The sequence below is a fragment of the Rutidosis leptorrhynchoides genome, chromosome 1, assembly GCF_046630445.1.
Source record: "Rutidosis leptorrhynchoides isolate AG116_Rl617_1_P2 chromosome 1, CSIRO_AGI_Rlap_v1, whole genome shotgun sequence".
NCBI lineage: Eukaryota > Viridiplantae > Streptophyta > Magnoliopsida > Asterales > Asteraceae > Rutidosis > Rutidosis leptorrhynchoides.
In genome coordinates, this window is record NC_092333.1 from 131348200 (window position 1) to 131420288 (window position 72089).

Consider the following 72089-nt stretch of genomic DNA (forward strand, 5'->3'; position numbering starts at 1 on the left):
GCTAGTGAACCGGAGGGGGGAAAAGGAGCCAGAATAGGTGATTGAGAAGGTTATAAGGGTACCGGAAACCGTTGCTGCGAAACCGGTAGTTAAAGAGTATCAACCACCGCTCCCATTCCCGAGGAAGCAAAGATTGGAGAAGCTGGAGGCAGAAAAGTCCAAGTTCATGGACTTGATTAAAAAAGTTAATATAAATTTGCCTTTTATTGATGTGATTGCAGGTATGCCCAAGTATGCAAGGTTTCTTAAGGACTTGCTAACTAACAGGAAGAAGCTGGAGAACGTGTCTTCAGTCAGGTTGAATGCCGCGTGCTCAGCGGTAGTTGCAAACAAGCTTCCCGAGAAGCTTGAGGATCCTGGGAGTTTCACCATCCCTTGTTTACTGGGTAATTTAGATTGTATGATAGCGTTGGCAGATTTGGGGGCTAGCATAAATTTAATGCCCTATTCTATTTATTTAAAGCTAGACCCCGGGGATACCCCGCGACTCGCGGAGTTTCCAGCTTCGAGCACCGCAACTCGCGGAGCCACGCGTATGGCTATTCAGCTAGCTAACCGCTCTATTAAATTCCCTCGTGGAATTATCGAGAATATGCTAGTTAAGACCAGGTCATTGGTTTTCCCGGCCGATTTTGTGGTTTTGGATATGGAAGTGGATGAAAGGATTCCACTGATTTTGGGTCGGCCATTTTTAAATACGGCTAGATGTATCATTGATATTTATGGCCAACAGTTGACCCTTAGGATAGATGATTTGCATGCAACTTTCTCAATCGACCATGCTTTAAAATACCCTGCCTACACTGATGATACATGTTATTTTCTTAACACTGTGAATGTCCAGTCTGAGTTTTTGCAGGAATTCCCAGAGTTACAGGGTTCATGAGAGTGTTCATTGGTTGAAATTGATGAAGAGTTGCAGGTTGAGGAGGTGGATATTTTGACCAACTTGATGGAAAACGGCTATTAGCCGACTGAGGAGGAGTTCAAAGAACTCGAACGTGATGTGGATTACCGGAGCAAGTCTTCAATTGAAGAACCTCCCGAGTTAGAATTGAAGCCACTTCCAGATAATTTGGAATACGCTTATTTGCAGGAGGAATCTAAGCTTCCGGTAATTATTTCTTCTTCTCTTACTACAACCGGCCATTGCGTGGAAAATTCATGACATCAAGGGTATTAGTCCCTCCTATTGCATCCCAAAAATTCTAATGGAGGATAACTCCAAACCTGTGGTGCAACGTCAAAGGAGGTTGAACTCGCACATGCAAGATGTCGTGAAGAAAGAGATCATTAAGCTCCTCGATACAGGTCTGATTTATCCGATTTCTGACAGTCCGTGGATTAGCCCGGTACACTGTGTACCTAAGAAAGGTGGTATGACTGTTACCACTAATGATAAAAATGAGTTAATTTCCACTCGAACTGTCACGGGGTGGCGTGTTTGTATAGACTATCGTAAGTTGAATGACGCCACACGCAAAGACCACTTCTCGTTACCTTTCATGTATCAAATGCTAGAGAGGTTAGTGGGAAACAGCTTTTATTGTTTTCTTGATGGTTTTTTGGGCTATTTTCAAATTCCTATCTCGCCCGAGAACCAAGAGAAAACCACTTTCACGTGCCCGTATGGCACATTCTCATACCGTCGCATGCCCTTTGGCCTTTGTAATGCTCCGGCCACTTTTCAAAGGTGCATGATGGCCATATTCCATGATATGATAGAAGATTGCATGGAGGTGTTCATGGATGACTTTTCGGTCTTCGGTGATACTTTTGATTCATGCCTTCTTAATTTAGAACGGATGTTGGAAAGGTGTGAGAAGTCTAATCTTGTGCTCAACTGGGAAAAGTGCCATTTCATGGTACAGAGGGGCATAGTCCTCGGGCACAAGATTTCTAGGAACGGTATTGAGGTGGATCCCGCAAAGGTAACGGCTATTAAGAACCTTTCACCTCCCGCCGATGTTAAGGGTGTTCGGAGTTTTCTCGGGCACGTCGGCTTTTACCGGCTGTTCATAAAAGATTTTTCCAAAATCGCTAACCTGATGAACAAACTCCTCGAAAAGGACACACCTTGGAATTTCTCCGAAGAGTGCCAAAAGGCATTCGAACTTCTTAAGGAGAAACTCATCAATGCACCCATCATAATTTCTCCGAATTGTTCCCTTCCGTTCGAGCTTATGTGCGATGCTTCTGATTTCGCTGTTGGCTCTGTCTTGGGCCAAAGGGTCGAGAAACATTTCTGACCCATTTATTATGCAAGCATGACCTTGCAAGGAGCACAATTGAATTATACTACCACTGAAAAAGAGCTCCTTGCGGTGGTCTTTTCGTTCGACAAGTTTCGACCTTACTTAGTCTTATCTAAGACTATAGTCTTTAGGGACCATTCTGCTCTTAAGTACCTTTTCGCCAAATCGGATGCTAAACCTCGACTGCTTAGATGGATCTTTCTTTTGCAAGAATTCGATATCGAGATCCGGGATAAGAAGGGTGCCGAGAATCTTACGGCCGACCACTTGTCTAGACTCGAGAATCCAAATCTCGTAGTCCTTCATGAGTCGAGCATCCATGATGATTTTCCCGATGAATATCTCATGAAGATGGACAAGGTGGACGAGCCATGGTATGTGGACATTGCTAATTATCTCGCTAGGAAATTCTTGGAAAAAGGGTGGTCACATCAAAAGAGGAAGAAATTCTTCAGTGACCTTAAGTACTATTTCTGGGAGGACCCCTATCTTTTTCATTGTTGTCCCGATGGGGTTATCCGCCGGTGTGTTTTCGGTGAAGAGTGTATACGTATTTTAACCGAGTGCCATAGTAGGCCTACCGGTGGGCATTTTGGACCCCAAATCACGGGGCGTAAGGTCTATGATGCCGGCTTCTTTTGGCCGACAATCTTCAAGGATGCCCACCGGATTTGTAAATCGTGCTACTCTTGTCAAAGGGCCGGTAAAGTCACCAAACGGAATGAGATGCCTCAACAAAGCATCCAAGTTTGCGAAGTATTTGACGTTTGGGGAATTGACTTTATGGGGCCATTTCTGAAATCTCAGAATTATAGTTACATACTCGTTGCCATTGACTATGTGTATAAATGGGCCGAAGCGCAAGCTTTGGCCACAAACGATGCACGAGTTGTGATTTCTTTCCTTCAACGTTTATTCTCTCAATTTGGAACTCCTAAAGCATTGATTAGCGATAGGGGTACTCATTTTTGTAACGCCCAAATGGAGAAGGTATTGAAGCGATATGGAGTTCTCCATAAATTTTCTACTTCATACCATCCCCAAACGAGCGGACAAGTTGAGAATACCAATCGAGCTCTTAAAGGAATTCTTGAGAAAACTGTGGGGTCGAATCCGAAGGAGTGGGCAAATAAGCTCGATGAAGCTTTGCGGGAGTTTCGAACCGCCTACAAAACGCCAATTGGTACCACTCCTTATCGGTTAGTTTATGGAAAAGCGTGCCATCTCCCGTTGGAGATTGAGCATAAGGCGATGTGGGCACTTAAAAAGTGCAATTTGGATTTGAAGGAAGCAGGACGCCTAAGGGCGGGTCAATTGAATGAGCTTGGTGAATTACGCCTTGACGCGTATGAAAATTCGTTGATTTATAAAGAGAAAACCAAGCAATGGCATGATAGAAGGTTAAAGGGTCCGAAGGAGTTTAATGAGGGCGATCGAGTGCTCTTGTTTAACTCTAGATTGAAGCTTTTACCAGAAAAGCTTAAGTCCCGGTGGACGGGACCATTTAAGGTTGTTAAGGTGTACCCATACGGTACGAATGCGTTGAAAAATGCGAGTGGTACTACCTTTAAGGTTAACGGACATCGAGTGAAGAAATATTTTGATGGTCCGTTGGAGATTGATGACGGGGTTCACGTTGAACCCGATCCCAATGCTACTTGAAGTTGGGGACGAGTTGTGTGAACGAATCGTTAAATAGGTTCACATTGTTGTATACTTTGTATTAATAGGTGTGATCACGGGTTTGATGCGTCTTAAATGCTAAATGATTAATTATGATAGATTTCTTGTCATTTTTGTTGGTTGTTTTGGTTCTTAAAAGTTATTTAAGGTTGTTGAATAATTCTTACGTCGAAGTATCAGGTCACGCACATTGCCGCGGCGCGACACATATGGCCGCGGCGCGATAATTCAAAGTTTTCAAGGTCAGGAAGCCATTTAGAATGGGTCATAACCACGTTCATTTCCGTGTCGTGAGGAATGTGGTCGCGGCGCGAGTTTTCATAGTTTTTGAGGTACACGTATTATTAAAAAAATTAGAATCAGGTACTGCATAACGCCGCGGCGCGGCCACTAATGTCACGGCTCGACATTCCTGCTGCGCAGATTCTCACCCGACGGTCAAGGTTTTAATTTAAATGGGTCAACCTGACCCAACATTAAACCCGACGAATTCCACCCTTTTTAGGGGTTTTTGGATCTGTTTTCACCCACTATTCTTATACTCACCTCTCTAACACACTTAGAGCTCTCAAACCCTAAGTTCAATTATCACTAATTCTTGCCTAATTTCTTCAATTTCTTGTTCAATCATGCCGGTTAAGGTCTGATTTTGCTATTCTCTTGCTTTTTCTCTCATGTTTCTTGATTAATTTTATTAATTCTAGGGTTCATGTTTGAAATTTTGTGGGGTTTGTTTAATTGAGACTTTTATGCCTTATTATGTGATGAATTGTTGATGAATATGATATTATTGTGTTTTCTTCATGAATTCTTGTGTAGTTTATGCATAATATTGATTCTTGAGATTAGGGTAGCGATAAATCCGAATTTGATGTTGAATATTTGGGGATTTTGTTTGTGAGAGAGATGTTTGCTACTAGATACATGTTTAAAGATAGTGTGGGGTGATTTGGGCGGATCATATGTGATTTTGGTAATTGGTAAAGCATGATGATTTTTGTGATTTGTGAGATGTTTATTTGGTTGTTGGAATTGTTTAATCTTCTTGCAAGTTTAGAAGTTAACTTGTGATTATAGGAATGATTTATCGTAGGTTGGTGAATTAATTAGACGAGCTGTGAAATTTGGTTAAGTGAGGATTGTTTAATGGGGCACTTACATGATATAGTGTTTTGAGAATTAGTTTGATATTGGTACCATGGAACAAAAACACATGTTTTAAATACTTGCTTTTGTTTAAATACCTAATTGAAATTGAAACGAGTATTAATGGTAGTTGATGCAAGTATGTGGAACATGTTGGTTTGATTATTATAATTGTCCTAACGCTAACTTTTCAAGGTTTTGTGTTTGGTTTGGTTCTTGTTTCATGTGTGCAGAGAAGCAGAGTTGATGTCCCTTCGTCCTCCACATCTGAATCACGAAGGGATGAAGAGAGAAGAACGAACCCAGAGATTTGGTTGCAAAGAGTTGGAGAAAACTACTCACAATACTTTGAATTTATTTCAGTTCGAAGTATACAAGCGACTTGGTATTTCAGTTGGGATGAGTTGAATAGAGCTACTAGTGAGATCTGGGATGAAATTACTGATATGTTAGCAATGTTGAGAAACAGAGTCTATCTTGGCACTTGGGAACGTGCTATGTCTTTGAGAGATGACCTTTATCGTGAGTTGGTGGTTGAGTTTTTCTCCTCTTTAAGTGTGCGTTCAAGAAGGGATCCTACGGATTAAGGGTTTATGACATTTCAGCTAGGTGGAGAGAATCGAGCCATGAGTAGAATGGATTTGGCTCGAGCACTAAATTTGTATGAGGAATTGGATGAGAAGTCTTTAACACGGTACTTAAAAAAAGAAACTGAGTTTATAGGACACCCGGAGGATTATAACGAGCGAGACTTTTGGTATGAAATTTCGGGTTTGACGCCTTTTGTTTCCAATGAGTCGAAGGGGTCCGATATTCGGAGCAAACAGCTACGGTTACTTCATAAATTGCTTTCGTGTACTTTTTGTGGTCGAAGAAATGGGAGCGATAAAGTCAATTCGATCGAGTTGTGGATTATGCATCAAGTTCGGGCCGATGCACATGTTGATTTGTGTATGTTAATTGCTACTTATTTATCTCATCATGCGAGGGAAACAAGGGCATCAAGGCCACTTCTTGGTGGTCATTTTGTTACAAAAATTGCGAGGTTTTTCAACATTGATTTCAGCAGGTGTACGAAATTGACCGACCCATTACAGATTATGAAACCTTTTAATGTAATGTTTTATATTAGTGAAAAATTTGTAATGTGGGATGCAAATTGAGTTGGCTTAGTGGAGTATGTTCGGAAACAAGCGCCTGAGGCTGATGATCATGATCAAGGAGGTGATGAGGCGGAGCCGGTTGCCCAGAATGTTCCCGCAGGGGGTCAGCCTTGGGGTATTTCCCAAGAAATTTGGGATAACTTGGTCTCGAGGGTTGATAATGTGCAAATCGGTGTGTCGGAGAGTTTTAATGATTTTCGGGGAGAACAACGGTCGTATAATAACCGTATGTGGGAAAGTCAGCAGCGGGTCGATGAGAGGTCGGCCGAGTCCGTGCATGACCAGCAATGGATTGCTTATGGGAACGATTGACAAAGGCACAATGCTCGTCTCTTCTACTTCAACCCAGATCATTATTATGGTACTACTTCTCAGACACCCGTGTATTATCGCAGTCCAGTTCGGCCAAGAGTGCAGGCCCCGATTTATAGTGAGCAGGAAAGGTTGGAGGATGTGCGTCAGAGGTTTCAGCAGCAGTATCCGTACGACAATTGGCCGTATGATGGTTTTCAGTGAGGAGGGCCTGCGAGCCCGTTGATTATGTTGTAATTTGTTTAAAACTATTTCCTTTTCGTTGGTCTGTATTTGGATAATTATGTATTCTGCTTATGTACTTTGACACTTATTCTGGGGGCAAGGTGTTTCGGGATCGGGTTTGTTGGTGAAACGATTTTTCAAGTCTGGCATTAAGTTCAGCAAAACTGCATGATTGATGATATTGGTGTGATGATCGGCAATGGACGATGTTCTTATGCTGGCAGTCAGTTCAGCGCCATCTGTCACCGGCATTCCGCGATCAGTGGTTAAGCTCGATAAGTTTTTATATTTTCTTTCTCACATAACCCTTTCGATTTTAATCTAATTTTGATCTCAAGTGATGGGGACATTACTTGATCTCAAGTGTGGGGTGGGGGATGTAAAATCTCTCGGTTTGGTTGTTAATGGAATCATCATCATAGTAGTTTTAATCTAAAAAAGACTTGACATTTCACGGGTTTTTGGTCGTAAAAAAAATTGAAAAATTAGGGGAAAAATATAAAAAAAATAGAAAAGTTAGCTTAAAAAAAGAAAAAAAAGAAAAACAATTGAAAATTCGGCCAAAACCTTTGTTATGAAAATTGGATTTGATTTGGCTTGGTATTTTATGGCATATTTCGTTATTTAAAAGAAGCCAAAACCTTGGTTCCACATGTTCATTTTCTTGGACATGAAATCCTACGAGTTCGGGGAATTCAATAGTAGGTCACCTGTACCAAAACGGGTGTAAACCGTGAGAGAGCGGTGATTGCATAGCGTGATTGTGACTGAATCACGTGCCAGATCAAAAATTTTTGGTTACTTGGTATAGCAGACTTCCGAAACTATACCATTTTATTATTACATCATCTAATGGTGTGATAATGTGGGAAGAGGAGCCTTGAGCTTCACCAGTGTTGTCCTTTTTAGGAACAATAGCTACGTGCTTGTGTTTGCTTAGACAACACAACCCATAGCCAAAAGCTATGGCACCCAAAGGTTTTTGGGATTTATCGGAAGGGTAGTATCTACTTCCTACCTTTCTTAAAATTAGCAGAAAAGCTTGTCATGTGGGAAGTAGACAACTTGGAATTAATTCCAACCACGTTCATTACCATTGAATGTGAAATCCTGCGAATTATTTAGGAATTCAATCGTGGGTCATCTGCACCAAGGCGGGTGTCAACCGTATGAACAGTGATTGGTCGTGTGGTCTAAGCTGGACCATGCGCTAGATCGAAAACTTTAATAGGGCGATCCTCATTGTTTCTCCTAACAAGGACAATGTTGCACCCGACCACTTTATATAACCCGAGGAGTAAAGTCTCCAAATCGACACACTTGCCGATTTATTTCAGAAGTTGTAGTCCAGACCAGTTGTAGGGTGACGAAAAGTCTTGAAAAGTCATTGCTAAAATCGACTGGAAATCTACCAGGCCTCAACATCAAACAGGAAAACTGGTAGTCAGACTTATCTCGATGAGGGAGATCTGTCTCACCAAATGGGAAGCGCACCATGATACACAAATCTGTGATTGATCAGATTCCCAGTGGATAATCTCCGAAAAGGTAAGATATCAGCTTTTAAGCCTGATGAACCTCAATCTTTATGGTTGACTTAACAGATTAGATGATTACCTCATGATTATCGATGATATCTTGACGTAATGTGTATCCTCCTAAGCACATTATTTTCTTACCGACATCTCACGATGTTAGGTACTGTGGGAGGCATTGGCTTGACCAATTGCGGGGTAGCCCGTGCGTTCTTTTTGGCACACATGTTCGATAGCTATATTTTTGGTGCTCGGTTCCCACTTGATTCAGGGTTCCTTTGAAGACTTACATTATGGTTCGAGACTCTCTGCTTCATTTTATTTGGTACGCTATTCGAGATTATATTTAGCTACTTTGTTCATATTATTTTCTTGAGGTTTGAGAAGTTAATTTCGGGGGAATGCAAATGAGAGGTATGGTTGATATTTACTCCAAATCATGCCCATGCTAGTTTTTGGTTTGCTGGTTATTCGTTTGGTTCTACATACATGTTGAAAAAGTTATTATATGGTAGAAGATTATTTTCGAGTTCTATTGCTTGAGGACAAGCAAAACTCTAGTGTGGGGTGGTTTGATATCGCATATTTTATACACGTTTTCCTTAGCGATATCGATCACATTTTAGTCCATTCGGATACGATTTGGCGATTATAGTGATGATATTGAGAACATCCGACTTTGAAGAGTTTATTGTTGAAGAGTGGCGTTTTATGGAGTTTTTGAGGCATGTTGTTAATCGATTATTACTACTGGTGCTCCGGGGTTGGAAACGTTAAGTACATATCGGGTATTTTAGTTCTAAGTTATTATTAGTGTTGAAAAACTGCAAAGGAAGGTTAGAATCAGAACAAGTTAATTGTCGCGGCGCGGAGACTTAGGCCGCGGCGCGATAATCTTAAGGTTTTGTTATCAGGAAGGGGTTTAAAGAAGGGTCCAGAATCAGCTATATGTCGCGGCGCGACAAATTGGGTCGTGGCGCGGTGTTTGCCTAGTTTCAATCTCAGGAGAGGATTTAAGGATGTTCCAGTTCAAGTTAGTTGTCGCGGCGCGATGATATGGGCCGCGGCGCGGCGGTAGGTCGGTCCAAGTATTTTTGGCAGGTATTTAAAGCCCGAAAAATACCCTAATTATTCATTATTGCATCCAGACGAATTCCAGCAGCTTTTTGACGAAAAAGGGTGGTTTTTGGGGAATCCCAAGATCATTCTAACACATCAATCATTCCGGAAACGCGTCTCGATCCGTTCATCATTTAAGAACACAATTTTCATTAGGTTTAATTCTTATCATCAATATGAATACTCTTAATTGTTTATTTGTGATTTTGGTTTTAGCCATGGTTGGCTAAGCACTTAAATGTTTGTCTAGATTGAATATTCGTATGTGTTTGGATGATACTTTAATGTTTGATTTGATTAATGCATGATAATTATGAGTTTTGATTAAGAACCATTCTTGTGGGTGTTGATTATTGTTACTAGGTTGATTAGTGATCTTGTTTGAACAAAGGGAACCCTGTTTCAATTTAGTACACTAGTTTTCAATTGATTTGTCTTAACCAATTGGGTGCTTACTGGACCAAGGGGGTAAACCGGGTAACATAGATTGAACAAAATAGGGGTGAATTATGTGGAGCGAACGCGTAACCAATTGAATCTTAATCTTATAATTAGTTAATTACTAAGTCACAAACGAAAGAGGTCTTTGGTGAAAGGGAACCCTAAGCCAATAAATCCAAGTTTGACGTGTTTGCTAAAAAAGAACTCTGGGTAAACCGACTCTGTAGTTGCATGTATTGATAAATTGAACTAGAGCTTAATAACAAATCATCCGACACTGCGAATAGGAGATCTAGGCGAACATTCTTTTATCTATTGAATTCAAATATCTTTACTTTTCATTGAGTCTGCATTTATTTCCTATAAACTTAAAAATACAAAAATATTGTCTATTACTTTTAATCAATCGTTGATTTGGCTAATCGTTAAATAGCCACAAAACAAATTATCTCGTACTTTCGATTTTCATAGACTAATTTAGTTTATTTTAGTTAGTTGCAATCTTAGTTCTCACGTTAAACTGTCCTTGAAACGATACTTGAAATTACCAATTTTATACTATTGCACGATCGGGTACACTGCCCGTTAGTGTGTAGTAATCTTTAAACCGGCATTTTTTCAGAGATAAATTATATACTAGATTTTACACATCATGACTCATCTCTCTTATGCTGATCAAGAGATGTTTACTTTATGTGAGAACACTCCGTGGGAGATTTCAAGAACAAGAGCAGAGGTGCGGTTTTTTTTAAAGAAATTGAAAAACAAAAGAGACTAGATAGAAGACGGGAGCTGAAACGGTGTATATGTCAACCGTGATGTTGATGCTCCGGTGGTGATTATGACGGTGTATATTTCAACCGTGATTGGATGCTTTTTGCAAGAAATTAAAAAACAAAAGAAAGATAAAAGACCGAAGTAGAGGTTCGGTATTGATGGGTTAGGAAGAAGATTTGATGGGTGGTAGAGCAGAAGCGGCACACTTTCGGCCGACTAGGTTTTGGATCAAACCCTCTAATACCATGTTAGAATGTTATAATTCACCCATGATTCTTATTGATCATACACGCCAAATATATAATACATGATTTGAGCTCATATCACTTGATTTTAGGGATTATGTCTCTTGCTACATTTAACACTAGATATGCCTATATTTAATATGAGATACGTTAGATATTACATATGATATATTCTATGTTTAATATCCGATGGGTGGTATAATCAATAAATAAATAATATTACAATTCGATCGTCATTACCAGGGCCGTCTCGTTAATTTTATGGGCCCTGGGTGAAAAATAAAAGTGGGCCTTTTGTATACAAATTTTTTTTCTATATAACATAATACTAAGCTTCGACATCTAAGTATTTGAGGAAGAATGTGTAGTATTGGAGCATAATATTGAATTACGGAGTATTCGATATTGATTATGTATCTTATTTTTCGATTTTTCTATTTTTAATTAACAAATGGACTAAAATATGTAAAAATGAGCCTATATATGTAATGTTAGGATATTTTTTAGAGGCCCTTATAGATGTTGGGCCCTGTGCGGCCGCACGGGTTGCACGGGTCAATATCCGGCCCTGGTCATTACAATTCTTCTTTTGTTAAGAAACGATCTGCAATTTTTCCAGTTCAAATCAAATTTTGCCTTCACGTAGTATTATAAAAGGTTAGGGTTTTTATATTGTAAAGATAGTAAATAGTTTATACTATTTCGTTTTTTAATTTGCTGTACTTTGGATTATAGGTTTATTATTTTATATATCAGCAGCTCGATTTCTGTTTCGCCTCCATATAATTTCAAGATGTTATTTCTGTTCAGAATGCAATTCAGGTTAGGTTTGAATAACATCTGATTTTGTAATTTTAATCTGTATGTACGCCAGTTTAAACTGACTGGTTGTATGTATTTCAATTGTCACTTACTGTAATTTGGTATAGGAGATATTTTGTATTTCCATTCTACTTATTCATGTGTCGATTTGGGTACGTTAAGATTCAAATTTGTAATGCTAACCATATTAATACGGAGTAATAATTACATAACCACATGTATATACTATGAATGTCAGTATATAAATAATTCAATAACATTTATGTGCAGTATGAATGTCAGAATATAAATAATTTAGTTGGAAGGATTGAAATCAACACGATATGAATGTCAGAACATAAATAATTTAATTACATCTATGTGCACTGTCAGAATATAGATAATTCAGCTGGAAGGATTGAAATTAACAGGAAATGGTGATTTTAGAGTTAGAATCTAAATTTGATTGACTGTACGTCATGTTTATTAATTAAGGTGCGAAGAACTTGGGATAGTACATTGATGATCTATATACACGAGAGAAAGTTAGACTAGCTAATTAATCATGATGCTACAGAGTTATGTTGAGTGTTGGCTTCAGATGCAGGGAGGTGGTAAAGAGTGCTAATAGGTGGTTTATTTTTGTCTTGTGAAAAAGAGGAAGAGATGGTGCGTTGAATACACCATTTTTTTTTTTTTTTTTTTAAAAGCAAGCCTCGAAAGTGTAGCCAGTAGGAATTGAACCTTGATCTCATTTGAAGATTCTCAAGCATCCCACCACTAGGCTGAACAAACCTTCATTAATACTTTGTCAAGTGTTCTACCCTTTCAACCTTTTTTATGATACATCATTAATTATCATGTAACTACAAATTTCCCTCCCAAAGTAGCCATTATTGCAACATAACATTTTTTCTCTCTTGGCAATATATGTCAACAACTAGCAAGAGGCTAATGCATGAAAAGGTAATAGTAGTTATAATGATGAACTTGGGTTGCAAGTATGCCAATTCAAAGAAGACTTCATTCGACTAGTCATCGCCTACACTATCTCTATAAAGTATCCAAAGGAATGACTAGTTCCAAGAATTTGTTCCATAATATTAAGTGTGCTTAAAAAGTTAAAATAAGACTTAGATTCACTTTATTTGGAAGGAGTGAAAATAACAGGAAATTGTTCACAGTCCTTCAATACGACAGGATACTCAGTAATCTCGTCAGTCCAAGGATTATAGTGATCATTATGATCAACGGTCTTCATTGCACGCCAAATGACACTACTACACTTGAAACCTGTCCCGAATGCCATCTGCCAGACCAGGTTACCTTTCTTGATTCGACCCTTTGCCTCCACGTACGCCAGTTCATACCATATTGAGCTGCTAAAGGTGTTTCCGTACCTATACAATGTCATTCTAGAAGCTTCCATGACGGTGTCTGAAAACCCTAGGGTCTTCTGCAGCTCATCGAGCACTGGCTTCCCACCAACGTGAGGAAGGAAGTGATCAATGACGTTTTTGTAATTAGGTATGTATGACTTTGTGCTCATTGACCGAATAATATTTCTTTTAATGTAGTTTAAAAGGTACTTTTGTTTCTCTTTCAAAGAAAGCATGAGGTAAGATAAGATTTTCACATTCGGTTTAATGGTATCAATGGCGACGGCAAGTAGGTCTCTGTTGATGTTCATTCCAACCATCCCGACTTTGTCTTCTTCAATATTGACACAATTGTAGGACCGCTCCAAACGTGATGTATTGGTGTGTATTGTGTGAAGAAGTTCGTATTTATAGTTCTTGCCATCGGGCGGGTGGTTGGAGAGGAGAATTGCGGCACCACCCACACGGAAAACACAGTTTATTAGGAGCTTGGAACGATCATTACCCAAGTACAAGTTATCGTTAATGACCTCTGTAGTCACTATTAAAGCGTAGGACTTGGGGTGCACCTGTGACAATTAGCAACTCGTTCATTTAGCAATGGATTAAAGTTAACATGTAATTGTCATTGTATAGTTATCGAGAAAATGGTGCCGAATTACCTGTAGGAGTTGTTGAGCAAGTCCTATTGCACGGAGCCCTGCACTACACCCCATCCCAGCAAGATTGTAGGTGATGATGCTTTCTCTAAGCTTATATCGGTTAACAATTATGCTACAAAGAGATGGCACTGGATTATAAACAGTACAGTTCAAAATTAGGATCCCAATATCCTTGCATCTTACACCCGTTTTCGCTAAAAGCATGTCCACCGAACCAAAGATGGTCATCTCAACTCCCCTTCTAGTATCGTTTATGGACGGATTATAAGTTTGTTTAGAAAATGTGTCAGGAAAATAAGTTGAGTCACCGAGACCGGATCTTTCCAAAACTTTCGTCATAAAATCCAACGTCTCTTCGGAGTAATATCCGAATTGTCTTAAGTTCTTGATAGTAGACTCTTTGGAGTACATTTGAGAATTTGGAGGTTTGTAACATATGAAATCTACTAAATAAACTTTGCATGAAGTTTTTTTTGTCATGATGAAACATAACAGAAAAAGAAAGGTTAAGAGGGCTAAAAACATGATTTCTTTTTTAAAATTAAAGATAGGATGACTAATGAAGTCATTGAGATCTTTCAAGTTGTGGTTGATGATGAACATGATTATAGTATAATATTATATATGCCTGATTAACTTGGTGCCATGTTAGTATGTTACTCTATATATATTACTAGTTTTATGAGCCCGTGCGTTGCACGGAAAGGTTAAAAGTTAAAAATTAATCAATTATAACAAATGTCTGGAGATGTGTTTAATGTTTGTTAGTATGATTTTGACTTGGGTGTGTTATGTTCCATTTCTTCTAACAATATATATGACAATAAATTTTAATAAATTTAGTTTGCTATACATTTTTAATTCATGTCATTTTACTTATATAATGTATAAATTATCGGGCTATTTAATAAGAGTTGGAATTTCACAAGATGAAAAGTTTAAAGTTTGAAGATACCAAATAAAACATTCAGTTAGTTCTAGTAAGATCATAAAATATAAAGTACAAAAGTGAATATATAGTAATATCAGTACGATCCAGCTACTATAGGTGTTGCAACACTTCCTTGTATACGACGTTTTGTGTTGTTTTTGATAATTGTTTATCCTTGTTTAAAATAAGCACCTTCAGTCCCTTTCTGTTGGTAACTCTAGACAGTGCCACATAAAGTTGCCCATGACTAAAAACTGGTTTTGGTAGAAATAAACCAACATGTTGTAAGGACTGTCCTTGGCTTTTATTGATTGTCATTGCAAAGCATACAGACAATGGGTATTGTCTTCTTTGAAATCTGAAAGGAATTCTTTTATCTGATGGAACAATTAGCATACGTGGAATAACAGTTATCGTGCCAACGTGGGTACCGGTTAAGATTTTAGCTTTGATAATTTTTTTCCCCAAGTTTTGTTATTTGTAAACGTGTACCATTGCACAATCCTCCAGCTTGATCGACATTCCTAAGCAACATTACTGGTACACCTACTTTTAGTTTAAGATTATGCTTTGGGAAGCCACCAAGGTTGATGCTGTTTAGAAAATCTGTAGTGTACAATTCACTATTGAAGTTCGAGTCTTTTTCGGATTGACAAATACTGTCGGAGCTTAAAAACGACCTTTCATCACCCTCAAGATACTCCATCATCCGATCATTAATGATGTTAACAATTTCGTGTGTTGGAGCTAGAATTGCACGTTCTTGATAATAAGTTGGATTACCCAAATTTTCCAAAAATTGTAGATATATAGAACTAATCATAGAACCAATAGGATCTTCAACATCTTTGATTAAAACATCGTCGGGCATTTCAACTTCTGATATACCATCATCTGTCGAATTTATAGTACCATTACCGATGTTTAGTATCCATTCTGCAAAGCTTCGAGTATCCTCCACAGTATTTCCATTATCAGCATTAGAAGCACCTGAAGAAAGTGCAAAAAGTCTCATATTAACTGTAAGTCTCTGAACGGTAACATGATCCCATATGTATGAAGAATTAAGTGATAATGTAAAATTAATTAAATATAAAATTAATTAATTAATTAATCCTACGTGTAATTCTATTATTAAATCGAATTAAATATAAAATTAATTAAATATAGTGATAATATATGTATAGATATTAAATTTAATATTTTAATATACAGAATAGATTGTATTTATCTAAAGTATATTATTTTATTATCATATATTAATATTAATTATTATATTTCAATTGATAGTCCGTATATGAATTTGATTACGTTTACCATATATTAATATATTATAATTACTATATTTCATTTGATACTCCTTTATGGATTTTATAACGTTTACCACTAATTTAATATTATAATTACTATATTTCAATTGATACTCCGTATATGGATTTTATCAAGTCTAACACACTTTGATTTAAATTCCAAAAACACGAGATAGTTATATTGGACTTAGTTGACTTCTGCATGGTTTCAAATGTATACCAAATATGATACTTAATCAATAAAACTCAACAAATTTACAATTTCTGTTTAAGATTCATCCAATTTATATGTGTTACTTTTGAGTTGTTTACTTTTGAGCGGAGTAGTATTACATAATAATAAGATTAAATGGAAGGAAAAAAAAGTCTTAGCGATGTACCCATACTAAAAATGATAGTTACAACAATTTTATGTAATTCATCGATTTATAAGTGAAAAGAATATGTCTAATTAGTAACAACATTATAACTTTATCTTATATGTCTACACACAAAAAATATATCTAACTATTTTTTTATGTATTACAAGAAAGAAAAATTTATACAACAACAACAACCGGCAGGTATCGAACGGGCTACTTGTCACCGCCATATCAAATTGATCAATTTAGGTTTAGTGTTTTTTAATATTATTATTTGTGATGTGTGAATCTCCTTTTTACGTCTTTTTGCAAGCATAATTTCCTTTCGTATTTTTCTCTCTCTTTTAGTATTGGCATGTGTAAGTTGATTAGTATCTTCAGGACTTCTTTTTCTTCCATGGTTTGGTGTGGAGACATCCATTACCGTATACTTTCAATATGAAAGTTGTTGTTAAAAAAAAAATATATTAAGCAACACTTTTGTTGAATAATTTTCTATGTTTTCTCGAATATTAACCAAAAGAACGAAACCTTCTTTAATTGTGTTAATCTTTTACGGAAACTTGATGTTAGGCATCATCACCTCAATCCTATATATAGGTAATCTATAGTTTCTATTAAATTCCTAAAATGATGACATCATAAATACGCTTTTTTCTTTATAAAAAAAATTAAAAAGAAAAAGATAAATTTAGAGACCGTGTACATGATGTCATAACTCTTAATTAATTTAAAATTAAATAATTAAAGAAATCTTCTATAAAAGGAAATACTAATCTCACACATTTTAAAAATTTTAAAACATATTCTACAACTTTTATATAATAATTGTATTTTAATTTTTCTAAAAAAATTTCAAAAGGCATATATTATTATTACTAATTATTATTATTAAAAATATAAATACTCAACTTTGAGCAAACTTTATTATTATTATTTATTTTTATTATCATAATTATAATTATAATTATTATATTATTAATATTCAAATATGAATTCTCTTTACGAGATTAATTACGTTACATATGTATGCGAAAATACATGTCTCTATATATTTGTAAAACCAACGACAAGTTTCTTAGTCGAACGGGTCATTAAAATAACTGACGTTAGCATTTATATTTACTTAATAACTAAAACATGTCATTAAATTATTTCGTTTAAACAAACCCGTGATTCCACGGGTCATTTCACTAGTTTATAAACTATAATTTCTTGTGGCTCAATTTATTTCCATAATTAATTATTTTAATGAATTTACTTAGTGGCCAAGTTATTCAATATTAATAAGTAAGTAGCTTTTGGACTTTATTATGTCGTTGTGGTTCAAGTTATTTACATAATTAATTATCACGCCAAACCTAAACGTATTTAAAAAGTAATTCTTTAGTAATCTTTCTAGTACTGATATGGGTCATACGTATGCCTGTGGGGATAATTGAAGAGTATTTTAAAAATCAGTTGTTATATGTTTATCTTCTTTTATCTGGTATTTAGTTATCATGTGTTTTGCTGGAGACTATTTGGTTATTGTTTTTGAGTATTTATTATTCAAATTTTTTTTTAACTGGGCTTAATTTATATTTTTTGTTTGATGTCAATTAAAGATACTATTTTTGTGTTACTGGACTTAATTTATATTTTTTGTTTGATGTCAGTTAAAGAATTGTTCCTAAGATGTAGAGTTTCTGTTAGTGTACTTTGAAATTGAACATTAGATGTTGACTGAAAAGTATAGGTATAACATAATTTCCATGACCTTATTTAGAGTCATTGAATTGTTTGTAAATAGGAGTGATACTAATATGTTATGATGTTTTTTAAAAAAAATTGTCACTTCATTTTAACTGTGTTGGTTTTAGAATATCACAGTCCAAAGAGAGTTATTTTTTAAACACAATACACATCTATCTACAAACACCTTTCAGTTAAATATAAACCAAACAATCATAAAAGTTTTGGATTTTAAACAAATTAAATGAAAATAGAAACAAACATATCATCCTATTATAATGTAACTGAAAAACCAATATTCAAATCACCAATTAAAGTGACAAACAAACCTTAAAGTAACAAAATAACCAAGTTAAGTACAAAAGAGATGCAGAAATCCAATTGAAAATTCAACAAAAATATCGAAGAATTAAAGCCAAAATTAAAATTCCCCATAGCATTCCATGATGGGACTTTGAAAGCAGTGAAGCTTATTTGATATGGTTGATCAATTTGGTTTGGTGGTCGAAGAGCTAAACGACATTGGAGATGTTCCTGGCTCTGTTTTGATTCTCTTCTTCAAAGGGCTATTATCACTGTCTGCAGTAAGATCAACTGCCTGACTACCATCCGTGGTGGAAGTAGAATCACTCTGTTATTTTAGAATAGTTTTCAACAATGGTTAGCCAATATATTGAAGTTATTATAGCGTCAATTATACATGTGATAACTAAAAATAAAAACAGATCATCACTACAAAAAATTTACAACAATGGCTATATATATATATATATATATATATATATATATATATATATATATATATATATATATATATATATATATATATATATATAATTTTCATTGTTCTTAAATGGATAATAAATTGACATGCTATGAATGTACCTTTAGACGATGAAGATTCTTTTACAACATCAACACTGTACGAATCATCACCGGCCTATATCATATAGTTTATTATTAGATGATATTATTATATAGTATATTAAAAATTAAAAATTGATGATATAACTCTTATTAACAACATAAAATTTGTTACCTGTTCATCGACAACTATTAATTCCAAGGTTTTTTTCCCAGAATCATACCCTTTCCCATTCATAATCTGTATCTTCATAACCTTAACCCTCAACGAAAAGTTAACCTTCCTTGGTGTTATGTCTCTGACGAATAGCATATTGGAACCCATTAGATACGAAGAACAGAGTAAAAAAGAAGAATACGTATTTACGAAAAGTATGTTTTTACGTGTAATTATGAGATTGCAAAACAGAGAACGGGAGTAATCCTTAGGGATAAGGGATTACTTGTGGAATACGAATTTAAACCCTAAATTTTTTGGGGAAAAAAAATCCTCCGATTGTGTTGAAAAGTGATTACTTGTGGCATACGATCCTTAAGGAAAAGGGAATACTTGTGGAATACGGATTTAACAATATGGAATAGATTTAATCTGGTAACAATTTTGGCGTATTTGTTATTCATATGTGGAGAGGAAACCCTAATGTTTTTGGGGAAGAAGTCCAGAGATTGTGTTTTTGTACGGGAGTAATTTTGTTTATTAATAAATTATGATGAGTTTATATTTATCCGTACTTTTTTTATTAATATTAATAATTAAGATGATAAGATTTTAATTATATATATTTTATTACTACACTGATATATAATCTTTTATACTCCGTATAAGGTAACAAATTGACCATATCTTTATCTTATGTCTTTTATTATTAATTATTAATATATAAGGTAACAAATCTGATTTAATTAATATAGAATGACACATAGGATAATGTTTAATTCATATAATTATAATATAATGACACGTAGGACAATTTAATGAGGAGATGACACGTAAGCATAATGGCACGTGCTTTATAATAATGTATAGATATTGGAGATGCATGTGGATTTGCATGGTCAAATTAGTACGTTTAGAAAGTCAACTAATACACTCTCGCACTGACATTACTATTACGTCATTCCCTATTCCAGTCCCCTTTACCGAATTTCTTATCTTCATGGTAGCGAGGCTAAAAATTTTAACATTCCTTTTTTTTTTTTTTTAAAGGCAAATTTTATTAAGAACACGAGAATACATCAAAGACTAAGTCACAAGCCGACATTAGCCTAACACACGAACCGAACACGAATACAAACTACACTAAAACTGAAACTAATCAACTAAAGGTTGCGAGTTAGCAACCCTTATACAGAACACGAATGCATATATATATATATATATATATAAATTACAACACAATCACGAGCTTTGTAAGTATGAACTAGGACTTGATAACCATGATAACCATTCAATTTTCTCCTTTTTTAATCTATTAGCGATCCAATGAAAGGATAGTGTTTGAATCTCACTTAGCGCCATCGGGGAATTCCAAGTTTTACCTTGAAATACTAGATTGTTCCGATTCTTCCAAATGAGATACAAACAAATCCATATTAAAGCTGTCTAAATTTGACCACCTTGACCCGAAGTTGATGGTGATCCAACCCCTCCAATAATTTCCGAAAGTGTTTTTGAGGAGAAAATTCCAAGGCCCCACCAATTAAAAACCCGAATCCAAATCTCTTTAACCTTTGAACATCCAACTAGAGCATGGTCCACCGATTCGAGATCGTCATTACATAGTGGGCAACGCACACTATGTAAATCCATCCCTCGTTTATCTAACTCTAACAAAGCCGGAACTCTTGATTTCATAGCTCTCCAAATAAAAACCTCAATCTTTTTAGGAACAAGCTTGTTGGGTAACGTACTCGTGTTGGTTTAATGTGAAGCTAAAATCTGCTCATCGATTAATCTCGCGAGATCTTTAACCGTAAAAAGCCCATTTGTTGAATAGGCCCAACTCCAAGAATCACTGCAATCCTTGAGATTTAAGTCTGTTGTCGACAACAGTTGCATCAGACCTTCGAATTCAGCATGCGTCCGCCCACCTGGTACTCGAATCCAACTCCACCGAAAATCAATATTACCCGCATCAGAAGGAACTCGATCTTTGACTGTCGCCTGCTTAACCGCTTCCAGCCTGTATATTCTCGGATACAATTCACAAAGTTTGCTTGTCCCGACCCAATGTTCATGCCAGAAGGAAGTATCTCCACCGTCGCCTAAAGCTTTGATGAAGGAGGATTGAAACGGCAGCTGCAACTCTTCTATTAAAGTACCTGTACCAATTATATTTTGCCAAACGCTCGAAGAGGGAGATTGAATAAATTCATTCCCCCTCACCAAGCCACCGCCCGGGCCATATATACTACGAATAATTTTTACCCAAAAAGCGTTGCTTTCGGTTTTAAACCTCCACCACCACTTTCCCAATAAAGCTAGGTTTTTTTTCTTTTAAGGTCCCAATGTTTAACCCCCCTTTCTCGAAAGTATTAATAACATTTTCCCATTTTACCCATGCAATCTTTTTTCCCGAAACGGAGCCCCCCCAAAAGAAGTCTCTCCTCACACTCTCTAAAATGTTAATGACACTCGATGGCGCTCGAAAGAGTGAGAAGTAATACAACGGGAGACTATTAAGAACCGACTTTATCAAGACTAATCTTCCTCCAAATGATAACGAACGCATCTTCCAACTTGAGAGCCTAGCTTTGAATTTATCAATAACCGGGTCCCACGACTTTAAGTTACTCATCTTAGCTCCGATAGGTAAACCTAGGTAAGTAAAAGGAAACTTGCCCTCTTGGCAACCAATATGTCTAGCAATACGAGTAACTTCCCCGACCTCAACACCAACACCATAGAGACAACTTTTTTGGAAATTCACTTTTAAACCCGAAGAAAGTTCAAAACATTTGAGTAGATTCCTCAAACAAAATGCATTTGTTCGACTCCAATCACCGAAAAAAATAGTATCATCCACGTATTGTAAATGCGAAACAAGAACATTGTCATCACTAGGGATGGCAATGGATCGGATATGGATCGGGTGAGGCTGTATCCATATCCATATCCATTTATTTTTTTTACTTTTCATCCATCCATATCCATATCCGTCGGGTGAAGCGGGTTAATGGATAATTATCCATATTCGTTTAAATTTATTTTATTTTTAATAATTATAAGCGGTGGTTCACTATATACGATCAAAAGTAATATTTTTAATAGTTTATGTGACCGAAAGTCACATTTTACTAAACTATATAACAAATATTTAATAGATAACCTATTAAACGTGTAAAGATATCGACATGTAAGTTGCTTACTTTTAGTTACATGGAATCACATTTGAACCACCAAAGTACGATAAATACATTTGATTATTTAAACAAAACAAAATATAAGAAGAAAGTTATATTTTTAGAGAAAATATAATGAAAGATGAATATGAATATAATTAATGAAATATCACTACATAAATGATACTAATTTGAGTGATAAATTTATATATTTAGTTATTTCGGGTGAAAGCGGGTTCATCCACGGATGAAATTTTTTCATCCACATCCATATCCATTTAGATCGTCCATATCCACGAATAATCGGGTGGATCGGATGGATATCCACTGGATCGGGTATCCATTGTCATCCCTAGTCATCACCTACTTTCACCCCCTCAAATAGTCCTTTTCCGGATGCACTTTTCGTATGAATATTAAGACCCTCCGCCGCCAATATGAAAAGAAAGGGTGACAACGGGTCACCTTGTCTTACCCCTCTTCCAAGCGAAAATTCCTTCGTAGGCGATCCATTGACGAGAATAGAAATGGAAGCCGTTTTAAGACAAGACTCAATCCACTTTATCCATTTCGCCCCGAACCCCATACATTTCATAACCTAAAAAAGGAAACACCAATTTAAACTATCAAACGCCTTCTCGAAATCCACTTTGAAGATAATACCCTTTTGCTTCTTTGATTTAAGAAATTCAATCGTCTCGTTTGCGATCAAAGCCCCGTCAAGAATAAATCTTCCCTTTAGAAATGCACTTTGTTCCACCCCTATTAATGATGCCAGAACCCTCCGGATATGATTCAAAAGTATTTTTGAAATAGTCTTATAGTAACTACCAATTAAGCTAATCGGCCGAAAATCAACCAAACCTACCGGGTCCGACTTTTTTGGAATCAAGGTTACAAACGAAGCCTTACAACCTTGGGAAATTTCACCAAACTCCTAAAACCATTTAATGGCTTTTATTAAATCATCTTTAATTAAATGCCAAAATTTCTTAAAAAACCGCATGTTATAACCATCGGGTCCCGGGGCCTTTGAACTTCCACAATCTTTGATGGCCTCATGGATTTCTTCCTCACCAATTTCACTTTCAAGAGCTAACGCTTCATCATGGATGATTGAAGGGTAACTAAGATCCTTCATTGATGGTCTCAAGCTATCCGGTTCTTCGAATCTTGATTTAAAGTGCTCGAATACCTCGGTTTTTATATCCTCCGGATTTTTGTTCCACACCCCGTTGATGTTAAGTCCTCGAATGTTGCATTTATTGTATTTGCTTCTAATCATCGAATGAAAGAACTTGGTGTTTTCATCTCCCTCGATTACCCATTTGACCCGTGCTTTTTGTTTAATCATACTTGCTTTACACCTTTCCTTTTCAAACCAATTTTTCCTAGCTATGTTCCACAAATCCAACTCATCTTCATTAAGAACAGTAGTCTCGGCCTTTAATTCCAATTTTAAAGCTTCTTCTTTACATTCTTCAATTTTGAAATCCAATTTACCAAATTTTCCTTTGCTCCAATTTTTCAAAGAAAGTTTCAAACTTTTTAATTTCTGCAAAAAAAGCCTGTCGAATGGAACCGTATGTGACCTGTTGAGCTGAGTAGGAGCTTCTGTTGCCTCATTCTAGGAGGTATTAACTAGCGATTCAAATTCATCCTCTTCATACCAAGCATCGAATATCTTAAAAGGTTTCGGCCCGAAATTTTCATCTTCATCCTTTAATAAAATCGGGCATTAACAAATTAATATAAACATATCTTATATTTTCACCTCAAACTTTAATACATTTAAATTAATATCAAATACAATTAACAAATAAAAATAATACATTACAAAATAAAAATAAAACGTTACATTAATATTACACTTAAAAATTAAATTAATTAAATAAATCAATTAATTAACATTACAAAAAAATAATTGAAACAACCCAACCCGTAATCAATACGACAATTTTTTTTTAATTAATTAACCATTAGCGACCAATTAAACGGTTACATATAACCCATTTAAACAATATCACAAGTTTAATGTTTACAAACGGCACAAAGGCCCTTAACAAGTGTAACACAAGTTCGACCCATTCAAAATGATTGTTTTAATCCAAACGACACTTGAGCATGGTTTGGGGCTAAACTACCCGTAACACTAGGTCGACTTCCAAAGGCTTCATCCAAAGATTCCCCTATCAAAACAAAGCGGGAGGCCACTAATCCAATCGAATACCCTTGCCTTTATCCAAACCGGAGCCTAAAAAGGTAAACAATGAGAGGGTAAGCAAAACGCTTAGTGAATGCAATAATTATACACATACATATATAATATACCTACTTGCAAACACTTACACACATACCGCATACATACTAGCAACACAATTTTCTTACCACCTCAATACAAAGCTATTAACCTCCAATGCCCCAAGCTAGCATAACAATAGCATATATATATATAATTCGAACAATATAACATGCTTACGCTACAACACAATAACCTTGGTTAACCCATCGTACAAGGGAATGGTGCTCGCGAAAGGCCATCGGTGTTCATAACATCCGTTAGTGTACTTAACACCTCGTATCACTAAACCCTCGGGTGGCATCTTAACACCTCGATGCTTCACCCTTATTTTACGGAGTGGTGCCTTAACACCTCGACACTTCACTCCTAGGTGACATCTTAACACCTCGATGCTTCACCCGTTAATTATTTAGGGTGGCATCTTAACACCTCAATGCTTCACCCCGAGTGGCGTCTTAATACCTCGACACTTCACTCGTCATGTGAAACGTGGTGTCTTAGCACTTCGACACTTCACATCTCACGCTACAACAAATAAATACATTATATACCTACGCATATAATTATTCCACTCACCTTGTCACGCCGGTGGTGATTAAACACTTCCTTAAGCTTCAAAGCAAGTACCTAATACATTAAGTACACATTCAATACACAACCTAGTTGGACTAACCACCAACATTTAACACTTGGGCATTTAATGACCCGATTGCATTAAATGATTCATTTATACCAACATTGCCCATTTAAGGTCAAGCCTCACCATAAATCATTAAAAGCTAGTGATTAAGGTCCACTAACACCAACTAACACACTTTGTAGGTATTTCATACTCATCTTACCCAACTAGATCAACCATTACCCATTTGACCCATTTTAACATTTAGTTTTACAAGTTTTGGTCAAACTTAATCCATTAACAATCTTTCATCATTTTACAAGTGTATTAGTGACTAACAAGACAATTAACACTTGCAATTCCCAATATTCATGACCAAACCCTAGATTAACACCATTTGGGTTCCCTTGCATCTAATTAACCCAAATTCACTCATTAAGTCCCTAAATGGGTCTTACAAGTCTCAATTGACCAAACCCTAGCCATAAATTAGCTAAAACTCAAAACATGGAGTTAAGACTTACCAACACTATTAGGTCGTAGCTAAGAACGAGGAGAACAAATTTACTTCTTGCTCCAAAGATGGAATCGCAAGTCTTTACCTTCGAATCTCACTGTAAATCTAAATGAGTTTTGTGTTTTGGAAGAGAAAATGGAAAGAAAAGAGAAAATTCTCCTTGGGCATGCTACCATAACTCAAGCGATATAAATAGAGACTCAATGCCATGAACAACAAGCCATCCTCTTTTTTAGAGGGTATAATCGCAATCGTGTATGAACCATCTTCAGGACAAGGAAATAACGTTATATCAGGAAAAAAAGGTAGTGTTCTTTCTAAAAAGGAACCTAAATCATCAATACTTATTCTCATTAACCTTAGCGGAGACAGAGTGTAAAAATCTGATAGTAACAGCTGTTGAAGATTACATAACTCCTTCGTAGACATAGTATAGTTGAAACTTTCTTTGTTAATCCGATAGAGAAAATCCATATCCTCAGATAGCTGAACTAGAGAACTGTCAATAGTGGAATAAGATCTTCTAATAATAGATGGATACTTGAAAGAAGAATAGAATATCATTGTATTGTTTGTGTTCATTGTATTTTTCATTGTATTAATTGGCCTATGTCAGTATTCTCATATGGCATCATCCCCATTGCGAAATAGAAGGCTACTATAATACCTAAACCTACCGCTATCCTATAATTGGCATTATTATTACGAACACTGCTAGTGCTAGCTTCATCTGGGTTTATAGTACTAGCTGGAATATTGATTTCAGTGAACGGATATACATTCTCTAAAGCTGATAACACTTGATCTGTTATATATTTATACTCGATATAACTAGCTTTTTTAAAATGGGCTAAATGAAAATCGACATTCTTAAATGAGTCATAAGGAATAGAACCAGGAATGAAGATTTCTTGAGGTACGGATCCACCAGGTCCTTCGGGTAGAAAGGTGTACCAGACAGCATAACCAACCCCAAGCTAACAAAAAGGATATATATATATATATATATATATATATATATATATATATATATATATATATATATATATATCCTATATATATCGTATACATCAACTAAACTTTAAATCATTCAATCACAAATGCAAACGGGAATAAAAATGCTCTAACGATTAATTATGTACCTTAAGACACGTATGAAGAAAACAGAGTGTTACAACTCTCCCCCACTTGAATCGGAGCGCGTCCTCGCGATCCAAGCCGCATAGCAAGCCGGAAGATACACCAATATAAACTCTTCGGGTTCCCATGTAAACTCAAAACCTTTACTACGACTCCATTGAACTTTAAAAGTTCTCACCTCTTTATTTCTCAACCTCTTCACCTTTTCATTGAGTATAGCAATCGGCTTCTCAACATACTCTAACTTGTTGTTTAGTTCAATCTCGTCTAATGGCACCCATGAAGAATCATCCGCAAGACACTTACGGAGATGGGAAACATGAAATGTATTATGGATCCCCGCAAGATCTTCGGGTAATTCCACTCGATACGCAACTTCACCAACACGAGCTAAGATCTTAAAAGGACCAATAAATCGAGGAGCCAACTTTTCTCGTTTTAGAAACCGAATAACACCTTTCCATGGCGAGACTTTAAGCATCACCATGTCACCTTCTAGAAACTCAATCGGTAGCCTTCATTTATCGGCATACGACTTTTGTCTATCTTGGGCCTTTTTCAAATGAGCCCGAATCATCTCAATTTTGCTATTCGTCTCTAAAACCAAGTCGGTACTCCCAATTTCTCTTTGTCCCACTTCACCCCAACATATAGGAGTTCGACACCGACGCCCATAAAGCATCTCATACGGTGGCATTCCAATACTAGCATGATAGCTATTGTTGTACGATAATTCCACCAAAGGTAAGTGCTCATCCCAACTACCACCGAAATCGATAATACACGCTCTAACATATCCTCCAATGTTTGATTCGTACGTTCGGTTTGACCGTCTGTTTAAGGATGGTACGCCGTGCTTAATTTCAATTGTGTACCCATATCTTCATGAAACTTTTCCCAAAACCGAGATGTGAAACGAGTGTCTCGATACGAAATAATAGATATAGGGACCCCATGCCTTGATATCACTTCCTTGATAAACAACTTAGACAAAGTCTCCGACGATATCGCTTCCCGAATAGGAAGAAACAAAGCACTTTTCGTCAATCGGTCAACTATCACCCAAATCGAATCAAATTGGGTCCTCGCCGTATTTGGTAACTTCGTGATGAAATCCATGGTAATGTGCTCCCATTTCTATTTCGGGATTTCTAACGGTTGCAACATACCATACGGCTTTTGGTGTTCGGCTTTAACTTGTAAACACGTGACGCATTGTTTAACATACTTAACAACATCACGTTTCATGCCAGGCCACCAATACTCCTTCCTTAAATTAAGATACATTTTTGTCGCGCCCGGATGAATGGAATACTTTGACTTATGTGCTTCATCAAGTAGCACTCGTCGATAATCACCCATTTTAGGCACCCACACTCGTCCTTGAAAGGATAACAAACCATGCGGGCCTAAGGTAATAGACTCCGTTTGCCCCACGATTCGTTCTTCATGCTTATTATTAACATAAGCTTCAATTTGAATCTCACCAAGCTTTACAAGGAAATCGTTCATAATAATCATGAGTAACGATCCTACTCGTATCGCCGGATGTTGACTTTTTTGACTTAACGCATCCGCGACCACATTCGCCTTGCCCGGATGATATAAGATTTCCCAATCATAGTCTTTTACCACATCCATCCATCTACGTTGACGATAATTCAAATCTCGTTGATTAAAAAGATGCTTCAAACTCTTATGATCCGAATAAATCATACACTTAACACCATACAAGTAATGGCGCCAAATTTTCAATGCATGCACAACCGCCTCCAACTCAAGATCATGAGTCGGATATCTTGTTTCGTGTTCCTTTAATTGTCGAGAGGCGTAAGCGATGACTTTACCTATTTGCATTAGAACACATCCGAGCCCATTTAAAGAAGCATCACAATATACCGTCATGTCTTCTACACCTTCCGGTAACACTAACACTGGAGCTTGACACAACTTCTCTTTTAATAATTGGAAAGCAATCTCTTGCTCATTCTCCCAATTAAATCTAGCATTCTTTCTCGTCAATTTCGTCAATGGAGAAGCAATCTTAGAAAAGTCTTGGATAAACAGACGATAATAACCAGCCAATCCGAGAAAACTCCGGATTTCTGTAGGCGTAGTCGGTTGTCCCCAACTCTTCACCGTCTCTATCTTCCCCGGATCTACTTGTATACCTTCTTTATTCACAATATGACCAAGGAATTGAACTTCCCTTAGCCAAAATTCACATTTGGAGAGTTTAGCATACAACTTCTCCTTCCGCAACGTCTTCAACACACCGCACAAATGGTGTTCATGTTCCTTCATACTCTTCGAATAGACAAGTATGTCGTCAATGAACACGATTATGTCCAACATAGGTTGGCACACTCGGTTCATAAGATCCATGAATGCCGCCGGTGCATTCGTAAGACCAAAAGGCATAACTACAAACTCAAAATGCCCGTAACGCGTTCAGAAAGCCGTTTTCTCAATGTCTTCCTCATAGACCCGCATTTGGTGATAGTCGGACCGTAGGTCAATCTTAGAGAAATACGTTGCACCTTGGAGTTGGTCAAACAAATCGTCAATCCGAGGCAATGGATAACGATTCTTGATCGTCACTTTGTTCAACTCCCGATAATCGATGCACATCCGCATACTACCATCCTTATTCTTCACGAATAAAACCGGAGCACCCCATGGCGAAGCACTCAGTCGAATAAAACCCTTTTCAAGCAACTCTTGGGTTTGATTTAACAACTCTTGCATTTCCGTCGGCGCTAAACGATAAGGTGTTTTAGCAATGGGAGTAGCACCCGGAACCAACTCAATGCGAAATTCAACTTGCCTTTCCGCTGGAACACCCGGTAATTCATCCGGAAAAACATCTTCGAATTCATTAACTACCGGAATTTCGCGAATGGATGGTGGCTCTTCGCGAGTATCAACTACATGAGCAAGAAAAGCCATGCCACCACTAGTAAGAAAACGACGTGCCCGAGCAATAGTGCATAGTGGCACAAGTCTTCTCCGTCTCTCGCCATGAATAATTAACTCTCCCCCACTTGGGGTCTTCACACGGATAGACTTTTTATGGCATGCAATATCGGCTCTATAACGATCGAGCCAATCCATGCCAATGACAATATCAAATTCACCCAACGTCATCGGGATAAGATCAATTTTAAGCGTTTCGGAACCAAACACAATATCACAATCTTTACAAACATCAACCCCTAGCACCGTCTTACCATCCGCTATTTCGACTTCTACTAGATGACTTAACTTAGCTATTGGTTTATCTAACTTAGGCACAAATCTTGGAGACACAAACGAAAAATTAGCACCACTATCAAAAAGTATCCTTGCCGGATTAGAGTTAACCATAAAAGTACCTGAGACGACTTCGTTGGATTGTTTGGCCTCATCATTGGTCATTAAGTGTTGCGACCCCTAGCCGTACCTGCCGCCTTCTCTAGCCCGTTAACATTATCATTGCGCAAATCGGGACACTCCCACTTTTGATGCCCTTCCTTATTACAATTGAAACAAGTGGGCTTGTTTCCGGAAGAAGGGTTCGGGCAATCACGAGCCATATGACCCGTTTGTCCACAATTGTAACATGTATAAGAAAAACCCCCGGAAGCACCCTTCTTCACGCTATTAACACTTTCGGAACCCTTCTTGTTCTTGTTCTTTTTGTTCAGAAAGTTAGAATGACTAGAACCTTCAAACTTTCTCTTGGAAAAAGAGAAATCACTTCTTTTTGGAACTTTCGGTTCGAAACCCCGATCCAATTCAAATAATTTGTCAAAAGACTTAGCCATTCCCCGACTAATCTTACCCTTCAACTCATCGTTCATGGTACGGTAGAAATCTTGCTTCAACTTATGATCATCACCAATATATTCCGGACAAAAATGAGTCTTTGACAAGAAAGTAGACTTGAGAGTAACCAAGTCCATTGAACCTTGTCGCAAATTGTGAAACTTGTCCCGGATTTTATCAAGGTCAGAAGGAGTTCGGTATTCTTTAAAAATTGGATTTTATCATTGCTCTACCCCATATAATTGGATTTTATCATCCCACCACATCTTCACCTCTTCACGCAACATGCTAGAACCGTACCTCGCTTTCTTCTCGGGAGGACATTCCGCGGTACGGAAGGCCCCCTCGATGTCGGAGATCCAACATGTACTTTTCACCGGGTCCCTCACTCTATTAAACATAGGAGGTTGGGAATCCTTGAAATTCTTGTAATGGAAGTCCCGCCTTCCATGTCCACCGTTACCCTCACCACCTTCATCACGGGGATAAATATTTCTAGCGTCAAGTGCCTCTTTGATGGTGGCCTTCATTCGTTCATTAATTAAATCGGTTACTTACCCATCGACCGAATCTTGGAAGACCCTTCGGACGTCCTCAAGAAAGTCCGCTTTTTTGCTTTTTAAAGATGGCCTCAACTTTGGCCGTGAATTCGAAGTCCTGGCTCGTACCTCCGTCATTATTTTCGGGTCCGTTTCTCGTCTTCATACTATAAAACGAAAATAGGTTAAACAATGAAAACGAAAGGACATCATGTATATACAAATACACCTCACCGTCCCATCTTGCTCAACAATCGTTGTACATCGCTCGTTTGACACAATTTGAACCCGTAACAATGTCAAAAGTGCTACACCGACAAAAGACGCAACGACCTCGAATTTCAAGTCGGTGACCGAGTAATGTTAAAAGTCGCACCTTGGAAAGGTGTAATCCGTTTTGGGAAATGTGGGAAGCTAAATCCGCGGTGTATTGGTCCTTTCAAAATCTTGGAGCGTATTGGAACCGTTGCTTATCGTTTAGATCTTCCGCCTCAATTGAACTCCGTTCATCCTACCTTCCATGTATCTAACTTGAAAAAGTGTCTTGCCGAACCCGATATCGTCATCCCTCTCGAGGAACTTACTATTGATGACAAACTTCATTTTGTGGAGGAACCGGTTGAAATTGTAGACACCTCCGTCAAGACATTGAAACAAAGCTGAATTCCGATTGTTAAAGTCCGTTGGAACGCCAAAAGAGGACCCGAGTTTACTTGGAAAAGGAAAGATCAAATGCAAAGGAAATACCCTCATCTATTCCCGGTTCCGGAAACGCAAGATTCCGAGGAAGAAACAACGACTCCTATGCCTACTTAAATTTCGGGACGAAATTTCTTTTAAGGAGTAGGTAATGTAACATCCCGCCTTTTTCCGTTTACTTTTCCGTTTAATGATTTAAATTCCGTTATATGTTTATGACATCCCTCGTTAATACGCGTTTTAAAAATATCTCATTTAGGTAATTCACGCACCCGCAACCAAACTCGAGGGACTAGTTTCGCCAAAGTGCCAAGGAGGTGACTAGCTTTTGACTAGTCAACCCCACCTCCCATCTTTTTCATTTCATTTCTCTTTTCTTTCATTACTTCCTTATTTTCTTTCAAATCTCCATTACAAGAATCATCATCTAATTCCAATCGAGCAAGCTTCAATCAAAACAAATTACATATTTGGAATCCTTGCAACTTCCTCTTCGATTCCATACTGATTTCATTACATTTGGGTAACTTTCTAAAATCACTAGATTTTGTGTTCTTGATGTTTTTAACTTATAAAATTGTTAATTAGTGTCTATGGCTCAAGTCTAACATGAATATATGATTTATATGTTTGATCTTGTTATTTTTGATAACTAGCATGAACTTGAAAGTTTGGTGTGTTTGATTGATGATTTGGTTGCTTAAATGTTGTTAAATATAATAAATGCATGTATTAAATGTGTTCCTAACATCACTAGCTTCAATTTGATGTGTAGGTTGTTTTAGAAAACTTCATAAACATGATTAGTGATTTTGATGTTATTGGTTAGGGTTTGATAGAATTGAATGTGAACATTTAATGTATTGAATGCCATGAATTGTGGTTGGTAAGTAGTTAGTTATATGCATGCATTAAGTTCCCGAATCCTATTTTGTGCATTTATGAACTTGAGCATTTATGATGAACATTAATTGATTATTTATTTTGGAAAGTCGATTGTTATAAATGATGTTTTTGGTTGTTGAAATGTGCTTAGTTGTTTTCCTTGTCAAAAGAGCTTTCCAACGATATAAGATGCGAGTTCTAAGTGTTTGCGGTTTGTATTTTATGCATAAAAAGGTTTTGGTTTGAGACTTAGAAAACTGAAACTGGCCAGGTACCAGCTCGCGTGTATTGCCGCGGCGCGGGCAGCCTGTGTCGCGGCGCGACATTAGGCGTGTCCAGGTTCTGACCTCCTTGTCCAATATACGAAAATGTGTGGCATGCTATGGACCTCCGATTCACATGAAACTTGTTCTAACATACTTATATATGAATAACTAGCACAGAAAAATAGTTCGGGACCCGACCAGAACGTGATGACTTTTTCGTTGACTTTGACCCGACCAAAGTTTGACTTTTTGTCAAACTTAACCAAATGATTGTGCAATCTTTCTAACTTGTTTCTATACTAGTATCTTGCATGAAACTTGACAATTTGATTCACATGCTACATAATCGAGTCGTAACGAGCCATAAGACTAATTGAACATCTTTGACCTATCGTGTTTACCGTTATTGATACGACCTAATTGTTTAGTTCAAGACTAGCATTGTCATTTGCACACGTTACTTTGTGAAGTACTTTTCATACATGCACTCAAGGTGAGATCATAGTCCCATCTTTCAAACAACTTTTATGCTTTAAACTAAGGGATGAGAAACATATACGTATCATGCTTTTACACTTTGAACACAAGTACGAAAACGAACATTCCACGTACGGGTTTGAACAAAAATCCTCAATTCAATTATCATTAGTTACACTTGCAGGGTGTAAACGTGAACTTATATTATGTGATCACATGGGCTTGACGAGTGTCATTCGGACGGTTTGCTACCGTTAGCGGATGAAATATATTTTCGGGTCTAGTGTATGTTCTAACACTACGCAAAGGGTGCAAAATAGTTAAGTTTGATAATTGGGTGCCCGCGAAACAAATAATAACTTTGGAATGCAAATGATATTGATAATCATATTATATTAAATCTTGTGGTTCAAATGCAACGTTTACTAAAACACCTATGATTTCACCAACGTTTTTCGTTGACAGTTTTCTATATGTTTTCTCAGGTCCTTGAACGCTACTTGATACATGCTTCCGCACTCTTTTTGATACTTGCTTGGATGTCGAGTATACATGCATAGTTGGAGCGTCTTTTGACAACTTTTAAATTGTGTCGCATAGGTTTCATTCGTACGTTAAACTTTGTAATGTAACTAGTCTTTGAACTACTTTTGTAAACTTGAAACATCCTTTTACTTATGAAATGAATGCGACATATTTTGGTCAAACGTCATGTTAAAGACTTATGACCACGAAACGGGACCTAAGTAGTCGGCGCCGTCAAACATGATTTGGTCTGGTCGTTACAGATGGTATCAGAGCGTTGGTTGTAGGGATTTAGAGTTCATTGGTGTCAACCCCGAGTCATAGGGTACATTAGTGAGTGTAGACTACAACCGGCATATAGACTTGAAGTTGGAATTACTTGACTACTTGTGCATTATACTCGAACTCTTCTATCATATATGATTCTTATTCAATCTTAATCTCACGTTATTTGATTTAATTGACACGCCACCTTGACTATATGAAATAGTGTCGAATGCACATATGAATCAGGGTGATGTAATTTTCGGGATTATATTACGGTGACTCATATGAACATTCCGACATTATGACATAAAGAATTTAAGGCGAGTCAAGGAAAATTTCCCTCTATCCTTATTCCATATCATGGTTAGTATTATTAAGAATACTAATCAACGATATTCTTGTGTTTTGAAGGAACAATGGCTCCTCGTCGTGGACCACGCCGTGAGACACACGAACAAGCTCTACAACGAATGGTAGCCACCGCTGTAGAGGCAGCCATGGCCGGTCACTCCACCAACAACAATAACAACAATGATAATAACAACAACAACAATCAAGGGGCCGGTAACTCAATCGAAGGGTGCTCCTACAAAGCCTTCATGATGTGCAAACCTCACACTTTTGATGGAACCGGGGGACCGGTTGTACTCACTCGATGGTTCGAACAAACGGAAGCCGTTTTTAGCATAAGCGGTTGTCGGGATCAAGATAAAGTCAAATATTCCACCCACACCTTTACCGGTATCGCCCTCACGTGGTGGAACACGTATGTACAATCAGTGGGTACCGATGAAGCTCACGCCCTCTCTTGGGACGATTTAAGGGAAAGGTTGATCGTCGAATTTTTCCCTCGTGAAGAAACCCGAAAGCTCGAACAAGAGCTAAGAACTTTAAAGGCGGTCGGAAACGATCTCAAGGCCTACAATCAACGATTCGCCGAGCTATCCTTGATGTGTCCCAACCTCGTGAACCTCGAATCTCAAAGGGTTGAACTCTATATGGATGGTCTTCCAAAGAGCATCAAACAAGGAGTGATGTCATCCAAACCCGCTAACCTACAACAAGCCTTAAACATGGCCCGCCAATTGATCGAAACGGTTGACGAAATCGTAGTTCCGGCACCTAAGGCCGAGGATAAAACGGGCGGCAACAAAAGAAAATGGGAAGCCCCCCAATCAAGCAACAACTACAACAACAACTTCATCAAAAAGTCTTACACCTCCGATGCCAAGAAAATTTATGGCGGAAATAAACCCTTTTGCAACAAATGCCACAAACACCACTATGGTAAATGTAGCAATCTATTTTGCCACCGGTGCCAAAGGGGTGGTCATGTGGCCAACGATTGTAGAAGTGCCGCCCCTGTCACTCAAAAGGTGCCCAATGCACCAAAACCGGGTACTTTTTATGATTGTGGCCAAACAGGTCATTTTAGAAATGCATGTCTGAAGAAGAAAGCCAACCCCAACACACGCGGTCGAGCTTTCAACATCAACACCGAGGAAGCCCGAGATGATAATGAATTAGTCACGGGTACGTTTCTCCTCAACAACACTTATGTTACTTGTTTATTCGATTCAGGTGCCGATAAGAGTTTTGTAACCAAGACTTTGACTCATTCTTTTAGCACTCCACCACTTCCACTAGATACCACTTATACCATTGAAGTGGCCAACGGGAAACTATTGAGTGCCGACACATATTACCGGGGGTGTACGTTAAACATTTTGGGTAATGAGTTTGAAATTTACTTGATACCCATGGAACTAGGAAGCTTCGATGTAATAATCGGTATGAATTGGCTAGCCAAAACGAAATCTCACATCCTTTGTGATCTTAACGCAATTCGGATTCCTATCGAAAACGGCGAACCTTTGATCGTCTATGGCGATAAGAGTTGCACCGGACTCAACCTCGTTTCATACATTAAAGTTAGAAAACTACTCCGTAAGGGTTGTTTTGCGATCCTTGCTCACGTTAAGAAAGTCGAGTCCGATGAGAAGCACATTGATGATGTGCCAATTGTTAGTGACTATTCCGATGTATTTCCCGACGAATTTCCGGGTCTTCCACCTCATCGACCGGTTGAATTCCAAATCGATCTTATTCCGGGAGCCGCACCCGTAGTACGTGCACCATATAGACTCGCTCCATCCGAAATGCAAGAATTGCAAAGTTAAATCCAAGAACTACTTGATTGTGGTTTTATCTAACCTAGCCATTCACCTTGGGGCGCTTCAATTTTGTTTATTAAAAAGAAATATGGATCCCTACGAATGTGCATTGATTATCATGAACTAAACAAATTGACGGTTAAAAACCGATATCCTCTTCCTCGCATCGATAACCTCTTTCATCAACTATAAGGGTCTTGTGTATATTCAAAAATCGATCTCCGCTCGGGTTATCATCAATTAAGGGTTAAGGGGGAAGATGTCTCCAAAACCGCTTTCCGAACTCGTTATGGTAGTTATGAATTCCTTGTCATGCCATTTGGTCTCACTAACGCACCGGCGGTGTTCATGGATCTTATGAACCGCGTGTGAAAACCGTATCTTGACAAATTCGTTATCGTGTTCATCGATGATATTTTGGTTTATTCTAAAAGCGAAGAAGAACACGAGGAACACCTCCTACTTGTGCTTGAACTTTTAAGACAAGAACGACTCTATGCCAAGTTCTCCAAGTGTGAATTTTGGTTGAAGGAAGTTCAATTTCTTGGTCACGTTGTAAGTGACCAAGGTATTAAAGTCGATCCATCAAAAATCGAAGCCATTAGTAAATGGGAGACTCCTACTACTCCTACTCATATTTGTCAATTCTTGGGTCTCGCCGGATACTATCGTAGATTCATCAAAGATTTCTCTTTGGTCGCTCGTCCTCTAACCGCGTTAACTCATAAGGGAAGAAAATTCGTTTGGGCAACCGAACAAGAATCTGCATTTCAAATCTTGAAAACGAAGCTAACCACCGCTCCTATCTTGTCACTTCCTGAAGGCAACGATGATTTTGTTGTGTATTGCGACGCCTCGAAACATGGTTTTGGGTGTGTGTTGATGCAACGAACGAAAGTCATTTCTTATGCTTCTCGACAACTCAAAATTCATGAACGAAACTACATGACACATGATCTCGAACTCGGAGCCGTTGTCTTTGCACTTAAAATGTGGAGACACTATCTTTATGGAACCAAGAGTACTATCTTTACCGATCACAAAAGTCTCCAACACATCTTCGATCAAAAGCAACTAAACATGAGACAACGAAGGTGGATTGAAACCTTAAACGATTACGATTGCGGGCCTCGTTACCATCCCGGAAAGACAAATGTAGTAGCCGATGCCTTAAGTCGAAAAGAAAGAGCAGTGCCTCTTCGTATCCGAGCCTTAAACATCACCATCCACACCAACCTTAATAGCCAAATTCGGATAGCCCAAGATGAGGCTCTCAAGGATGAAAACGTTTCACACGAGCTCTTGAACATTCTCGTCTCTCGATTCAAAATTAGGGAGACCGGACTCCGATATTTCGCCGGAAGGATTTGGGTGCCTAGATATAGGGACCTACGAAGCCTTATTTTAGATGAAGCCCATAAGTCACGATACTCGATTCACCCCGGTGCCAATAAGATGTACCACGACCTTAAAGAACAATATTGTTGGCCGAACATCAAAAGGGACGTAGCTACTTATGTTGCCAAGTGTTTGACATGTTCCAAAGTCAAAGCCGAACACCAAAGAACGTCCGGGTTACTTCAACAACCTGAAATCCCGCAATGGAAGTGGGAAAGAATAATAATGGATTTTATCACCAAACTACCAAAAACGACGGGCGGTTATGATACCATTTGGGTTATTGTTGACCGTCTCACCAAATCTGCACACTTTCTCGCCATGAAGGAGACCGACAAAATGGAGAAACTTGCACAACTTTACATCAAGGAGATCGTAGCCCGACACGGTGTACCTTTATCGATTATCTCCGACCGAGATGGCCGTTTTGTTTCTATATTTTGGCGTACCTTGCAAGAAGCGTTGGGAACGCGTTTAGACATGAGCACCGCATATCACCCTCAAACCGATGGACAAAGCGAACGCACAATTCAAACCTTGGAGGACATGTTACGAGCTTGCGTGGTTGATTTTGGAAAAGCTTGGGACAAGCACTTACCTCTCGCCGAGTTCTCTTACAACAATAGTTATCACACGAGTATTAAAGCCGCACCTTTTGAAGCGCTATATGGCCGAAAATGTCGTTCACCTCTTTGTTGGGCCGAGGTAGGCGACATGCAAATCACCGGACCCGAACTCATTCACGAAACCACCGAGAAGATCGTACAAATCCGAGATAGGCTTCGGACGGCCCGGAGTCGTCAAAAGTGCTACACCGACAAAAGACGCAACGACCTCGAATTTAAAGTCGGTGACCGAGTAATGTTAAAAGTCGCACCTTGGAAAGGTGTAATCCATTTTGGGTAATGCGGGAAGCTAAATCCGCGGTATATTGGTCCTTTCGAAATCTTGGAATGTATTGGAACCGTTGCTTATCGTTTAGATCTTCTGCCTCAATTGAACTCCGTTCATCCTACCTTCCATGTATCTAACTTGAAAAAGTGTCTTACCGAACCCGATATCGTCATCCCTCTCGAGGAACTTACTATTGATGACAAACTTCATTTTGTGGAGGAACCGGTTGAAATTGTGGACACCTCCGTTAAGACATTGAAACAAAGCCGAATTCTGATTGATAAAGTCCGTTGGAAAGCCAAAAGAGGACCCGAGTTTACTTGGGAAAGGCAAGATCAAATGCAAAGGAAATACCCTCTTCTATTCCCGATTCCGGAAACGCAAGATTCCGAGGAAGAAACAATGACTCCTACGCCTACTTAAATTTCGGGACGAAATTTCTTTTAAGGAGTAGGTAATGTAACATCTCGCCTTTTTCCGTTTACTTTTCTGATTAATGATTTAAATTCCGTTATATGTTTATGACATCCCTCGTTAATACGCGTTTTAAAAATATCTCGTTTAGGTAATTCACGCACCCGCAACCAAACTCGAGGGACTAGTTTCGCCAAAGTGCCAAGGAGGTGACTAGCTTTTGACTAGTCAACCCCACCTCCCATCTTTTTCATTTCATTTCTCTTTTCTTTCATTACTTCCTTATTTTCTTTCAAATCTCCATTACAAGAATCATCATCTAATTCCAATCGAGCAAGCTTCAATCAAAACAAATTACATATTTGAAATCCTTGCAACTTCCTCTTCGATTCCATGCCGATTTCATTACATTTGGGTAACTTTCTAAAATCACTAGATTTTGTGTTCTTGATGTTTTTAACTTATAAAGTTGTTAATTAGTGTCTATGGCTCAAGTCTAACATGAATATATGATTTATATGTTCGATCTTTTTATTTTTGATAACTAGCATGAACTTGAAAGTTTGGTGTGTTTGATTGATGATTTGGTTGCTTAAATATTGTTAAATGTTATAAATGCATGTATTAAATGTGTTCCTAACATCACTAGCTTCAATTTGATGTGTAGGTTGTTTTAGAAAACTTCATAAACATGATTAGTGATTTTGATGTTATTGGTTAGGGTTTGATAGAATTGAATGTGAACATTTAATGTATTGAATGCCATGAATTGTGGTTGGTAAGTAGTTAGTTATATGCATGCATTAAGTTCCCGAATCCTATTTTGTGCATTTATGAACTTGAGCATTTATGATGAACATTAATTGATTATTTATTTTGGAAAGTCGATTGTTACAAATGATGTTTTTGGTTGTTGAAATGTGCTTAGTTGTTTTCCTTGTCAAAAGAGCTTTCCAACGATATAAGATGCGAGTTCTAAGTGTTTGCGGTTTGTATTTTATGCATAAAAAGGTTTTGGTTTGAGACTTAGAAAACTAAAACTGGCCAGGTACCAGCTCGCGTGTATTGCCGCGACGCGGCCAGCCTGTGTCGCAGCGCGACATTAGGCGTGTCCAGGTTCTGACCTCCTTGTCCAATATACGAAAATGTGTGGCATGCTATGGACCTCCGATTCACATGAAACTTGTTCTAACATACTTATATATGAATAACTAGCACAGAAAAATAGTTCGGGACCCGACCCGAACGTGTTGACTTTTTCGTTGACTTTGACCCGACCAAAGTTTGACTTTTTGTCAAACTTAACCAAATGATTGTGCAATCTTTCTAACTTGTTTCTATACTAGTATCTTACATGAAACTTGACAATTTGATTCACATGCTACATAATCGAGTCGTAACGAGCCATAAGACTAATTGAACATCTTTGACCTATCGTGTTTACCGTTATTGATACGACCTAATTGTTTAGGTCAAGACTAGCATTGTCCTTTGCACACGTTATTTTGTGAAGTACTTTTCATACGTGCACTCAAGGTGAGATCATAGTCCCATCTTTCAAACAACTTTTATGCTTTAAACTATGGGATGAGAAACATATACGTATCATGCTTTTACACTTTGAACACAAATACGAAAACGAACATTCCACATACGGGTTTGAACAAAAATCCTCAATTCAATTATCATTAGTTACACTTGCAGGGTGTAAACGTGAACTTATATTATGTGATCACATGGGCTTGACGAGCCTCATTCGGACGGTTCGCTACCGTTAGCGGATGAAATATATTTTCGGGTCTAGTGTATGTTCTAACACTACGCAAAGGGTGCAAAACAGTTAAGTTTGATAATTGGGTGCACAAATAACAACTTTGGAATGCAAATGATTTTGATAATCATATTATATTAAATATTGTGGTTCAAATGCAACGTTTACTAAAACACCTATGATTTCACCAACGTTTTTCGTTGACAGTTTTCTATATGTTTTCTCAGGCCCTTGAACGCTACTTGATACATGCTTCCGCACTCTTTTTGATACTTGCTTGGATGTCGAGTATACATGTATAGTTGGAGCGTCTTTTGACAACTTTTAAATTGTGTCGCATAGGTTTCATTCGTACGTTAAACTTTGTAATGTAACTAGTCTTTGAACTACTTTTGTAAACTTGAAACATCATTTTACTTATGAAATGAATGCGACATATTTTGGTCAAACGTCATGTTAAAGACTTAAGACCACGTAACGGGACCTAAGTAGTTGGCGCCGTCAAACATGATTTGGTCGGGTCGCTACAAGCACGTCGCATTAACTTGCTAGTACAACGTCTATCTTGCTTGATGATTGACAACACAACACAAAACAATTAGCGCAAAGTTAGTTCACCTATGAAATGTCCCGTTCTTATTGATTAAAAACGTTCCATATTAATTGATTTCGTTGCGAGGTTTTGACCTCTATATGAGACGTTTTTCAAAGACTGCATTCATTTTAAAACAAACCATAACCTTTATTTCATCAATAAAGGTTTAAAAAGCTTTACGTAGATTATCAAATATTGATAATCTAAAATATCCTGTTTACACACGACCATTACATAATAGTTTACAATACAAATATGTTACAACAAAATAAGTTTCTTGAATGCAGTTTTTACACAATATCATACAAGCATGGACTCCAAATCTCGTCCTTATTTAAGTATGCGACAGCGGAAGCTCTTAATAATCACCTGAGAATAAACATGCTTAAAACGTCAACAAAAATGTTGGTGAGTTATAGGTTTAACCTATATATATCAAATCATAATAATAGACCACAAGATTTCATATTTCAATACACATCTCATACATAGAGATAAAAATCATTCATATGGTGAACACCTGGTAACCGACATTAACAAGATGCATATATAAGAATATCCCCATCATTCCGGGACACCCTTCGGATATGATATAAATTTCGAAGTACTAAAGCATCCGGTACTTTGGATGGGGCTTGTTGGGCCCGATAGATCTATCTTTAGGATTCGCGTCAATTAGGGTGTCTGTTCCCTAATTCTTAGATTACCAGACTTAATAAAAAGGGGCATATTCGATTTCGATAATTCAACCATAGAATGTAGTTTCACGTACTTGTGTCTATTTTGTAAATCATTTATAAAACCTGCATGTATTCTCATCCCAAAAATATTAGATTTTAAAAGTGGGACTATAACTCACTTTCACAGATTTTTACTTCGTCGGGAAGTAAGACTTGGCCACTGGTTGATTCACGAACCTATAACAATATATACATATATATCAAAGTATGTTCAAAATATATTTACAACACTTTTAATATATTTTGATGTTTTAAGTTTATTAAGTCAGCTGTCCTCGTTAATAACCTACAACTAGTTGTCCACAGTTAGATGTACAGAAATAAATCGATAAATATTATCTTGAATCAATCCACGACCCAGTGTATACGTATCTCAGTATTGATCACAACTCAAACTATATATATTTTGGAATCAACCTCAACCCTGTATAGCTAACTCCAACATTCACATATAGAGTGTCTATGGTTGTTCCGAAATATATATAGATGTGTCGACATGATAGGTCGAAATATTGTATACGTGTCTATGGTATCTCAAGATTACATAATATACAATACAAGTTGATTAAGTTATGGTTGGAATAGATTTGTTACCAATTTTCACGTAGCTAAAATGAGAAAAATTATCCAATCTTGTTTTACCCATAACTTCTTCATTTTAAATCCGTTTTGAGTGAATCAAATTGCTATGATTTCATATTGAACTATATTTTATGAATCTAAACAGAAAAAGTATAGGTTTATAGTCAGAAAAATAAGTTACAAGTCGTTTTTGTAAAGGTAGTCATTTCAGTCGAAAGAACGACGTCTAGATGACCATTTTAGAAAACATACTTCCACTTTGAGTTTAACCATAATTTTTGGATATAGTTTCATGTTCATAATAAAAATCATTTTCTCAGAATAACAACTTTTAAATCAAAGTTTATCATAGTTTTTAATTAACTAACCCAAAACAGCCCGCGGTGTTACTACGACGGCGTAAATCCGGTTTTACGGTGTTTTTCGTGTTTCCAGGTTTTAAATCATTAAGTTAGCATATCATATAGATATAGAACATGTGTTTAGTTGATTTTAAAAGTCAAGTTAGAAGGATTAACTTTTGTTTGCGAACAAGTTTAGAATTAACTAAACTATGTTCTAGTGATTACAAGTTTAAACCTTCGAATAAGATAGCTTTATATGTATGAATCGAATGATGTTATGAACATCATTACTACCTTAAGTTCCTTGGATAAACCTACTGGAAAATAGAAAAATGGATCTAGCTTCAACGGATCCTTGGATGGCTCGAAGTTCTTGAAGCAGAATCATGACACGAAAACAAGTTCAAGTAAGATCATCACTTGAAATAAGATTGTTATAGTTATAGAAATTGAACCAAAGTTTGAATATGATTATTACCTTGTATTAGAATGATAAGCTACTGTAAGAAACAAAGATTTCTTGAGGTTGGATGATCACCTTACAAGATTGGAAGTGAGCTAGCAAACTTGAAAGTATTCTTGATTTTATGAAACTAGAACTTTTGGAATTTATGAAGAACACTTAGAACTTGAAGATAGAACTTGAGAGAGATCAATTATATGAAGAAAATTGAAGAATGAAAGTGTTTGTAGGTGTTTTTGGTCGTTGGTGTATGGATTAGATATAAAGGATATGTAATTTTGTTTTTATGTAAATAAGTCATGAATGATTACTCATATTTTTGTAATTTTATGAGATATTTCATGCTAGTTGCCAAATGATGGTTCCCACATGTGTTAGGTGACTCACATGGGCTGCTAAGAGCTGATCATTGGAGTGTATATACCAATAGTACATACATCTAAAAGCTGTGTATTGTACGAGTACGAATACGGGTGCATACGAGTAGAATTGTTGATGAAACTGAACGAGGATGTAATTGTAAGCATTTTTGTTAAGTAGAAGTATTTTGATAAGTGTATTGAAGTCTTTCAAAAGTGTATAAATACATATTAAAACACTACATGTATATACATTTTAACTGAGTCGTTAAGTCATCGTTAGTCGTTACATGTAAGTGTTGTTTTGAAACCTTTAGGTTAACGATCTTGTTAAATGTTGTTAACCCAATGTTTATAATATCAAATGAGATTTTAAATTATTATATTATCATGATATTATGATATATAATATATCTTAGTATGATATATATACAGTTAAATGTCGTTACAACGATAATCGTTACATATATGTCTCGTTTCGAAATCATTAAGTTAGTAGTCTTATTTTTACATATGTATTTCATTGTTAATACACTTAATAATATATTTACTTATCATTTAACATAATTAACCAAGTGTATCAATATCTTAATATGATTCATATGTACCTAGTAAGACGTTGTTATAACGATAATCGTTATATATATCGTTTTCGAGTTTCTTAAATTAATAGTCTCATTTTTATGTATATAACTCATTGTTAAAATACCTAATGAGATACATACTTATAATTAAATCATGTTAACTATATATATAACCATATATCTGTCATTGTATAGTTTTTACAAGTTTTAACGTTCGTGAATCACCGGTCAACTTGGGTGGTCAATTGTCTATATGAAACCTATTTCAATTAATCAAGTCTTAACAAGTTTGATTGCTTAACATGTTGGAAACATTTAATCATGTAAATATCAATCTCAATTAATATATATAAACATGGAAAAGTTCGGGTCACTACAGTACCTACCCGTTAAATAAATTTCGTCCCGAAATTTTAAGCTGTTGAAGGTGTTGACGAATCTTCTGGAAATAGATGCGGGTATTTCTTCTTCATCTGATCTTCACGCTCCCAGGTGAACTCGGGTCCTCTACGAGCATTCCAACGAACCTTAACAATTGGTATCTTGTTTTGCTTAAGTCTTTTAACCTCACGATCCATTATTTCGACGGGTTCTTCGATGAATTGAAGTTTTTCGTTGATTTGGATTTCATCTAACGGAATAGTGAGATCTTCTTTAGCAAAACATTTCTTCAAATTCGAGACGTGGAAAGTGTTATGTACAGCCGCGAGTTGTTGAGGTAACTCAAGTCGGTAAGCTACTGGTCCGACACGATCAATAATCTTGAATGGTCCAATATACCTTGGATTTAATTTCCCTCGTTTACCAAATCGAACAACGCCTTTCCAAGGTGCAACTTTAAGCATGACCATCTCTCCAATTTCAAATTCTATATCTTTTCTTTTAATGTCAGCGTAGCTCTTTTGTCGACTTTGGGCGGTTTTCAACCGTTGTTGAATTTGGATGATCTTCTCGGTAGTTTCTTGTATAATCTCCGGACCCGTAATCTGTCTATCCCCCACTTCACTCCAACAAATTGGAGACCTGCACTTTCTACCATAAAGTGCTTCAAACGGTGCCATCTCAATGCTTGAATGGTAGCTGTTGTTGTAGGAAAATTCTGCTAACGGTAGATGTCGATCCCAACTGTTTCCGAAATCAATAACACATGCTCGTAGCATGTCTTCAAGCGTTTGTATCGTCCTTTCGCTCTGCCCATCAGTTTGTGGATGATAGGCAGTACTCATGTCTAGACGAGTTCCTAATGCTTGTTGTAATGTCTGCCAGAATCTTGAAATAAATCTGCCATCCCTATCAGAGATAATAGAGATTGGTATTCCATGTCTGGAGACGACTTCCTTCAAATACAGTCGTGCTAACTTCTCCATCTTGTCATCTTCTCTTATTGGCAGGAAGTGTGCTGATTTGGTGAGACGATCAACTATTACCCAAATAGTATCAAAACCACTTGCAGTCCTTGGCAATTTAGTGATGAAATCCATGGTAATGTTTTCCCATTTCCATTCCGGGATTTCGGGTTGTTGAAGTAGACCTGATGGTTTCTGATGCTCAGCTTTGACCTTAGAACACGTCAAACATTCTCTTACGTATTTAGCAACATCGGCTTTCATACCCGGCCACCAAAAATGTTTCTTGAGATCCTTGTACATCTTCCCCGTTCCAGGATGTATTGAGTATCTGGTTTTATGAGCTTCTCTAAGTACCATTTCTCTCATATCTCCAAATTTTGGTACCCAAATCCTTTCAGCCCTATACCGGGTTCCGTCTTCCCGAATATTAAGATGCTTCTACGATCCTTTGGGTATTTCATCCTTTAAATTTCCCTCTTTTAAAACTCCTTGTTGCGCCTCCTTTATTTGAGTAGTAAGGTTATTATGAATCATTATATTCATAGATTTTACTCGAATGGGTTCTCTGTCCTTCCTGCTCAAAGCATCGGCTACCACATTTGCCTTCCCCGGGTGGTAACGAATCTCAAAGTCGTAATCATTCAACAATTCAATCCACCTACGCTGCCTCATATTCAGTTGTTTCTGATTAAATATGTGTTGAAGACTTTTGTGGTCAGTATATATAATACTTTTGACCCCATATAAGTAGTGCCTCCAAGTCTTTAATGCAAAAACAACTGCTCCTAATTCCAAATCATGCGTCGTATAATTTTGTTCGTGAATCTTCAATTGTCTAGACGCATAAGCAATCACCTTCGTTCGTTGCATTAATACACAACCGAGACCTTGCTTTGATGCGTCACAATAAATCACAAAATCATCATTCCCTTCAGGCAATGACAATATAGGTGACGTAGTTAGCTTTTTCTTCAATAACTGAAACGCTTTCTCTTGTTCATCATTCCATTCAAATTTCTTCCCTTTATGCGTTAATGCAGTCAAGGGTTTTGCTATTCTGGAAAAGTCTTGGATGAACTTTCTGTAGTAACCAGCTAGTCCTAAAAACTGGCGTATGTGTTTCGGAGTTTTCGGGGTTTCCCACTTTTCAACAGTTTCTATCTTTGCCGGATCCACCTTAATACCTTCTTTGTTCACTATGTGACCGAGGAATTGAACTTCTTCCAACCAAAATGCACACTTTGAAAACTTAGCGTACAATTCTTCCTTCCTCAATACTTCTAACACCTTTCTCAAATGTTCACCGTGTTCTTGGTCATTCTTTGAGTAAATAAGTATGTCATCAATGAAAACAATGACAAACTTGTCAAGGTATGGTCCACACACTCGGTTCATAAGGTCCATGAACATAGCTGGTGCATTAGTTAAACCAAATGGCATGACCATAAACTCGTAATGACCGTAACGTGTTCTGAAAGCAGTCTTTGGAATATCATCTTCTTTCACCCGCATTTGATGATACCCGGAATGTAAGTTAATCTTTGAATAAACAGACGAGCCTTGTAGTTGATCAAATAAGTCGTCGATTCTCGGTAGTGGGTAGCGGTTCTTGATGGTAAGTTTGTTCAACTCTCGGTAGTCGATACACAACCTAAATGTACCATCTTTCTTCTTGACAAACAAAACAGGAGCTCCCCACGGTGATGTGCTTGGTCGAATGAAACCACGCTCTAAAAGTTCTTGTAATTGGCTTTGCAGTTCTTTCATCTCGCTGGGTGCGAGTCTGTAAGGAGCACGAGCTATTGGTGCAGCTCCTGGTACAAGATCTATTTGAAATTCAACGGATCGATGTGAGGGTAATCCCGGTAATTCTTTCGGAAATACATCGGGAAATTCTTTTGCAATGGGAACATCATTGATGCTCTTTTCTTCAGTTTGTACTTTCTCGACGTGTGCTAGAACAGCATAGCAACCTTTTCTTATTAGTTTTTGTGCCTTCAAATTACTAATAAGATGTAGCTTCGTGTTGCCCTTTTCTCCGTACACCATTAAGGGTTTTCCTTTTTCTCGTATAATGCGAATTGCATTTTTGTAACAAACGATCTCTGCTTTCACTTCTTTCAACCAGTCCATACCGATTATCACATCAAAACTCCCTAACTCTACTGGTATCAAATCAATCTTAAATGTTTCACTAACCAGTTTAATTTCTCGATTCCGACATATATTATCTGCGGAAATTAATTTACCATTTGCTAATTCGAGTAAAAATTTACTATCCAAAGGCGTCAATGGACAACTTAATTTAGCACAAAAATCTCTACTCATATAACTTCTATCCGCACCCGAATCAAATAAAACGTAAGCAGATTTATTGTCAATAAGAAACGTACCCGTAACAAGCTCCGGGTCTTCTTGTGCCTCTGCCGCATTAATATTGAAAACTCTTCCGCGGCCTTGTCCATTCGTGTTCTCCTGGTTCGGGCAATTTCTAATAATGTGGCCCGGTTTTCCACATTTATAACAAACTACATTGGCATAACTTGCTCCGACACTACTTGCTCCGCCATTACTCGTTCCGACACCATTTGTTCCTTTCGTTCTATTAACCCCTGGTCCGTAGACCTCACACTTCGCCGCGCTATGACCATTTCTTTTACACTTGTTGCAAAATTTGGTGCAGAACCCCGAGTGATACTTTTCACACCTTTGGCATAGCTGCTTCTGATTGTTGTTGTTATTGCGGTTATTATTGTTGTTGGGATGATTGTTGTAGTTGCTGTTGTTGTTGTTGTTGTTGTTGTTGTTGGGCCGTTTGTTGTAGTTGCGATTGATGTTGCAATTGTTGGAATAATTGTTGCGATTATTGTTGTAATTGCTGTTGTTGTTGTATTGGTGATTCTTATCACCGTTTTCCTCCCACTTTCTTTTGACTTGCTTCACATTGGCCTCTTCAGCAGTCTGTTCTTTAATTCTTTCTTCAATCTGGTTCACTAGTTTGTGAGCCATTCTACATGCCTGTTGTATGGAGGCGGGCTCGTGTGAACTTATATCTTCTTGGATTCTTTCCGGTAATCCTTTCACAAACGCGTCGATCTTCTCTTCCTCATCTTCGAATGCTCCCGGACACAATAGGCACAATTCTGTGAATCGTCTTTCGTACGTGGTAATATCAAATCCTTGGGTTCGTAACCCTCTAAGTTCTGTCTTGAGCTTATTGACCTCGGTTCTGGGACGGTACTTCTCGTTCATCAAGTGCTTGAATGCTGACCACGGTAGTGCGTACGCATCGTCTTGTCCCACTTGCTCTAGATAGGTATTCCACCATGTTAACGCAGAACCTGTGAAGGTATGCGTAGCGTACTTCACTTTGTCCTCTTCAGTACACTTACTTATGGCAAACACCGATTCGACCTTCTCGGTCCACCGTTTCAATCCGATCGGTCCTTCGGTTCCATCAAATTCCAAAGGTTTGCAGGCAGTAAATTCTTTGTAGGTGCATCCTACACGATTTCCTGTACTGCTAGATCCAAGGTTATTGTTGGTATGTAGCGCAGCCTGTACTGCGGCTATGTTTGAAGCTAGAAAAGTACGGAATTCCTCTTCATTCATATTCACGGTGTGTCGAGTAGTCGGTGCCATTTCCTTCAAAATAGTCAAATGGAACAAGTTAATCATACAGAATATTAAGAGTAGTTAATAGTATTTCGTAGCATAATATGAACTCATTTATAAAAGCTTTTTCTTCATATTAGCGTTTTATAAGTTTAAATTCGGGTAGTACCTACCCGTTAAGTTCATACTTAGTAGCTAATATACAATTCAACTACTACAATTCTATATGAAAAACTGATTATAATAATATTTCGCGTTCAAACTTTTACACAATATTTTACAAACTTACAATACCGCTTATTTTACATATAGCATGAAATATAGCACACAATAAATTTGATACAAGATGGTTGTGAAGATAATTCTAGCTAGTACACAAGTCGTTCAGCAAAGGCAATAAAGACACGTAATTCATACGTCCAGAAACAAGTCATGCATTCTGGTTTTACTAGGATTACTTCCCATCCTTGGTCTTGTGGAACATAACCGTTATGGCCGTTGATAAGACAGCGTGTTGTAACGTCGTCAAAGGGGCGAGGGTTACGTAATGTCCAACAGTCCCGTAACAATCTAAAAACCTCATTTCTTACCCCAATTACCGACTCCGTCACTTGTGGGAACGTTTTGTTTAATAGTTGTAGCCCGATGTTCTTGTTCTCACTTTGGTGAGAAGAGAACATTACTAATCCGTAAGCATAACATTCTTCTTTATGTTGCATGTTAGCTGCTTTTTCTAAATCACGAAGTCCAATATTCGGATATATTGAGTCAAAATAATTTCTTAACCCATTGCGTAAAATAGCATTTGGGTTCCCCGCAATATATGCGTCAAAGTAAACACATCGTAACTTATGGATTTCCCAATGTGATATCCCCCATCTTTCGAACGAAAGCCTTTTATAAACCAAGGCATTCTTGGAACGTTCTTCGAATGTCTTACAAACTGATCTCGCCTTAAATAGTTGTGCTGAAGAATTCTGACCGACTCTAGACAAGATTTCATCAATCATGTCTCCGGGTAGGTCTCTTAAAATATTGGGTTGTCTATCCATTTTGTGTTTTTATACTGTAAAATAGACAAGAGTTAGCTTCATAAAAAAAATACTTATTTAATACAAGCAATTTTTACATATATCATAAAGCATAAGCACACTATATTACATATATTACACCACACAAATACAACTATCTTATTACGACTCGCTTGTTTCTTCTTCTTCGGTTTTGGTTCGTTTTGCCAAGTTTCTAGGGATATATGATGTTCCCCTAATACGAGCCGTAATTTTCCACATTGGTTTAGAAAAACCTGGTGGTTTAGAGGTTCCCGGGTAATTGTTACAACTTAAGGACTTCGGGGGTTGACGATACATATAAAGTTCATCGGGGTTGGAATTAGATTTCTCTATTTTTATGCCCTTTCCTTTATTATTTTCTTTTGCCTTTTTAAATTCAGTTGGGGTAATTTCTATAACATCATCGGAATTCTCGTCGGAATCCGATTCATCGGAGAATTGGTAATCCTCCCAATATTTTGCTTCCTTGGCGGAAACACCATTGACCATAATTAACCTTGGTCGGTTGGTTGAGGATTTTCTTTTACTTAACCGTTTTATTATTTCCCCCACCGGTTCTATTTCTTCATCCGGTTCCGATTCTTCTTCCGGTTCCGATTCTTCTTCCGGTTCCGACTCTTCTTCCGGTTCCTCTTCGGGAACTTGTGAATCAGTCCACGAATCATTCCAATTTACATTTGACTCTTCATTATTATTAGGTGAGTCAATGGGACTTGTTCTAGAGGTAGACATCTATCACATAATATCAAACGCGTTAAGAGATTAATATATCACATAATATTCACATGTTAAAAATATATAGTTTCCAACAAAATTTGTTAAGCAATCATTTTTCAAGTAAACACGGTCGAAGTCCAGACTCACTAATGCATCCTAACAAACTCGATAAGACACACTAATGCAAAATTCTGGTTCTCTAAGACCAACGCTCGGATACCAACTGAAATGTCCCGTTCTTATTGATTAAAAACGTTTCATATTAATTGATTTCGTTGCGAGGTTTTGACCTCTATATGAGACGTTTTTCAAAGACTGCATTCATTTTAAAACAAACCATAACCTTTATTTCATCAATAAAGGTTTAAAAAGCTTTACGTAGATTATCAAATAATGATAATCTAAAATATCCTGTTTACACACGACCATTACATAATGGTTTACAATACAAATATGTTACAACAAAATAAGTTTCTTGAATGCAGTTTTTACACAATATCATACAAGCATGGACTCCAAATCTCGTCCTTATTTAAGTATGCGACAGCGGAAGCTCTTAATAATCACCTGAGAATAAACATGCTTAAAACGTCAACAAAAATGTTGGTGAGTTATAGGTTTAACCTATATATATCAAATCATAATAATAGACCACAAGATTTCTTATTTCAATACACATCCCATACATAGAGATAAAAATCATTCATATGGTGAACACCTGGTAACCGACATTAACAAGATGCATATATAAGAATATCCCCATCATTCCGGGACACCCTTCGGATATGATATAAATTTCGAAGTACTAAAGCATCCGGTACTTTGGATGGGGCTTGTTGGGCCCGATAGATCTATCTTTAGGATTCGCGTCAATTAGGGTGTCTGTTCCCTAATTCTTAGATTACCAGACTTAATAAAAAGGGGCATATTCGATTTCGATAATTCAACCATAGAATGTAGTTTCACGTACTTGTGTCTATTTTGTAAATCATTTATAAAACCTGCATGTATTCTCATCCCAAAAATATTAGATTTTAAAAGTGTGACTATAACTCACTTTCACAGATTTTTACTTCGTCGGGAAGTAAGACTTGGCCACTGGTTGATTCACGAACCTATAACAATATATACATATATATCAAAGTATGTTCAAAATATATTTACAACACTTTTAATATATTTTGATGTTTTAAGTTTATTAAGTCAGCTGTCCTCGTTAATAACCTACAACTAGTTGTCCACAGTTAGATGTACAGAAATAAATCGATAAATATTATCTTGAATCAATCCACGACCCAGTGTATACGTATCTCAGTATTGATCACAACTCAAACTATATATATTTTGGAATCAACCTCAACCCTGTATAGCTAACTCCAACATTCACATATAGAGTGTCTATGGTTGTTCCGAAATATATATAGATGTGTCGACATGATAGGTCGAAACATTGTATACGTGTCTATGGTATCTCAAGATTACATAATATACAATACAAGTTGATTAAGTTATGGTTGGAATAGATTTGTTACCAATTTTCACGTAGCTAAAATGAGAAAAATTATCCAATCTTGTTTTACCCATAACTTCTTCATTTTAAATCCGTTTTGAGTGAATCAAATTGCTATGGTTTCATATTGAACTCTATTTTATGAATCTAAACAGAAAAAGTATAGGTTTATAGTCGGAAAAATAAGTTACAAGTCGTTTTTGTAAAGGTAGTCATTTCAGTCGAAAGAACGACGTCTAGATGACCATTTTAGAAAACATACTTCCACTTTGAGTTTAACCATAATTTTTGGATATAGTTTCATGTTCATAATAAAAATCATTTTCTCAGAATAACAACTTTTAAATCAAAGTTTATCATAGTTTTTAATTAACTAACCCAAAACAGCCCGCGGTGTTACTACGACGGCGTAAATCCGGTTTTACGGTGTTTTTCGTGTTTCCAGGTTTTAAATCATTAAGTTAGCATATCATATAGATATAGAACATGTGTTTAGTTGATTTTAAAAGTCAAGTTAGAAGGATTAACTTTTGTTTGCGAACAAGTTTAGAATTAACTAAACTATGTTCTAGTGATTACAAGTTTAAACCTTCGAATAAGATAGCTTTATATGTATGAATCGAATGATGTTATGATCATCATTACTACCTTAAGTTCCTTGGATAAACCTACTGGAAAATAGAAAAATGGATCTAGCTTCAACAGATCCTTGGATGGCTCGAAGTTCTTGAAGCAGAATCATGACACGAAAACAAGTTCAAGTAAGATCATCACTTGAAATAAGATTGTTATAGTTATAGAAATTGAACCAAAGTTTGAATATGATTATTACCTTGTATTAGAATGATAAGCTACTGTAAGAAACAAAGATTTCTTGAGGTTGGATGATCACCTTACAAGATTGGAAGTGAGCTAGCAAACTTGAAAGTATTCTTGATTTTATGAAACTAGAACTTTTGGAATTTATGAAGAACACTTAGAACTTGAAGATAGAACTTGAGAGAGATCAATTATATGAAGAAAATTGAAGAATGAAAGTGTTTGTAGGTGTTTTTGGTCGTTGGTGTATGGATTAGATATAAAGGATATGTAATTTTGTTTTTATGTAAATAAGTCATGAATGATTACTCATATTTTTGTAATTTTATGAGATATTTCATGCTAGTTGCCAAATGATGGTTCCCACATGTGTTAGGTGACTCACATGGGCTGCTAAGAGCTGATCATTGGAGTGTATATACCAATAGTACATACATCTAAAAGCTGTGTATTGTACGAGTACGAATACGGGTGCATACGAGTAGAATTGTTGATGAAACTGAACGAGGATGTAATTGTAAGCATTTTTGTTAAGTAGAAGTATTTTGATAAGTGTATTGAAGTCTTTCAAAAGTGTATAAATACATATTAAAACACTACATGTATATACATTTTAACTGAGTCGTTAAGTCATCGTTAGTCGTTACATGTAAGTGTTGTTTTGAAACCTTTAGGTTAACGATCTTGTTAAATGTTGTTAACCCAATGTTTATAATATCAAATGAGATTTTAAATTATTATATTATCATGATATTATGATATATAATATATCTTAGTATGATATATATACAGTTAAATGTCGTTACAACGATAATCGTTACATATATGTCTCGTTTCGAAATCATTAAGTTAGTAGTCTTATTTTTACATATGTATTTCATTGTTAATACACTTAATAATATATTTACTTATCATTTAACATAATTAACCAAGTGTATCAATATCTTAATATGATTCATATGTACCTAGTAAGACGTTGTTATAACGATAATCGTTATATATATCGTTTTCGAGTTTCTTAAATTAATAGTCTCATTTTTATGTATATAACTCATTGTTAAAATACCTAATGAGATACATACTTATAATTAAATCATGTTAACTATATATATAACCATATATCTGTCATTGTATAGTTTTTACAAGTTTTAACGTTCGTGAATCACCGGTCAACTTGGGTGGTCAATTGTCTATATGAAACCTATTTCAATTAATCAAGTCTTAACAAGTTTGATTGCTTAACATGTTGGAAACATTTAATCATGTAAATATCAATCTCAATTAATATATATAAACATGGAAAAGTTCGGGTCACTACAACCTAAACCTAGGCACTAACCAATTCCCGGTTCGACCCGTCTCCTACAAGTCCCGCATAAAGCGCATACACAATAAAGTCTAAGTCTAGGCACCTATCTCAAGTCGCCTAAATCCCTTAGACCATGCTCTGATACCACTTGAAACAACCCAACCCGTAATCAATATGACAAATTTTTTTTTTTAATTAATTAACCATTAGCGCCCAATTAAACGGTTACATATAATCCATTTAAACAATATCACAAGTTTAATGTTTACAAACGGCACAAAGGCCCTTAACAAGTGTAACACAAGTTCGACCCATTCAAAATGATAGTTTTAATCCAAACGACACTTGAGCATGGTTTGGGGCTAAACTACCCGTAACACTAGGTCGACTTCCAAAAGCTTCATCCAAAGCATCCCCTATTAAAACAAAGCGGGAGGCCACTAATCCAATCGAATACCCTTGCCTTTATCCAAGCTGGAGCCTAAAAAGGTAAACAACGAGAGGGTAAGTAAAACGCTTAGTGAATGCAATAATTATACACATACATATATAATGTACCTACTTGCAAACACTTACACACATACCGCATACATACTAGCAACACAATTTGCTTACTACCTCAATACAAAGCTATTAACCTCCAATGCCCCAAGCTAGCATAACAATAGCATATATATATATATATATATATATATATATATATATATATATATATATATATATATATATATATATATATATATATATATATATATAACATGCTTACGCTACAACACAATAACCTTGGTTAACCAATCGTACAAGGGAATGGCGCTCGCGAAAGGCCATCGGTGTTTATAACATCCGTTAGTGTACTTAACACCTCGTATCACTAAACCCTCGGGTGGCATCTTAACACCTCGATGCTTCACCCCTTATTTTACGGAGTGGTGCCTTAACACCTCGACACTTCACTACTAGGTGACATCTTAACACCTCGATGCTTCACCTGTCAATTACTTAGGGTGGCATCTTAACACCTCGATGCTTCACCCCGAGTGGCGTCTTAACACCTCGACACTTCACTCGTCATGTGAAACGTGGTGTCTTAGCACTTCGACACTTCACATCTCACGCTACAACAAATAAATACATTATATACCTACGCATATAATTATTCCACTCACCTTGTCACGCCGGTGGTGATTAAACACTTCCTTAAGCTTCAAAGCAAGTACCTAATACATTAAGTACACATTCAAAACACAACCTAGTTAGACTAACCATCAACATTTAACACTTGGGCATTTAATGACCCGATTGCATTAAATGATTCATTTATACCAACATTGCCCATTTAAGGTCAAGCGTCACCATAAATCATTAAAAGCTAGTGATTAAGGTCTACTAACACCAACTAACACACTTTATAGGTATTTCATACTCATCTTACCCAACTAGATTAACCATTACCCATTTGACCCATTTTAACATTTAGTTTTACAAGTTTTGGTCAAACTTAACCCATTAACAATCTTTCATCATTTTACAAGTGTATTAGTGACTAACAACACAATTAACACTTGCAATTCCCAATATTCATGACCAAGCCCTAGATTAACACCATTTGGGTTCCCTTGCATCTAATTAACCCAAATTCACCCATTAAGTCCCCAAATGGGTCTTACAAGTCTCAATTGACCAAACCCTAGCCATAAATTAGCTAAAACTCAAAACATGGAGTTAAGACTTACCAACACTATTAGGTCGTAGCTAAGAACGAGGAGAACAAATTTACTTCTTGCTCCAAAGATCGAATCGCAAGTCTTTACCTTCGAATCTCACTTTAAATCTAAATGGGTTTTGTGTTTTGAAAGAGAAAATGGAAAGAAAAGAGAAAAGAAAATGAATTATATGAGATAAGTGGCTGATATTTGAGCCACAAATCTGGTCCACAAGCAAAAAGACGGAAATACCCTCAAACCACTCCTTTTTAAATCAGAAAAACGATTCAGCATACCAGTAGGGTCGCGGCGCGACCCCTTTTGTCGCAGCGCGACAATTAACAAGAATTTCGAGCTGTTTAATCTGGGGCCTGATTCTGATATGCGTTCATTGTCGCGGCGCGGAGGTCCCCGCCGCGGCGCGGCTCCACGCCCATTTTTGTCCAGCTTTTGGTTTACAACTCAAAAGTCATAACCCAGCTCGTACGCCCCATTCACGCTTCGCATATACACTTATACTACACCATAAAGTCTCATTCGACTTAATACACTTCTAAACCATGCATCTACTTACACGTGCTTACATTCTTCAAGTATATATGCATATATATATATATATATATATATATATATATATATATATATATATATATATATATATATATATATATATATATATATATATATTTATATAATAAACTTTAAATCATTCAATCACAAATGCAAACGGGAATAAAAACGCTCTAACGATTAATTATGTACATTAAGACACGTATGAAGAAAACGGGGTGTTACATTAATATTTGCACTAATTTTTAAAACAATACATTAAATTAAACATATTTAAAAACACGATTACATAAATTAAAAAAAGTCGTAAAAATGTCTCTGTATAATTAATAAAATGAATCTTGGCTCAATTCTGAAAACTCATCACTATTGTAATCACGCTCAGGACTTTCATCTATATATAAAAATATACAACTCAATTCTTTGAGAGCGTATTTTGATTCCTTTTATTATATCATACCATTCTTCATTATACACAAGAAAGCCGGCATTTTCGTGTCTTCTTCGAAATACAAAACATCCATGTTGTGGACGAAAGGTATTTTTTCGTGAAGAAACTCAAGCAACTTCGGTAAATCAAATTCATGAACATCAATATCATCCAATTCACTAACATCAATATCATCAAACTTTTTCATCCCATTAACGTATGACTTAAATTGATCCTGAAATTTACCCCATAATAAATGTTAATTGAAACAATAATCGGATCCATATGGTTGTAAAAATCTTTGTTGCTGGGTTGAGACATTTTTTTGTTTGATGAAATGGTAGTAAAGTTAGATGAAATGGTCGTAAAAGTTGGATGAAATGGTATTTTTTTTGTGTAGAATGATTATGTAAATTGTTGAATGAAATGAGCTGTATTTATAGTTGGGTAAAATAGGTTAAATAAAAATTATTTTCAGTTTTGCAAAGGCTATCAATACCGTTTCATTTTTTTTAATATTAAATGTTAGATTGCCAAAAAAAAAAAAAAAAAAAAAAAAAAAAAAAAAAAATTCAAACTATGGAGCCCATAGTCAGACGTCAAGAGCTGTTGAGGGGCTGGCTGGTGTGGGAAATGGCGCTTTGTTTCTTATCTCCGCCAGTTGTTGGCGTGGGTGAGGTCCGCAAGATAGTAACCAATCTTAGTACTATTGATATGATATTGATATTGATATTGAAGGTAAACAAATAAAAGACCACACATGTGTATAAACGTAAAAGAATCTATTTATATACACATCGTACATGATTTGTTTTAAAGGAGGGATAAAAGCCTGTGCTTTGTTGCGGGGTGATTGAATCTGTGAATTAAACGTAAAAAAAAAAGTAAAGGGTAAAAAAAAATTAAAAAACTAAAGATTTTTAAGTTAAAAAGAGAAAGGAAAAAAGATGTTAAAAAATTAAAGGTAAAAAATTAATAAAAAAATCCTAATTACCGAAATACCTCTGAAAAAATATGGAGGTTAAAGTTGACGAGGTAAAAATAGTACTCCGTAATTCACCTCTATCACAATAGAGATGGCAATGGATGTTCGATCCATCGGATATTCATCCGATCCGCTCCATTTAAATGAATATGGATGATCTAAATGGATCATAAGTGGATATGGATATGGATGATGTGAAAAAGTAGTGGATCGGGTATGGATGATAAATTCACATCCATGAATATATCTATTTATCACCCGAAATACATATATACATATATACATATAAATATATACATATTTACTTAGATATATATTTGTTTAAATTTACGTATCCATATACGTACACTATAAGCTATTAGAATGTTATTGAAAATATAGATTGTGAGGGTGAACAGTATTAAATTCGTATATCTTGCATATATAACATATCTTTGTTAAAAATACTCTGATGATTTCATTTCATAATAGGAATATTTTTAGAAAACTTTAACATCCAACGGATATCCATTTACCCGCTTCATCCAACAGATATGGATGGATGAATTATATTTAAATGAATATGGATATGGATTTTAAAAATTAAATGGATGTAAGTATGGATATAGGCTCACCCGATCCACATCTGATCCATTGACATCCCTAATCACAATTCACAATTAATATATGAGTATAATTAGATTTTTTTTTTAAGTAGTCAATTTTGGAACTATGCCGTCGCTACAAATGAAATTCAATTCAAAAAGGATAAAAAAAAAAAAAAAAAAGTCAATTGAATAGCACCAATAATTAATAAACCCGGGAATTTATGGAGTGGTACCTTGATTTTTAGAAAAAAATAAAAAAAGGAAGAATCCAAGCTCTGAGGTCCGGATGAAACAATACTCCGTTAGAAAGATTTTTAATCAAACCTTTTTTTGAATATGATGAGTCAAAATACTTCAAGTAGAAATTAGTTGAAGTAGTTGAGTTTAAGTAGTTGAGTCTAAGAAGATGAGTCTAAGGGATCACATACTTCTTTCTAGGTAACGGTGGCATTGAGTTTGAGTTAAAATTGCATACAAGTCAGTAACAATTATAAATGTACAAGTCAGTAACAATTAAACCTGTCAAACGGGTGGGTTATGTTACAAGTTAGGAACAATGGGGTGGATTGGGTTAGGTTGGGTTGGGTCAATGATCAAACAGGTTTGGATCGAAACAGGTTATGGGTCGAAACGAGTTAGCTTTTAAATAGGTTGAACAGGTTGGGTTGAGACCCGGGTCGGGCTGGGTATGGTTGGGTTGAGACCCATTATAATCTTAAATTTTTGGGTCAGATTGGGTCGAGACTAGAGATGGCAATGGATCGAATATGGATCGGGTGATGTCAACCATATACATATCCATTTATTTTTTAAAATCCATATTCACATCAATATCTATTTAATTTCATTTCATCCATCATCCATATCTGTGGATTAAGCGGGTTAATGGAAATTATCCATATCCATAAATAGTTTTTACAAAAATGCATATTAAGATTAATATATGTGTTTTGATTTGCTAGATGACGATAATAATAAAAAAAAAACTAAATAACGTAGGATATGTAAACTATAGTATAAGAGTAAGTAAACGTATATGTATAAGTTTTAGTAAATATTTATATTCTTTTATGTGTATGTGTATTTCGTGTGATAAATGGATATATTCGTGGATGATAGATTGTCATTTATATTCGATCCATCAATTTTTCACATCATCCATATCCATATGACTGAAATCCGCATTGTCTTGCTTTGTTGATAGAAGACTCCTTGGAGCACATTTGTGAAATTGGAGGCTTGTAACAAGTGAAATCTACTAAATAAACTCTTCATGAAGTTTTTTTTTTTGTCATGACAAAACATAAGAGAAAATGACAGGTTAATAGGGCCAAAATCACGATTTGTGTTTTGAAATTTTTTTTTTTCGATAAAAAGACTAAGGAAGTCAGTGAGATCTTTCAAAATTTGGTTGATGATGAACATGATTGTGATGTGATATAAAATTTTATTTTGATATAACTCTAATGACAATGACAATGTGAAATTAACTTCGTGCTATGTTACTATATATGGATGGATTTGCATATATAGTGATATTAGTTGGTCTCAATGTAATGACCCAGAAATTTTCGACTAATTTTAAACCAAACTCTCGATACGATATTATATTTTTGACACGATAAGCAAAGTTTGTAATACTGAGTCTCAAAAATTTTGGAACTATATTCATGTAATCAATTACCTTTGACCGTGCTCGACGATTCACGAACAATTATTGTAAATAAATATGTGAACAAATATATATATATATATATATATATATATATATATATATATATATATATATATATATATATATATATATATATATATATATATATATATATGATTTTTGTACATAAATAATATACAATGTATATTGTGAATATGTTATATGAATATTACATAACTAATAATATGTAATATAATATATGTAACTACGAGTTGAAATTATAATTGCTAGGTTAATATTATTATCATTATTTTATTTTAAAATTTGTATCATTAATATTATTATATAAAGTATATAAATATGAAATTCGATAATTATAAGTTGTTATATTGATAATATTATTATTATCATTAATAAAAATATAAATTTGTAACTAATAATATTAATGGAACCAATAATAATATTAATATTGTTATTATTATGATCTGTATAAAAAAATCAGTGTTAGAATTATTATTATTATCAGTAGATAGTATATGGATGTGAAAGTTGATATATATAAATTGACATAGTATTATAATTTGTAATATCGTTATTAATAATATTATTATTGTACATTTTATAGTAATTACTATCATTATCATTAGTAATATTAGTATTATTAGTACTACTATACTTGTATTACTATTAGTTATAATATTAAGAGTATTATTAATATAATTATATTTATTAAAAGATTAATTATAATCTATAAATAAAAATATATATAAAAATTAGAGAAATTCAAATAAAAATATAAAAACAGATATATGAATACCAATATATATATATATATAGTTATATATAAATATATATCCATAATACGGTTACACACATATATACAAATATTTATATAGATATATACGTATATGTGTAAACACAGTTTAATATATATATATATATATATATATATATATATATATATATATATATATACTTCATATACAAACACAGAAAAATCTATATTCTGTTACATATCTTTTTCTTTCTGTTGCAAATTGATTCCAAATTATATGAAACAAAGGTGTAAGATATCATAGTCTTCAATTCGTACGATTCTGTTGAATTAAGATATCTGCTTTAATTTTTTTTCTTCATCTGCTACATACTACTCGTACTTCCTGTCTGCAATTTGTTATCCATCAAATCTTCACTGCAAAAAGCCAATCGAGTAAACACAAATTCTGTTAGCCTTCACGATCGAGCTGTACATTTTCGTTCCTGTCTGAGTAAGTGAAAAGTGGAATCAAATTGTCTATACCAAACAAGAATCGATCATATCATAGGTACTATCTCAATTATACAATTTATACAAATATACTTACATATACAAAGCCCATAGAGGGAGAGAGTTAGAGATTTTCATTCAACACTACAAACACTTCTCTTCACCTTCTTTCTTCTTCATTCCTTGGTCATCAAACGAACCATCTCCTTTATGTTCTCCCTTGTTACTATCACCACACCAAATCATCAATCACCATACAACCATCACTTGAACCGCCACCATCTTCTCCTTTATCCGGGAACCACCACACCTCTCATCTGAGACCCATCACCAGCAACAAACCCACATAAACCGCCACCTTCTACCAAAAACCCACAACTTTATAGCCTGCTGCTACGCTGCTATTTTTTGTTTCTTTTAACCACCAACAAACACATTTTTTTTTTCTTTCTTTTCTCGATCACTTCTGTTTGCAGTATTGTGGAACTGCATAAATTATTTTTTTTCTCCTCTTCCAAACTTTCACAACGAACTACATAAATATTGAAATAATATTAAAAGCTTTATAAAGGAAAGGATGAGTGTTCTATCTTTTTCTTTCCATTGTGACCGACACTCACTCAATTAGGAATCCCACAACCCTTTGCTTGTTGTTGTTTCTTTAATACTTCTGGATAGAACCGAACCCCACAAATAAAATCCAACTGGTTTCGTAAATGTACAACGATATTTTTTTGTTGTTTGTTTCGTGACCCACATCCCACTAATCTCTCTTGTTTTATGCTACAAACCGAACCCACATTAAAGTTACGATAATGGATTTAATTGTTTATTCATTTTCGATGGAATGTAGATGAAATGTGTTTGGAACTAGTTGCCGACATATATAGACTAGTGGGGACGAGTTATAAATTGTTTATTGTGAGTCTCATCTCGTCAATTACAAAAGCAACTAGACAACCTTTTTGTTTCAACTCTCATTTATTTTAATTACATATTGAATAGCAATGTGCAAACAAGTACCGTTTGGTTTAATCACTTAAATTATTTACGAGACCGTGAGAGTATTATATGATGAAAAGGATGAGGAGGATGTCCATTAGATGATGTATTAAGATGGTGATGATGTGTATTGAAGATGAACGCGACTATATAAATATAGATGAAAATTTTGATTATGATTTTATGTAAGAGATGATTATGATCATGAAAGGTGATTGGGATCATGATAGATGTTTATGGAAATAATAGATGATGTTATAGAAGAAGAAAGAAACAGAAATATAGGTTAAATAGATATCAGGTTCATATAATTTCAGAAAAACAGAAGTAGTCGAGTGGTTTAAGGAGTATTCGGGTTATCGAGAGGTCTCGGGTTCGAGCCTGGACCATGGCATTTCTTTTTAGAAAAATGAGGAGAAGAGAAACAGACATGTTAAGGGTTATATTGATTTCATTAGGAGCTAAAACAGAAATTGTTAAATGGTTTAGAAGTTGGTATGGCAAGCGAGTGGTCTCGGGTTCAAACCCGAGCATGGGCAGTTATTTTTCCTTTTTGGAGCTTGTTTCATTAAGGTAGCACATTTATTATTTTTGTTGTTATTATTATCATTATCATTATTATTAGTATCATCATTATTAGTAATTAAAATTGGTCATCTTATTAAGATTAACAGTATTAGTAAAATTATTATTTTATTATTATTATCATTAATATTATTATTATTATTATTATTATTATTATTATTATTATTATTATTATTATTATTATTATCAAGATTTTTATATATTATTATCATCATTTTTACTAACACTACTATTATTTATTATTATTATTAGTATCCTTATTTTTATAAAATATTTCAAATTTCTATTATAAATATTATTTTACCAAATAAAGTAATAGTTATATAAAAACATATCTTAATATAATCATATATATATATATATATATATATATATATATATATATATATATATATATATATATATATATATATATATATATTAATCTTAATACATTATATAAAATAAATAAACTTAGTCGATTAAATGTGATATGTGTTAATATATATGAATAATATAGGTTCGTGAATTCGAGGCCAACCTTACACTTGTTAAATGACGTCATATGTATTTTTACTACAAAATACAGTATGGTGAGTTTCATTTGCTCCCTTTTTAAATGCTTTTCCAATATATATTTTTGGGCTGAGAATGCATGCGCAACTTTTATAAATGTTTGACGAAATAGATACAAGTAATCAAAACTACATTATATGGTTGGATTATTAAACCGAATATCGCCCTTCAAGTCTGGTAACCTAAGAATTTAGGGAAATGGCCCCTGATTGACGCGAATCCTAAAGATAGATCTATGGACCTTGACAAGTCCCATTCGGAGTACGAATGCTTTAGTACTTCGAGATTATTATACAGACGAGAGGTTCTGTTTTAGGGATATTCTATGCATTAAGTTAACGTCGATTACCAGGTGTTCAATCCATATGAATGATTTTTGTCTCTATGCATGGGACGTATTTTTATGAGAAATGAAAATCTTGTGGTTTATTAAAATGATGGAAATGATTATTTATGTTAAACTAATGAACTCACCAACATTTTGATTGACACTTTAAAGCATGTTTATTCTCAGGTATGAAAGAAATCTTCCGCTGTGCATTTGCTCATCTTAGAGATATTACTTGGAGTCATTCATGACATATTTCAAAAGACGTTGCATTCGAGTCGTTGAGTTCATCAAGATTATTATTAAGTCAATTATAGTTAGATATATTATGAAATGGTATGCATGCCGTCAACTTTCGATGTATTGAAAAATTGTCTTTTTAAAAATGAATGCAATGTTTGTAAAATGTATCATATAGAGGTCAAGTACCTCGGAATGTAATCAACTATTTTGAATCGTTTATAATCGATATGGACTTCATCCGGATGGATTAGTACGGGTCTCTACAGTTGGTATCAGAGCGGTGGTCTTAGCGAACCAGGTCTTGCATTAGTGTATCTAACTGATAGTCGTTAGGATGCATTAGTGAGTCTGGACTTCGACTGTGTCTGCATGTCAAAAGTTTTGCTTATCATTTCGTGTCAAAAATTACCTGCTTATCATTCTTAGAGAATCACTTGCTTATCATTCTTAGTCTAGACATGTTTTACTGCCTCTATTGGATAGTCAGTGTATAGATAAATTTATATCCTAGCGTATCTGTTATTGTTACCTTTGCCTGACAGCTTCCTTAGATTCCTCCGTAACTTATGGGATTTTAGTATTATATATGCATTTGTAAATTATGTATTGCAGGGTACTAATCTACATCCTATAATCTGTTTCTTATCGAAAATCTTTCATCTAATCGTACGAGATGAATCCCTCAACCAGTTCGAATTCCTCGGATTCCGACAGCTATTCCGATATGGAGTTTCACCTAAGCTCCAAAAGCAGTGTCACCAGAATGAATTAACTAATTCATCTGATGGGTTCGTAGCCAACTTAATCAATGGAGACGCGAAGAAGGCGATCCTTTCCAACAACCGAATTCACCTCTTGGTAAAGAACCTGAAGCACTTACCGGCGAACTAGTCCGAAATATCATTTTCACCCTCATTTCTCGAATATCTCGTCATGATTACATAATATCTCAGATTCTAAACCTTATTCATTCGCTCGTTCCAACCGACATTCATCCTGGAATAATAGAAGAAGTCAACAAACTTCGCGCTCGAGAAATAAATTTGGAGAATATGGTGCAAAATTTACCAGATTCAACAACATCACCGGCACCAACAGTACCATCAGTAAAAACCCAAGTTTCAACATCACATGCCTCAACATCTCAATCTATACCTCGAGCATAATCATCGATCTACATGACTTTCTACAACATTTATCTTCGTTCGACATGACGATTATGTAATCTCTAATGTTTTAGAGATTATATATTCTTGTTTTAACGGTAGATCAAATGAGTTTAATATCATATTGACTCATTAAATCCATGATTACATCTGAAGAAAATATATATGTATATATTTTCATAAAGATTGTAATTAAAAATTCTTTTGTACAAACTGTTAATGGTGAAAATATTTTAACGGGTAGGTAATACCCGAGGAATATTTAGATTTCACATTAATAAGTTACACTGTACAATCTTCGAATCTGATTCAACAGTCATTCACTATCCTACTTACATCCACAGATATACGAATCCGTTCACCACAGAATAACCATTTTCATTCAAATTCATATTTGGATTTTGACTTACCAGAATCCAACAAGTGGCATAATGAAGAAAACATTGGACAAAATAAAATATGTTAGAAACAAACGAATTAACTAATTGAAATTTTGTTAAGAATCCACGCTAACAGTTCCTAGCTAACTGTTCCTAGCTAACTGATTACATTTTATTTATCACAGTTTATTTATCGCAATTTAATTATCGCAATTTTATTTATCGTCATTTAATTTCTGTTATTTATTTTACGCACTTTATTTATCGTCATTTAATTTCTGTTATTTATTTTACACACTTTAAATATCGGGACATGTATACAAGGTTTTGACATATCATATCGACCCATCTATATATATTATTTGGAATAACCATAGACACTCTATATGCAGTAATGCGGAAGTTAGCTATACAGGGTTGAGGTTGATTCTACAATAATATATATAGTTTGAGTTGTGATCGAGTCTGAGACGAATATGAGTCAAGATACGTATTAATTAATTTGAATATTATATATTAAACTATATGTGAATTATTGAACTGTTAACTGTGGACTATCGGTTGTGGACTAATGACATTGGACAATTAAAATGAATTAAAATATTGATTATAATATATGAAACTAAACAATTCTTCAAGTTTGCCACTTGATTTCATCTTAAACCTCATTTGTATCCTGACGATTACAATCTGCGTTCAAACCTTTCATGAATCTTGAAAACACCTCAATCGATAGGATGAATCAACCGCACTTCATCCACGAAAGAAAAGATTTATGCATATAGTTATGCACCTGAAAAACTCTCGGAAACTGAGTAAACGTTTAACACATAGCTGTGCTAATTCCTTTAGTGTTATTATTACCCAAAATAACTTTGCAGTTCTTCTTCAAAATAGCCAATTTTGTCACAGCTCCAGCAAGACAACTTCGACTTTTCGTTCGAAACAACCTTATTATAACCTTGTTATATACGCGTGCTCTTTTAATGTTACCGGGGAACCTTTCATATTCCACCATATTACCATCAGCGTTTAATCATCTAAAAACACAATTCTCTTGAAACCACCTCGGATTAATAACCGATGATTCAGATACCATAGCATTAAATGCAGAGGAAACAGAAAAATGGTAGATGGTCTAAACGGCCAAAAGTTTGATGATAAAGAAAGGAGTGTTAGGAACGCTCGATAGAAAATTTGGTATTGAAAAACAGATTGAGCTACCCATGAAGGAGACCAAGGACAAATACAAGGACCAAATCTTATATTCAAAGGATCCAGGTAATTCTGGATCCGATGAAATCTTTAGAGAATATCTTGCTCCGAGGTCATGTTAAAATCTTGCGAAAAATCTTTCTTCATCAACCATCGAACTTAGAAATTCCAAAATATCATCATAAATATCTTCGATATTTCTGAAGATATTTTCATAAATATTATCGTCTGAAATTATTTATCTCTTCGCGATATCACTGTTACATCATATAGAAACTGTTAGTTTCTATATTCTGTAAACTTTCGAGCTTAAAATATGAATGTTATTGAAGTAATGTTGGGAATTGATGCATGAGTTAATATAATATAATGACACTTGATCAACGTGATTATATTACAGTAAGTCATGCTGAGTTTCTAATGGGATGTGATGATTCACAGATCATAACGTCATCATGTGCCATATTACATAACTCTTTCATTCTGCTTAACTTCTGAACATATCAAGAAAATATATTCTTGATAGTTCTATTCTCAGTGATTCAGGTAATTTGAAAAAACAAATCGTGCTACTACCATTCCTTTCTACCTTGTATATTATGATAATTCGAAACTCCATACCTATGAATTCTGGACCATTACTTGCGAAAAGTAAACAAAAGCATGAAGCTCCGAAATAGAAAGGGGGTATAAATTGCAGCAAATAAGAGAGCGCATTAACTGTGGATGACAATAATTATAGGAGACAAAAGCAGGGACATTGAAATATAAGGGAAGATATAAAATCCAACAACAACGCAGAAATTACAAACCATGAATATTAATACGAATAGCAATATAAAGACACGGTATAATTAAGAATAGTATCACCCCAAGGTAATAGTAGAAGTAAACAAATTCTTCTGATGGAAGATTGAAAAGAGGGATGACAGAAATAATAATTAGGAAAATATTAGGGATTAGAACTGGACTAAGCATTTTCACAATATTTTGGATGTATGAACTAAGAAAGAAAGTATAGGAATGGTGAGAATAATGGAACGAAAGAGCTTAATTTATAATGGAAATATCAGACAGAGTAATCAAGGCAGATCACCGTATGTAATTATAGAGATCTTAATTTCCTTATTCGCCGAAGAATCAAATCTCTTAGATTTCGAAGATTTTCTTTAAATCTCTTGAATTCCGGAATTCAACCCTGACTCTGTCAAAAGTTAAGATGAATCTTTACTTTCCTATTTCACTCTTTGGTGATAGCTTCATTCGTACTCTTCGAATAATCGAATTATTTTTATCCATATTACTCAATGATGATAAAACTAAATTTATCAACTCATATTCGTCAGGAAAACATATTTATTGTTAACCATGACGACCTCACTCAAATTTCGGGGCGAAATTTCTTTAACGGGTAGGTACTGTAATGACCCGGAAATTTTCGACTAATTTTAAACCAAACTCTCGATACGATATTATATTTTTGACACGATAAGCAAAGTTTGTAATACTGAGTCTCAAAAATTTTGAAACTATATTCATGTAATCAATTACCTTTGACCGTGCTCGACGATTCACGAATAATTGTTGTAAATAAATATGTGAACACATATATATATATATATATATATATATATATATATATATATATATATATATATATATATATATATATATATATATATATATATATATATATATATATATATATATATATATATATATATATATATATATGATTTTTGTACATAAATAATATACAATGTATATTGTTAATATGTTATATGAATATTACATAACTAATAATATGTAATATAATATATGTAACTACAAGTTGAAATTATAATTGCTAGGTTAATATTATTATCATTATTTTATTTTAATATTTGTATCATTAATATTATTATATAAAGTATATAAATATGAAATTCGATAATTATAAGTTGTTATATTGATAATATTATTATTATCATTAATAAAAATATAAATTTGTAACTAATAATATTAATGGTACCAATAATAATATTAATATTGTTATTATTATGATCTGTATTAAAAAATCAGTGTTTGAAATATTATTATTATCAGTAGATAGTATATGGATATGAAAGTTGATATATATAAATTGACATAGTATTATAATTTGTAATATCGTTATTAATAATATTATTATTGTACATTTTATAGTAATTACTATCATTATCATTAGTAATAATAGTATTATTAGTACTACTATACTTGTATTACTATTAGTTATAATATTAAGAGTATTATTAATATAATTATATTTATTAAAGGATTAATTATAATCTATAAATAAAAATATATATAAAAATTAGAGAAATTCAAATAAAAATATAAAAACAGATATATGAATACCAATATATATATATATACAGTTATATATAAATATATATACATAATACGGTTACACACATATATACAAATATTTATACAGATATATACGTATATGTGTAAACACAGTTTAATATATATATATATATATGTATATATATGTATATATATATATATATATGTATATATATATATATATATATATATATATATATATATATATATATATATATATATATATATATATATATATATACTTCATATACAAACACAGAAAAATCTGTATTCTGTTACATATCTTTTTCTTTCTGTTGCAAATTGATTCCAAATTATATGAAACAAAGGTGTAAGATATCAAAGTCTTCAATTCGTACGATTCTGTTGAATTAAGATATCTGCTTTAATTTTTTTCTTCATCTGCTACATACTACTCGTACTTCCTGTCTGCAATTTGTTATCCATCAAATCTTCACTGCAAAAAACTAATCGAGTAAACACAAATTTTGTTAGCCTTCACGATCGAGCTGTACATTTTTGTTCCTGTCTGAGTAAGTGAAAAGTGGAATCAAATTGTCTATACCAAACAAGAATCGATCATATCATAGGTACTATCTCAATTATACAATTTATACACATATACTTACATATACAAAGCCCATAGAGGGAGAGAGTTAGAGATTTTCATTCAACACTACAAACACTTCTCTTCACCTTCTTTCTTCTTCATTCCTTGGTCATCAAACGAACCATCTCCTTTGTGTTCTCCCTTGTTACTATCACCACACCAAATCATCAATCACCATACAACCATCACTTAAACCGCCACCATCTTCTCCTTTATCCGGGAACCACCACACCTCTCATCTGACACCCATCACCAGCAACAAACCCACATAAACCACCACCTTCTATCAAAAACCCACAACTTTATAGCCTGCTGCTACGCTGCTATCTTCTGTTTCTTTTAACCACCAACAAACACAGTTTTTTTTCTTTCTTTTCTCTATCACTTCTGTTTGCAGTATTGTGGAACTGCATAAATTATTTTTTTCTCCTCTTCCAAACTTTCACAACGAACTACATAAATATTGAAATAATATTAAAAGCTTTATAAAGGAAAGGATGAGTGTTCTATCTTTTTCTTTCCCTTGTGACCGACACTCACTCAATTAGGAATCCCACAACCCTTTGCTTGTTCTTGTTTCTTTAATACTTCTAGATAGAACCGAACCCCACAAACCTAATAAAATCCAACTGGTTTCGTAAATGTACAGCGATATTTTTTTGTTGTTTGTTTCGTGACCCACATCCTACTAATCTCTCTTGTTTTATGCTACAAACTGAACCCACATTAAAGTTATGATAATGGATTTAATTGTTTATTCATTTTCGATGGAATGTAGATGAAATGGGTTTGGAACTAGTTGCCGACATATATAGACTAGTGGGGACCAGTTATAAATTGTTTATTGTGAGTCTCATCTCGTCAATTACAAAAGCAACTAGACAACCTTTTTGTTTCAACTCTCATTTATTTTAATTACATATTGAATATCAATGTGCAAACAAGTACCGTTTGGTTTAATCACTTAAATGATTTACGAGACCGTGAGATTATTATATGATGAAAAGGATGAGGAGGATGTCGATTAAATGATGTATTAAGATGGTGATGATGTGTATTGAAGATGAACGCGACTATATAAATATAGATGAAAATTTTGATTATGATTTTATGTAAGAGATGATTATGATCATGAAAGGTGATTGGGATCATGATAGATGTTTATGGAAATAATAGATGATGTTATAAAAGAAGAAAGAAACGGAAATATGGGTTAAATAGATATCAGGTTCATATAATTTCAGAAAAACAGAAGTAGTCGAGTGGCTTAAGGAGTATTCGGGTTATCGAGAGGTCTCGGGTTCGAGCCTGGACCATGGCATTTCTTTTTAGAATAATGAGGAGAAGAGAAACAGACATGTTAAGGGTTATATTGATTTCATTACGAGCTAAAACAGAAAGTG

At 35.3% G+C, this 72089-nt stretch overlaps 2 protein-coding genes across 2 annotated transcripts; both read right to left on the bottom strand.

Annotated features, from left to right (window-relative positions):
• Window positions 1-12846: 12846 nt before the first annotated feature.
• On the bottom strand, window positions 12847-14346 carry LOC139889183 (3-ketoacyl-CoA synthase 2-like). The gene is made up of 2 exons (XM_071872149.1): window positions 13744-14346; window positions 12847-13650 (listed from the first exon to the last, which is right to left on the bottom strand). The coding sequence occupies exons 1-2, from the start codon at window positions 14344-14346 to the stop codon at window positions 12847-12849; spliced, it is 1407 nt and encodes a 468-aa protein (XP_071728250.1).
• Window positions 14347-14785: 439 nt separating this feature from the next.
• LOC139889189 (uncharacterized) lies at window positions 14786-15689 on the bottom strand. The gene is made up of 2 exons (XM_071872152.1): window positions 15167-15689; window positions 14786-15051 (listed from the first exon to the last, which is right to left on the bottom strand). Exons 1-2 carry the CDS (start codon window positions 15687-15689, stop codon window positions 14786-14788), a joined length of 789 nt encoding a protein of 262 aa, XP_071728253.1.
• Window positions 15690-72089: the final 56400 nt, after the last annotated feature.

What these genes read in the sequence shown, in the direction of transcription:
- LOC139889189 (XM_071872152.1), bottom strand. Translation starts at nt 15,689, where the DNA reads ATGAGACTTTTTGCACTTTCTTCAGGTGCTTCTAATGCTGATAATGGA. An exon ending in AGCTGGAGGATTGTGCAATG is followed by an intron (nt 15,052 to 15,166) that starts GTACACGTTTAC and finishes TTGTTCCATCAG; the next exon opens with ATAAAAGAATTCCTTTCAGA.
- LOC139889183 (XM_071872149.1), bottom strand. Translation starts at nt 14,346, where the DNA reads ATGTTCATCATCAACCACAACTTGAAAGATCTCAATGACTTCATTAGT. An exon ending in TTGCTCAACAACTCCTACAG is followed by an intron (nt 13,651 to 13,743) that starts GTAATTCGGCAC and finishes TAATTGTCACAG; the next exon opens with GTGCACCCCAAGTCCTACGC.